This window comes from Pseudonaja textilis, chromosome 1 (genome assembly GCF_049901715.1).
Source record: "Pseudonaja textilis isolate UNSWEBS1 chromosome 1, rPseTex1.2, whole genome shotgun sequence".
In the NCBI taxonomy this organism is placed as follows: Eukaryota; Metazoa; Chordata; class Lepidosauria; order Squamata; family Elapidae; genus Pseudonaja; species Pseudonaja textilis.
Window position 1 is genome coordinate 282,700,876 of NC_141990.1, and position 72,089 is coordinate 282,772,964.

General features: G+C 37.5%; 1 protein-coding gene and 1 non-coding gene across 3 annotated transcripts; both read right to left on the reverse strand.

Annotated features, from left to right (window-relative positions):
- Positions 1-5,397: 5,397 nt before the first annotated feature.
- On the reverse strand, positions 5,398-27,635 carry MBIP (MAP3K12 binding inhibitory protein 1). Of its 2 annotated transcripts, XM_026711225.2 has the most exons (10): positions 27,470-27,635; positions 20,292-20,411; positions 18,298-18,519; positions 18,111-18,207; positions 14,572-14,637; positions 11,995-12,147; positions 10,723-10,820; positions 9,910-9,948; positions 8,410-8,496; positions 5,398-7,415 (listed from the first exon to the last, which is right to left on the reverse strand). In XM_026711225.2, exons 1-10 carry the CDS (start codon positions 27,599-27,601, stop codon positions 7,362-7,364), a joined length of 1,068 nt encoding a protein of 355 aa, XP_026567010.1. In that variant the 5' UTR covers positions 27,602-27,635; the 3' UTR covers positions 5,398-7,361. The 2 variants fall into 2 exon arrangements, with proteins under 2 accessions (XP_026567010.1, XP_087778040.1); XM_087921914.1 differs by lacking the exon at positions 20,292-20,411.
- Positions 27,636-44,941: 17,306 nt separating this feature from the next.
- Positions 44,942-45,052, reverse strand: LOC113444647 (U5 spliceosomal RNA). Its single transcript, XR_003375266.1, has one exon. It is a non-coding gene; the product is annotated as a U5 spliceosomal RNA (small nuclear RNA).
- Positions 45,053-72,089: the final 27,037 nt, after the last annotated feature.

Genomic DNA, 72,089 nt, shown 5'->3' on the forward strand with positions numbered 1-72,089 from the left:
TGTTAGGAATTGATAATCACTTAACAGTTGGGTTGGAAATATATAAACCAGGATAGGCATTTAATACTGTCTCTTTAAGGGAATGCAAAAATTGTAATTGGGTGTGGTTCCTCAAATGGCCATAAGATGGAGCCAGAAACCTGGGTTGTTAGTTCTGTTGTTGTTAGTTGCTAGTTGCTAGATGTTCAGTTGTTTGATGTTTTTGGTCCCTGCATTTTCCCTATTGACTTTTGCTGATTGTCGTTCTTCTTGGATTACTGTGAGTCTATTTACTGAACTGTTTATGATACTGGACTTTGTTATTTGGATTATCCCCGGACTGAAATACTGACTGCTTTAACTGTGCATGACTTGGATTGTTTGTTGGACTTTGCTTAACCGTTTACTGGAAGCAAAACCTACATTTTACTATTCAGTGTATCTGTGTGCTGGTTGTGTGTTATTCAACATCACTCTCACTACGTTTCCCTGTGTGCACTCATTTTCCTAATGGGAAATTACCTCAACAGGTGTCAAACTGGCGGCTCGTGAGCTGGATGCATCATGCATAGGCCATGCCCATCCCAGGTCAGCAAATGAGGAAAATATCACGAAACATCAGGTGGTGGCAATGTGATGCCGTGAGTTTGACACCCATGCTCTAATAGAACAATTGCTTGTATTTCTTCCCTGTGAAATCAAACCCCTGTATTTAGTACAACCACATTTAGACAATCAGATATATTTTGCCATAGAATGCAAACAATGATTAAATATATTTAAAACGTAGTCAATTTTTTTAGTCTTCTAAGGCTCAAGAGAAATCATATCTTTCAGTAGGGATGCAAATAAAATTAAAAACCACAACATAGAATAGAATAACAGAGTTGGAAGGAACCTTGGAAGTCTTCTAGTCCAACCCTCTGCCTAGGCAGAAAACCCTACACCACTTCAGACAAATGATTATTCAACATCTTCTTAAAAACTTCCAGTGTTGGAACATTCACAATTTCTGGAGGCAAGTTGTTTCACTGATTAATTGTTCTCACTGTCAGGAAATTTCTCCTTAATTCAAAATTGCTTATCTCCTTGATTAGTTTCCATCCACTGCTTCTTGTCCTGCCTTCAAGTGCTTTGGAGAATAGCTTGACTCCCTCTTCTTTGTGGCAGCCCCTGAGATATTGGAACACTGCTATGTCTCCCCTAGTCCTTCTTTTCATTAGACTAGACATAGCCAGTTCCTGTACTTGGGGTATAATACATTCTTGAAACTCTAAAAGATGATTTGGGATAAAGCAGCAATGTAAGTTGTAAGGGGCTCCTCTGATAGATGAATTATCGCAGGATAAAATAATGATGATGGGAGACAGTAGATGAGGGGCCCTTAAATAAACCCAAATCTAAAACAGGAATAAAAGGAGAGCTGCAAAAATCTGGATGACCACTTGATGCCAGGTAAGGGTTATTTTACTGTTATAAACTAATTTTATAGGAAAGATTAGTTTATAATAGCTGATTTAAACTTGTTGTAGTGTAAGATTCCATAATAATGAAATTTTATTTTGGAATGAAGCTATAAATGACAATTATCAGTCACCTATATTGATAAATTATTTACTTCCCTTTATTGTGGACTTTCTTCACAAATTTATTTTAATCGTGCATGCCATTATTATGTTCCTCTTTATTTGCCACTGAATAAACCTCAGTACAATAATAGTATAAGCAGCATGCAAACAGTTATCAATAGTAGACCATCTGTATTGGACAGAAAACTGTGCCTCAATTAGGTAGTCATAAAAAGAAAAAAACAGATGTGGATGAATCAGCAGGGGAAAAAAGTGATACAGCCTGAACACTGATGTTTGTGGTTCATGTACGGACCTTTTCAATAACTCAAGATGGGTAAATTACACTAATTAACCTTTAAAATTAGATATTTTTAAATAATAGGTTTCAAACAATGCCCATTCTTTTCATTTCTGCTCTAAGTGTTTTGTTCATGACAAAGCAGTTTTTCATTTCAAGATTCATAAAGGTGATTACCCAACTCTTGCTCTGTTCCTTTGCCAATTATTTTATACTATATTTACACTCACCTGTCTGGGAAGGACAAATCTAGAAATAATCATAAAGAGGTAGGTGTTGTGGCTCCGATTCCCGAGCCTGTGCTGTCAGAGGAAGAGGCCTTGGAAGATGAGGAGGAGGAACTGGGAATGCCTTCCTCCCCAGGAGCTTCCTCTCTGGCAATGCCTTTCTCCCTGATAATGCCTCAGGTTTCATCAGACAACCGAGAGGAACAGCCTGAGATTAATCAGGAGGAAGGCATATCGGAGCAGCCCCTGACAGGGAGTCAAGAGGAAGAATGTTGGCTTGATCCCAGGCAGCGTCGTAGGGAGAAACGTGAGCAGCAACGTAGGAGATGTGGGAGGGTCAGAGAGTGAGCTGAGTCATTGAGCCACACCCCACAGGGGATAAAAGTGGGTGTGTTGTCGGCTGGAACTTTGTATGGGACAAAGTTTAATCTTACTTCAGGTTTTCTTTGTGAATGATTTTTGTGGTCTGCCTTGTAACTTTCTATAAGTAGCTTTTTACTTGTTATCAGTTCGGACTTGGCAGGCAGAGCGTGTTGGAATGCCAAGGACGTTATCAGTTCCAAAGAATTAACTCTGTGAAGTCCGAGCCAGCTTGCCTGCCTGTGTTTGTGTGAGTTTGTACTCTTTCATCTTTTGGAAAGAAGAAAGGTGAGACAGAACAGTAGGGTTCAAATAAACTATTCTTATACTGGGAACAATAGAGTATTTTCTGTATGCAGGTAAGGCTATTTTCCCACTGTTGGGATATACCAATCTTACTGGCAGAGGGTAGTAGGTTGCTCTTAGGAAGCACAGAGATGAACTATTGCAACAATTCCAAACTGAAACCCTTATAAAATGAAAGCTTTGTTGTCAGAGCTTTTTGTGTGTAATGGCTGTGCATTGAACATATCTCAATTTGTAATGTGTTTAAGCAGATCATCCTTGTATAACATGGTATTTCTCTATTTCCACTTAGACTAAGGAGAGATTCAGCGCAAGGCAGCGGCTGAGCTTGTGAACCCACTGTATTCTGCCTCAATGCCTGCAGTCAAGTGTTAAGATGGGATTCTCTTTAGAGCAAGTTCATACCTATCATGCCTATGTCGTTTCTCTAAGTATCGGATGCCATTTTATGAAACAATTGCAAATGGCATTTCGATCAAAGCTTTGGTTGAAGCAAAGCCCGTCTTTGAGCCTTGTTCAGCCCTAAGTAATTAATTATAAGTACAATAGTGTTATATATTAGTATTATAAATCATATAATTTCCGCAAATCATATGACAATGCATAGCACTGTTTTTGTGGCTTTGAAGAATTCAAGAATCAACTTGTAAATATTAAAAATATTCTAAAAACTCAGAACTATGAAGTTTGCAATTTGTAGGTCTGTATAGTAATGGACACCCAGGTCTGGCTAAAGGTTTTGCTACTGAAGTGAAGAATAAGATCTCCAAGCCAAGGTTTGAAGGCTGCCAGAATTGTCTACACCAGGGTTATCAAACTGGTGGCGGGCTGGATGCATCACATGCAGGCCACGCCCACCCCGGCTCCACAAATGGTGAAAATATCACAAAACATCACATGATGGCAATGTGACGCGATAAGTTTGACACCCATGGTCTACGAGATATAACCAAAATGAAAAACAAATCTAGATGGCAACCAAAATAGTGCAATTAAAACCCACCTGCTTATGTGTGCTACAGACATGATATGCGTAAAGAACAGATGTTTCCATAGCACTGTTACAGATACTTTCTTGATCTTTTGACCATACCTTGTAGACATCCCTCAGAAGCTCAAAACCCACAGCTGAATGATCCTCCTAGATGTTTGTCATGTCACCATTCTCAGCACCTGCCCAGATACGTATGCAAATCAATAGTTTCTTTTTCACTTACTGTTCATCCTACCACCAAAGGAGATTTTCTAAGATCTTCACCTATTATGCACTTAATGTGATATACTATATGTGTGTAAACTCTGTATATGTATACATTTGGCTGAGAAATTATGAGAAACTCCCTCCCCCACCAACTTTTAAACTTCCCCCCTTTTTTTACAACCCTTTAATCCCCTAATTCGGGGTAAAGTTGGGATGATTGGATGGAGCTGAGCATTTACTAGCTGGATGCCCTTCCTGACACCATGCAGAATTCAGATGATTTATTTTTTCTTTCCACCCTAGGAGAAAAACATCTACTGCTACCTAGGATTGAACTCTCAAGCTTCTGAGTGAGAGGCGAGTATCTTTGCCACTAGGCCACCATATCCCTCCCAACTTTCTATACAGCACTAAAAATAACAAACCTCCCAACTTTCTATACAGCACTAAAAATAACAAACTCTTGTTTCTTTTGTTTTATATTATCATCTGCTATATGAACACATCATTTTTTAGAAATGTGTTGACTGCATCTTCCCTCAAAACTGACATGTTTATACCCATAGTGATGATGTATAACAATTTGAAATCTCCCTTATTCAGAAACGTCATTTTAATTAAAATCAACAAAAGAGAAAAATCAACTTGTCCCATACTTGAAGATGCATATACTTAGAATTGTTTAGGTCAGGCTCAGTCACACTCACCATTCTTTAGGCCTAACTACACCTGGACTCTAATATTCCACATGATCTCTAGATGGGAGCAGAAATGTTTGCTGCCATCTACTGGTTGTCTAGATTTTTGCAGCCCACATCTAGCAACCCTAATTCTACCCAATAAAAAGCTTTTTATTATATGACCCCTTCGTGCTGCATGTGCTACTTAAGAATTGGCTCCCTCTGACTAATGGTAGGGTTGGTTCAGTGGGAGCTTTGTGTCTGTGTGTTCTCTCTTTGACAAGCATAATTTTATTTATTCATTTAAAAATCTGCTTACCTCTTAGGTTTTTATTCTAAATTATTTGCTTAGCATTTAGGAGTGAAAACTACTCAGTGGTAGTACAGTTCCTTAATTAAAATCAAACAAAGAGATCACTTATGTTTATTGAGGAAAAAAAAATCTATTACTGTTCTTAACAATGTTAGACAGAATACTGAATGGTTCAAATTTCCCAAGCCACTCATATTTCCTGCTGATATGAGGGCTGTTCAAATAGGCACTTCACTTTTGGGTTTATTTATTAAAATCCTGCACTCAGCTATAGAAAATTAGTCTCCTAGAGATGAACCACTCCTTTCCCTGAAGGACTGACTGCAAAGCAGATATTCCAGAATTAGACAACAACACTAAGACCAATCAATATGTTAGATTACCCATTGGGAATACTTCAGTATTCAAATAGGATTTTAAAAAATACTATTTTTAAACAGCACAAATTGTTACAATTTCAAATGGCTTTTACAAAATGAGACAATGTGGTCATTTATTTATTTGCATATGAAATCCTGATCTACCATTATTGTGGGCAATTTACAAAATAAACAAAGAACAAGAATACAAACCAGACAGATTTATATAGGGTTATTGACAGTTATTCTATTCGGAATGAAAGACATTATAAAAATAGACATCATAATAACCAAACCAGTACTAGTGGCTCTTTGAAGCTGTACACACAGATAACTGAAATACATGGAAGAAAGCAGACTTTACTCCTTTGTAAAATGTTCTATCCTGTAGTTCAGGCTGTGAAATTCTAGTGTTCTTCCTATTCTGTTAATATAGATGAGAATCACCCCTTCCATTCTCAGGCATCAAAGCACACACACTTGAAGAGGGCAAGAATAATTATCCTCTTCCCTTGGATACTGATTTTACAAGCATTGAATCACTTGTATAGATTCAAATAAAGGGTGCTACTATTGTGTGTAAAATGAAGAACATTCTAATACACTCCAGTTATAATTCACAGGATCTAATTCACAGGCCCGTGAGATTATGACATAGACAAAACTGGTTTGAAATATGAAGTGCGGAGGAGGTGTATTTCTTAAATCATGCTAGGCAGAATCCCTTTGTGTTAAAAAATTATTGCTCAATATATGTTACAATTGCTTGAATTTACACTGAAGAATAAAAAGAGTAATGCTAAACCTTTTAGATGGCTCTTTGTAGGATCTCTTGCTACTAGACAAAAGCTTTAATGGCAATGTATATAGGTGGATCTACTACTGAGAATTCAATTACGTTTTGAGAAATGTAATTTTCATATATATCCATCATCTTCAGTAATAGAGCATGGATGATATGGGAGTTTTTGATCCAAATACAAAATTCGACATATTTTCTATATATTAAGGGAGCCACAGAATATGTTAGTCACTCATGACCACCTAGAAGATCAAGCAAAAGACATTAAAAAAAATCTGATGAGTTGAGACATCTTTCACTCCGATCCCCTCGCAGACTGCACATTTCACTTTCTTCTTTCTTCCAAATTTATTGTCCAAATTAGCACTTAAAATTTGAAATACATTAGCTGATTGGCTCAGAGTCAACTATGATTAATCACTATCACTGTGTGCTTTCTCTGAATTCTATTAAAACCTGTCACATCTGTGTAATATTTTGCTTTCTCTTTTTTTCTCTCTTCAGTTTTGTTCTTCAATATTTTTATTTAGTGCTTTATAATGTATTTCGGTTACACTGAACTGCATTAGACAATATCAAAACTTCCAAAGAAACAGTAGCATTATTTAATTGAGAGAGAATACAAGCCAATGGAAACTTTCATAGCTCCTTTGGGACAACATTCCATGACTGGGGTAGCCCTATGTGTAAATTAGCTCCTTTACAAAAATCGACTGTTCCTCCAAAGGTTATAGTACTCAAAGTAGCAGCTGTTTTACAGATTTTAGTTTACTGGCCAGATAAGCAGAATTCAGTATTCCTTTTGATAATTTGATCCTAACTGATAACATGCATCAGTATGCTTGATAAACAGAGATTTAACATTATCCTAAAACCCAGGCTTATTTAAACCATTTGCTTGTATTTCAAATTAATTGGAATTTTAAAATTCTCTTCAACTACAACCATATACAGCTAGTCCTCAACTTACAACAGTTCATTTAGTTACCATTCAAAGTTACAATGGCACTGAAAAGTGACTTACAACCATTTTTTACACTTACAAATTGTGACATACCTGAACGTATTAGTTACAGGCCACTGATATATGGCCTGCTTCATTTCACTGAAATCTGCAAGAATAAAAGGCACATTTTGGAGATGGCAAGATGTGTCGGTGCCCCTCACTGTAAATCAATTGTTGAAGAAAAGAACACATTTTACATGGCAGATCCTAATGAAAGTACGGTAGTTTTCATAGACGTTTGAAGGTGGTAACTGCAACATTAGTCCTTCAAAGATGTTTTGGGATCAAACTCATTTCCCTCAATCAGGTCCACCTTCAGAAAAGACAGGGAAAAAATATTTACTCCGGTGCTTTGGGATAAATGATTTTTTTTAATAAGAGCACTCAACGTTTTTTATTTACTTACTCTAAGTTTGGTATTATACCAATCAAAGCATTTTGGAGAGGAGGAAAGGAATATTGTTCCATTATCTATTGAGAAATGTGATATGAAAATAGGCCAGAGATTGAACACAAATTCTACTGGCAGGAAGGTAAGGGATGAAGTAGGTAATGTCAACATGTATACTCTGGCTCTTTATGAAGACCTCAGAATGTAACTGCCCTTTTTCTTTCTTTCAATGCTGCCTCTCTCCCCCCCTCCTCCCCCACTAGAAATATTACCTGTAGAAACCCTACTCAGAACAAACTAAGAACACTCGTCTTAAGATTTCAAAACACCAGTCAGTGTGAGCAATCATTGGCTGGGATGACTATTGCCATCGTTTGATTGGACAAGGATGAGTATGCCTTGGTGAGTACTGCTTCTCTTAACAAGATGAATGAATTTCATACAAAATAGGCTATTAGTGAATGAAGAAATGAAGAAATTTCTTACAGATGGTCTCTTCCTCTCCACCAGGAGAATCTTTACCTCTTTAAAGGTACCATGTGAACTACACAGTCATATTTTCAGTAACATTCCTTGCCAGAATTATATTTCAATAGAAATTTGTTTGTTCCATCAGCATAGCACATGAATCATAAAAACAATATATATTTTTTCTACTAAAAATTCCACAGATCCACCTTCCCATTAATGGAAAAGAGATATTTATAATTCTACTTCCAAAACATTCTTCATTTTTTTTTCAGTCTAGATGAATAATAGTTTACTTAATCCAAGTTTCCAATAAGAATTAGATAAATTCATGTGCATATTTAGTTTCCACCATAAAAGCTAGATAAAGAATACTCAGTTTAAAAAGGTTAAATATGCATGAAAGTATAATGGAGTCTCATTGCCAAAATCAAAGAAACTGATTTACCACTTTGGGCCTCCCTTCAGTTGTTTTTCTCAGCAATGTTTGTTTGAGTGCATTGATCTTCTCATCAAGTTCAGTCAGAGTATAGTTCTGCCGTTAAGAAAAAGATAGGAGCTCAGTATCATGAATTAGTAGCAAAAACATTTAAATTAAGAAATAATTTGAGAGCAAGCATAGAGTTAATATTCTGGAGAAAGGATGAACAACAACATATTTACAATCTTCCACACCAGTTTCAAAGCTTCCTTAATTTAAAGAATATCATGGTCTGGAATCCAAGATTACTTGGTGGCAACAGTAATTTAAACTTAGATTTCAAACCATGATATGAACCCTGATTTTATATAGTGATCTTCGGCTAACATTTAATCTAATTTTTAAAAAGTGAGCTGAAATTCAAAGTAACAATAGCACTAAAGCTAACATTAGATATATGTGTGAGAGTCACATGGATATCAAATCTGTCAAAACTTTGGATTCAATTACAAAAAGGTGCATCTGAATAGAAATGTAGCACCTACCTGCAACTTTTTAAAGCAGCCACGTTTTTGTCAGTATTACATGGCAGTTAAAGAAAGCAGCTACAAATCCTGAGGCAGGGAAGCCATTTTAAAAGATGCAGGTACTACATCCATGCTTCCTCGTGTTTCAACAATTTTCCAAATTGTTTTCGAAATATTGTGTAGCTCTTATGAACACAAAGTTAATTCCTGACTTAAACACTAACGTCTATAGCAGGAAAATCTCTATGACAATTTAAAATGTTTAGTATTAGAACACTCAGAAAAAAAGACTTTGTCCATTGATTTTTTTCAAATTATTTAAGAACAGTTAAACAAAATGCTGACCTTATACATAGAAAGCCAATCTTAGAAAAATATTGAAGATTATTATTTCAATAAAAACTGCTTCAGTCAGATTCAGATTTGTGTGGAATCCATGAAACTGCTAATTAATGCTTCAGAAATAACATGGGGAAAAAAATCTTCAGGATATATGGGCAGTTTCACCTTTCTTGTAATGCTGCATGATCTAAAGCACCTTTTCAGCTTCACTGAACCTGAAGCACCAAATCCTTCTGGTAAGTTTTTCACACAAACAGGCAATTGCTAACTGATGCTTTTTATGTGAGTTGGCTACGTAAGTGAGTTGGCATGAGAACTGTCCCTATCAGCACTATTCACACCTTGAAAATTGTGGTACAACTGCTGTTTAATTAAATCAGCAATCTAAGAACCAAATTTAAACATCCCTGACAAGAAAGTTTTTCACTCTGGCTACATTGCTGCGCAAAGCTTAGAATTGCTAAGCCTGTCAAGCAAATTTTACTCTGACATTAATATTGTAGGAAGATGAACTAGAATATGCATGTAACCCTTTGGGTGACAGACAGGAAGAAGATTCTAAGTAAATTAAACATACACCCCTCCCCATTTCATGAATTAGGAAAGCCTCTCTAAATTTGTAACTGTAAGCACATATTAATGTAATAAATAGACTCACTTGATTTTGTTGAATTTTTCTTTTTTTCATAGACAAATTCTGTTAAAAATTCAAATATGCAATATGTCATTAGCAATGGTACTATAGTTTTAATAAAAAGTAACTATTCTCTTCCTCTAGAAGACCTACATTTTTATGAATGGGAATTACTGAGCAGCTAATTTTTTTCTCATGTAACCTCTCTAAGTTTTTCTGGAGTGCATGTTCATCTCCCATCAGATAAGGAACAAAGTGCTCTATTATACAAATTATCTTTGCTATTTTAATCTTTCTGAAAGGATTCAATGCACGTTGCTCAGTCTTCTCTCTCTCTCTGTCTTTCTCTCCCCCCTTCCCTACTTCTCTGTAAAAAGAAAAGCAAATTAGAGAAAAAAGATTTTTATTTATAATGTCTTAATTTTTTAACTGTTATCTCCCTTTCACTGAACTGGAGTGTTGGTTTTTAACTAGAAAGAGGACCCAAATAGGAACTGTGTGGTACATGTGTGGTACGTGTAGCTGTTTAATAGATCAGCTCTTAGGACAAAATCTTCACAGTTATATAAGTGGAAAACACTCTGGACACTTTAAAAAAGCTAATCAATCTTATTGAAACAACACCCCATGAATTTCCCAGTGTGTACACAGAATTCCTGTGTCTGTTAATAGCTCAATTGACCTTGATGGAAATCACCATGCAGAGCTATCACTTCAGATGAACTGAACAAGGCTGTTTCGAAGACTCTGGGTCCAAATATACACATTCAAGACATTTAGACATTCCCATTCAAGACATTTAGAATATGGTACCAAAGACTTAATAACACTACTTACCACAGACTGAAAATATTCAGGAGACATCCCTTCCAATTCAAGAATTTTATCTTCAAGCTTTTTTATCCTCTGATAAATATCTTTGGGCACCGGTCCACCTACAGTGAAGTGTTAAAAAGGAAAAGCATCAAAAATATATCATGACTAGGACAATTTTAAAAATAAATAGGAAGGTTTCAGAGGCAGATTAACATTTCAGCCAAGATGTGAGGATAAAAGAGTAAATAAAGGAGAAAGACATGGCCCAAAACTATATTCTAATGCAATAAATTGCTGGGACATCATAAAGCTTGCTTGTCAATTCTTTATGTACATGGGTTAGAGGTTCCAAATATAGCTGTGAACCCAATCTGAAAAATTAAAAAGATCAAATTTCTTCATGTTATTTTCCACTTTCTGTTCAACAAAGCAGGAATATTAAAGTGGCTAGATCACTGGGGGTTCTTGCACAATGACTCTAAATGCAGGAGTTTTATTTTATTTTGATTATGATCTTTATGACAAATTTATTGCTATACTGTGTATTTGCATATCAATAGTACCTTAATATTTTATACAAATGCTGTATTGATAGTCATAATTTGCCAAAAGGCATCAATTAAATTTTATAGATTATCACCAAGATCCAATGTAGAGTTATGTAATAAGTTTATGAATTAAATATGTTCATATTTCATTAAAACAGCTTAATAACAATGTTATCCATTCAGCCAAAAAACAACAACATTTGCATGCATTATAACTAGACCAGGCTGTCCCTTGGCAAAGTAGTGAAAAATATAATGGGAGGTCAAACAAGGGGGGAAAAAACCCAAGGGTTCACAAATCTTTGTTTCCATACAGTGAATAATTATTCCAAATAACTAGCCGAAAATAGTCTAAAATAGGGGAGAAAAAACAAGACGATAGTTCTTATATTTAATAATTTAAAGGTCATTTAGTTCAATAGCCACTGACCTATTTACCACTATCAGGCCACTAGCAGAAAGCAATGTGAAGGATTGGATGATATGTTTACTATGAAAACTCTAAATAATTCCTGAAACTCGTGGTGGGAAAAAATGGTTCAAAATAGAGAAGAAATGTATCATACGATGCTGTACATCAATACATTTACTATCCAGATTTTACCACTCTAATCCATTTCAACCTTTGTCTCAGTAAAAATTCTATGGCACAAAAGTAAGAGACACAGGATGAAATTTCACTTTTGCTGGCTGTTGCTGAAAGACATTACAGTTTAGAATTCAGCTATAAACTCATTCTACTCACCTGTTTGTAACCTTAAATGTGCTTCGATGTTCTGTAGCCTCTCTTCTACTGCTTGATTTCCACAATCATGAGAATGAGTGTTGGCATTATGGTTGGAAACCTGGGCATCTTCATTTCTAGTCTGAGGTCCATAAGTATTTATAACTCGAGAAACTGGGATTTTTAAATGTACAAGGTTAATATTATTCCAAATAACAGGACTGAGTAAGTCCATCTGTTCACAGCCTTGTAGCTGAAAGACCCATTGGATTAAATGGAACTTATTTCCAATACTATATCCTGACAGAAGCTATCAACCTCAGACATAGCTATCTCCTGCTTAAAATATATGACTATTTTTTTACAATGGCCAGTGAGAGGTATTTTATCTAGATTGTCTACTTTCTTTTGTAAAAAACTAAACATTCCTATTTCTTGTATAATTCAGGCTCAAAAATATTGCTACATTTCAAAATCAAAATGAGTTTGTCAAAATATCGGTTATACTATACATTTTTCTATATGCCAATAATAGACAGTATGTAGAAATATATTTTCAATATGATAAAGTCACAACTATTTAGGACTAAAACTAATGAAAGCTTTGTTTTATCATAGTTTACAAAATAAGCCGTCATTTAGCAAGTTGAATAGCAATATTCAACATGCTAAATTATAAGCTATCATTTATACATGACAGGAGTTAGGTTCACCAAGATGCTAAACCAAAATAAAATAGATATACACCATGGCTTAGCACAATGTGAATCCAACCTAAGTGTTTTGAATTACATGTCAACTGTCAAATAAACTTCAGGATTCCATTTAATATTTGTTACTCAGCTGTTTCTCATATCTAAGAATACCATCTCTAACCTGAATAACAAATGTCTATGGAGATTCTTGGTTGTTCAGGTCATGGTTGTCCCAAAGGTCCTTTTTCAAAAGGCAACTGGACTTTGTTTTTCCTGGAAGACATTTCACTTCTCAACCAAGAAGCTTCAGAACTGAAGAAGCTTCTTGGATGAGAAGCAAAATGTCTTCAAGGAAAAACAAAGAAAGTCCAGTTGCCTTTTGAAAAAGCACCTTTGGGACATAAATAGCAAATGCTACAGCAGATAGCTCACAAAAATTAAAGGGCAATTTTACTTGACACTGTCTAGACAATTTCTTCATGATAAAATAATAATAAAAACATTACTGACTGAACTTTTCATGTCCTTTATTTAAAACAGCAAGCCACTAAATCTTTTACTTGAAAATTTCTGTCTCATTTTTCCTCTGTGAGCCTAAGATGGTTGATGTAATGTCATTGTTACTGTTCATTAATAGTAATTAAATGAGCTAGTCAAATATCATGACCACAATATACAATAAAACTCAAATACAATAGAACAGTTATAATACAGAGGGAGAAAAATATTTTTAAAAAAACAAATATATATATTTATATTTTCTGAGGTTCTCACGGGTATTAGTATGTAGATCTTTGGTTATTTGGGTTTTCACTCTGAGAAGCACAGAGCCGAAGACAGAAGCCTGAAGATGATGAATGAGACTTCATCGAAACGTTGCCTAGATACTTCTAATCTTACGTGGGAGAAAACCCGAATAACCAAAGATAGATAGATAGATAGATAGATAGATAGATAGATAGATAGACAGATAGATAGATATAATTTTCTTAAGTTTTCGCAGGTACTTACATGTATGGCATTCAGCTTTGTTCGGGTATTTTCCCACGTCATTGTAGTTGTGCTTTTAAAGTTGTAGCGACATTTCGGCAGAATCTCATCTGCCATCATCAGGCTTCTACAGAATATTGAATTCTACAGAAGCCTGATGGTGGCAGATGAGATTCTGTCGAAACGTCACTACAACTTTAAAAGCACAACTACAATGACGTGGGAAAATACCCGAACAAAGCTGAATGCCATATATATATATATATATATAAAACCAAAGATATATATATATAAATATATATATATATATATATATATATATATATATATATATATAAGAGAGAGAGAGAGAGAGAGAGAGAGAGAGAGAGAGAGAGAGAGAGAGAGAGAGAGAGAGAGAGAGAGAGAGAGAGAGAGAGCGCCTCAAAATGGAAAATTTGAACTAACCAATAGAGACGGAAGAGAGTTTTGACTCTTTCCCAAACAATGACCCATGATCATTAACTAAAATGCTCACAGCTTGATTTATTTGTAAAATTTGTTCCAAGCAAGAACTTAAATTCAGCAAAAGTTAATTGGTGTACTTAAATCTGCAGTTTTAGAATCTCTTCGATTATTCAACACTTCCCTCCATGAAGTTTTCCAGTATTTCTTTCTGCACACATTTAATATAAAGATATAAGTCTATTGAAGCTGAAAAATCGCTTGCTGTTGGCTTATCAAATTACCAGAATCTAAGATAAACACTTAGCAACAGTGATTTGTTTTGAAATATATAAAGAAAGGAACATGAACATTTACAGAATACAGTGAAATAGTTCAAAAATATATTTAATGAAACTGAAGAGGCTTCTCTTTCCTTTATTAATTAGCTCTTAGAGAAGTGGGCAGAGAAAGATATAATAGTACTTACCCTTCACATGACTTTTGAAACCTGGATAAGGTGTAAACACTGCGTCAGTTCTAGCACAGCTGTTTTCTAAAGATGTTTTGAACAAAAAAAAAAAATTCATCATTTCAACCACTTAGGGAGCTCAGAATTCATTCCAAATGTTCAACAAAGTAAAAAAATATTGAATTCAGAAATTATGCCTAAACTACAAGACATCATGGCTTAATTCAGTAAATTTGCTAAAATTATAAGGATATAAATGATTATGGCTTGATATGTCTGATTAAGCTTACCTTACTTTAACTACGTTCTTGGTTTGTCAGACACAGAGGATAACAAGAATAATTCTGGAATGTCTACAGATATGTTTTTACTAAGATTCTAATCTGAAAAGTATTTTTTACTACTTTTCATTTATACACAGGATTGAAATAATTTTGCAGAGCCTTGTAATATATATTTGCCCAAAGAAAATCATACTGAAGTCTGTAAGGTTTAGCCCAAATATATAGGCACAGGATTGTATACTGGTGAAAATGTAAACAATCTTAAAAATACACTAATTTCAGTTAAGTCAGAAGAACAGTCAAACCCTTTCCTCACCTTTTATAAAAAGTGAAAATATATATAAAAAACCTAAAAACTTTTTTATATTTATAAAAAGTGCATATTTCTAAGATGTAATATTACAAAATACACATTAGAATATACAATAAAATATGCATTATTTAATCAATTCAATTGAAACAAATATATTTTATATACAATACATGGAGATATTTTTTTTTGATAATTTTCATAACTGAAAATCACTATCAAAATAATTTGGATCAAATTTTTATTTTGAAGCAAGCCATTTTTCTCTAAGTAAAGAAATAAAGGTTTTAGCAAGAAACATAGTGCTCATTTCTGTTAAGTTATATCAAATATTACATAAAATACTTTGTATAATAAATAAATTATTTCATTTGGAAACAAATACACTGCTCAAAAAAAAATAAAGGGAACACTTAAACAACACAATGTAACTCCAAGTCAATCACACTTCTGTGAAATCAAACTGTCCACTTAGGTAGCAACACTGGTTGACAATCAATTTCACATGCTGTTGTGCAAATGGAACAGACAACAGGTGGAAAGCATAGGCAGTTAGCAAGACATCCCCAAGAAAGGAGTGGTTCTGCAGGTGGTGACCACAGACCACTTCTCAGTTCCTATGCTTTCTGGCTGATGGTTTGGTCACTTTTGAATGCTTTCACTCTAGTGGTAGCATGAGACGGAGTCAACAACCCACACAAGTGGCTCAGGTAGTGCAGCTCATCCAGGATGGCACATCAATGCAAGCTGTGGCAAGGTTTGCTGTGTCTGTCAGCGTAGTGTCCACAGCATGGAGGCACTACCAGGAGACAGGCCAGTACATCAGGAGACGTGGAGGAGGCCGTAGGAGGGCAACAACCCAGCATCAGGACCACTACCTCCGCCTTTGTGCAAGGAGGGACAGGAGGAGCACTGCCAGAGCCCTGCAAAATGACCTCCAGCAGGCCACAAATGTGCATGTGTCTGCTCAAACGGCCAGAAACAGACTCCATGAGGGTGGTATGAGGGCCTGACGTCCACAGGTGGGGGTTGTGCTTACAGCCCAACACCGTGCAGGACGCTTGGCATTTGCCAGAGAACACCAAGATTGGCAAATTCGTCACTGGCGCCCTGTGCTCTTCAGATGAAAGCAGGTTCACACTGAGCACATGTGATAGACGTGACAGGGTCTGGAGACACTGTAGAGAACGTTTTGCTGCCTGCAACATCCTCCAGCATGACCGGTTTGGCAGTGGGTCAGTAATGGTGTGGGGTGGCATTTCTTTAGGGGGCCGCACAACCCTCCATGTGCTCGCCAGAGGTAGCCTGGCTGCCATTAGGTACCGAGATAAGATCCTCAGACCCCTTGTGAGACCATATGCTGGTGCGGTTGGCCCTGGGTTCCTCCTAATGCAAGACAATGCTAGACCTCATGTGGCTGGAGTGTGTCAGCAGTTCCTGCAAGATGAAGACATTGATGCTATGGACTGGCCCGCCCGTTCCCCAGACCTGAATCCAATTGAGCACATCTGGGACATGTCTCGCTCCATCCACCACTACATTGCACCACAGACTGTCCAGGAATTGGGGATGCTTTAGTCCAGGTGTGGGAGGAGATCCCTCAGGAGATCATCCGCCACCTCATCAGGAGCATGCCCAGGCGTTGTAGGGAGGTCATACAGGCATGTGGAGGCCACACACACTACTGAGCCTCATTTTGACTTGTTTTAAGGACATTACATCTAAGTTGGATCAACCTGTAGTGTTTTTTTCCACTTTAATTTTGAGTGTAATTCCAAATCCAGACCTCCATGGGTTGCTAAATTTGATTTCCATTGATAATTGTTGTGTGATTTTGTTGTCAGCACATTCAACTAGGTAATGAACAAAGTATTTAATAAGAATATTTCATTCATTCAGATCTAGGATGTCTTATTTTTGTGTTCCCTTTATTTTTCTGAGCAGTGTATATTTACTGTCTGAAATGAAAATCACTTATGATAGGAACAGGTATATATGATCTCTTGAAAGCTAGAGTCTTTTTTGTTTCTAAGAAGAAAATGTCTTGTATCATACATGAGTCACGATTTGTTTTTGGTTTTACTTATAACTAGAAAATTGTGCTTGATAACTGGATTTTATTTAATCCATTTTAATAGTCATAATATGGATATCAAATTTCTATCTTTTATTTAACAAGCCAACTTTTAATATCGAGTAAATAAGACTCTTAACCTGGAAAGATGGCAGGTTAGTAACATGATTTGAGCTCACTGGTGTAGCATGAATGAAATGTAATTCTAAAAACAGACTTTTGTGTAATGACAACCCATCATATCAATGTTTTGTTAGAAAATTCACCAAGAGGACCACACCTACCACTCTTGCTAGAAATTTGGTCTAAATAAATGGTAGTCATTAAAAAAGGTCAAATTAGCAAACTCCACATTTAACCAAAAGTAATTTGGAATGCTATTAAGAAAAAGGCTAAATGGAATTCTCTTATTTTTAACAAGCTTTTCTATTTTAAACAAAATTTCAATTTGGAAATATTTTACTCCTATTCACTGCATTAATACATTTGTTGAAATGTGAATAGATCGTTATTTTCTGTTTTATTCCATGTTTTGGTTCTAAACTGAGTGGGGTTTATTCCCATATAAATTACAATCCAAGTCCTATATAAAAATACATATCAGCTGCATTGTATTCTAGGAAACTGGCTAAAAGACTATATATATTTGGAAAACCCAAAGGTGCTTTTTCCGTAGATATACTTGGAAAGAAATAATTTGGGGGTCAGTTGGAATGTTATTATAAATGGTATAGATCTATTACAAGAAATAAAAACATCTAATTTTTTGTTTAATCAATATTTTTCTCATTGTTAACAGGCAATCTAGTTCCCTTTTTAGGAGTCTTTATTGAGGAAGAGGGGAAGAAAAATGGTGATGTTGCAAGAAACCATTTGGCTGCATAGCTACCTTGATTACAATCCATAACATTGCAAAATTCTCTGACATTGTTTTCATTGATCTCAGCTTGTTTCCTTTCAATGAAGGCGGATATTCGTCTTTCAATCTGTAGGTAAGAAACAACTTATTTAGTATTCATTATTCAGACTGAAAGGATTTTGACTTGATAGGAAGAAATGGTCCGACATTCACTTACTTCAGCTTTCCCGGCTTTTATTTGAACTATTTCTGGGTCAAAACCAAAAGGACCTTCTTTCAGATATGCAGAGCCACTGGCTGTAGGTTTCATTTCCTTCTGTAGATCTTTATCTATTACATCTGAACTACTTTCAAAATGTCCATATTCTGTCTTACTAAAATTATACATGGGCGAAGTATTTTCTTCTTTAATCAAAGGCTGAAGTTTTTCCACAAAAAGCTAGGTAATAGGAGAGAAAAAGAATTGATTTAAAGCAACAGAACATTTTTTTTTTTAAAAAGCTGAGATTTCTAAAACTCCTTAAAATAATTTCAGAGACCATATGTTCTCATTATTGTGTACATAATCTAATCAAATAAGAATTGAAATATCGCATCTCAAAGTGTCACTGCCCTTTTGATCACTGCCTTTTACTAATCTGTGTATTATTAAAAAAAAAAAAAAACCTCTAGAGAGCTCAGACTATCAGAGCAAATCTGTCTGTTACTCATCTATTTTGTACCAAATCAAAGCAGCAGCTTTTGGCACCAATACCACTTAATTTACATGTCATTCAAATGCTTACTCAGAACATTAAGGCTTAAGCATTTTCCTCCTTAATATGAGAGCCAAGACTCTCATTCTGTTAAAGGTTTTACTTTAGCATTACATCACTGACAGCATCTCCACTTGAAAGGGCAGCCACCGAAAACACAGGAGAGAAAGTAAATATCCTGTTCCAGATTCATACCTATCCCAGTGCAGCCAATATTTGAAAAACAAATGCTCTTTATTTCTATATTTCTTCTTGCTTTAATTTAAAAACCGTAATTTTTTTTTAATTTTTTTTTACAACTATGTCATAAAATACAGGAAAAATGAAAGCTCCACAATTCTTTAATGCCTCTGTGTTTTAAAAATAATGACACAATCCTGAAGAGTACTTTCAAATAATACAAACAAGGAAGAGCTGTGCAACAATTATTATTTCTCCTGCTCCCATTGACAGGAAATTCTGAAAACAGGATTTTACGCTATGCCAATCTACATAAGTTTTAGTAAGCATTATTTATTTTGAAAATAATAAAATTGATGATTCTATAAAAGTAAACATATTTTTTTTAGTTCCTGTGAACTAAAAACTCACAAGAACTAGTTTTTGCTCAGTCTCCAATCAATCAATTTTATTTACTTTTAATGTGTACATTTAAAGTGATGAAATATTCAGCTGAAAATTTCCACTATTATGGTGCCACATGAACTGACTGAAATGGTGCCAATAATGTGGTAATTTTTTCCCAAAGGCGATGCTGCCGACAGATTACATTCTAATTTGACAGGAAAGTAAACCAATTAAGGATATATTCTCACTGAGTACTAGGCAGAGGCCGTAAGATTTGCACTAGTAATTGAGCCAAGATTCAAACAATGCAACTTAACTTTAATAAAGATTTAAAAGGCATCAGATGAAAATGATGTAACACTGAAACTATTTACTTGATAAATTGAAACATTAGGCAGAGGAAAAAAAAGTTCCTTTAAAAAGATCTGGGCTGGCACTAAGGTTAATTGCTGATACGCACATACACCAGGATGCATCATGCTGGGATAATGCCCCTTCTTGATCCACTGAAAGCACTCCACAAACTGCAGAACTCACCCAACGCATGGAATCATTATCCTAGCGTGACTTACACCTGCCGTGTTATTGCTTAATTATAACCACCCCAGATACAAATGTACTGCATTTACAGTGGAAGTGCAGAAATCAACAGGAATGCATTTTCCCAATCTACTTAACCAGAACAGCTTGCAATATTATTTCCACAATACTTCCAATAAACCTGTTATCTTAGAAACAGTGAGGACCTTTAGGAAGTGAAGAATTTCTGGTGTTCCACATAGTTAGCTACAACTATTGCAAATACATCAGTTTTAACAGTAGTGTACAGGATTTAAGGTTTGAATTGTGCAATTAGGTTTTGGAAAAGTGCTTAATAAGAAACATTTACCTGTAAAGAGGAAATATGCTGCTGAAGAGCAGTAAAGAGCAATTTAGGCTGGGGTGGTGACATGCCTTGAAATTTCTCCCAGTTTATGTTAATTTTCACCACATCTTCCTCAAGGTTAAACTTTAAAATTCAAACACATAACATCAAAAAGTTATGATGTAAAACATTAGCAATTATACTAGAAGGTAAGATCTGAATAAAATGTGAGCTAAGAACTGCCATGCAAGATTAGATCAATGGCCCACCTTGTCTGGCCGCTTGCTTTCCATACAGGCAATCAGAAGACCCAATAACAAACTTTAAAGACAATAATTATTGCTGCACAAATTCTTTGAAATTAAATATTCAGAATCCATCTGACTAAATACAAAGCCCTTCTTTTCCAACTATTAAAGCTATTTTATTTTTTAACAGGTAGGCTTGCAGTAGTGATTTGAAAAGTTCTCCTGGATGTTTCCACAAGTTTATTTCAAATGTAAAAATTTGCAAATATGTCTGTTTTTAAAAAGTGTGTTTGAAATGTATTGTCTTAGAGAAAGTAGCTTACAAAATAAATAAGAGAAGATGTAAAAACATGTTATTGGGAAAAAAACCTTTTGAAGTTTCCTTAAAAATTACAAACTGATAAAAGCTAAAATGAAATAAAGATAGAGAGAGAGAGAGAGAGATAAGAGATAGATATAGATAGATGATAGCTATCTGTACCTTGATCAAGCAAAATATTATTAAACTTGGAGATGTCTTGTTACATAATATACTTATTGTAAACATTGGATTTTTATTGCAATATGTTGCATGCAGTTGCAGATTAATATATTTTATATTGTTCAAGCTCAAATTTATTTATGGATAAAAATCTGTGCTTTATTATCTATCTTCTTAGTCCCTAAGGTGCTTTTTCAAGAAGTAACTGGACTTTCTCATTTTTCTTTGAAGACGTTTTGCTTCTTGGATGAGAAACAAAATATCTTCAAAGAAGATACCAGAAAGTTCAGTTGTCTCTTTAAAAAGCACCTTTGGGACAACCATGAGCTGTATCAGTGGTAGCCAACCGGTGGCCTGCGGCCCACTGATGGTCCATGAGAAAATTTTGGTGGGCCGCAGAGAAATATTCCCCCCAAAGCAATTAATCCAGGCTGTGCAGGAACACAAGGCTGGGCTGCCCACATGGCCTGCCCACCCGTTGGCCTCCACCCTTCGGCCAAGTGCAAACCTGCAAAAAGCAGCACAGCCCTCGACGGCCAGGATGAGGTAATAGTGCTGTTGCAGCAAGAGGGGACTGGCAGCACAGGCGGGCTGAAACGGCGATGGAGATGGGCGGAAGGTGCAGGAGCGCAACGCCACTTGCATTTGTGCGGCACTCCCTTCCCCTCCAGCTTGCCTCTTCTGGCCTGGATTCTTCCTCAATGGCTGCGGGCTGTAGGGATGGCCCAGGACAGGAAAAGTACCAGGTGGGGGGGGAGGGGGCAGAGTGGGCAAGTCTGCACTCACCATCCAGTTCAGAGGTCTGGAATGGGGTGGCAAGGATGGCGTCAGTTTTCTCGTCCCTCTGCTCAGCTGTCCCTCCCCACAGCCCCAGCCATAGCTTCCTGGGGAAAGCACAGCAAAAGTGAGCAGAAACATAGCTTTCTCTGGGGCAAAAGAGCTGAGGTCAAGGAAGGTACAGGCAAGAAAAGATGGAAGCCGCTGCCTTGGAAAAGTGCTGCTTTCTGTTGCTGGTGCCTTCCGATCTCTGCTCTTTTGCCCCACCAAGAGCTATGTTTCTGCTTGCTTTCTTTTCCGATGGGGGGCAGCAGAGACGTCAGGGCTGCTCTCCCCCCTCAGCAAGCCAGGCCTGGAGGAATGCGAAGAATTGCGGGCGAGCGTCAGAGAAATGTGTGTTGGCATTTCCATCGCACTCTCCTCTGTCCTGAAGTAGGATTGAGTGGGGGGAAGAGAGCAGGGGGAAGGGTAGGAGGGAAGGAGAAGCCCGGCTGGCTTTCCTTTAGCATGGGGTGGGGGGAGGAAGACCAAATGCCCAGACCAAAAGTGTGCCAAGGAACATAGGCTCCTAATAACCAGCCTTTTGTGCAGGCTCCAGCTTTTTGGGCTCAACTCCCCCCTCCTTCGGCCTCCAGACAGGGTGGGACCCTTCTCTGCTTGGAAGCGGCGGGAGAAACCTAGAGCTTAGCCTAGGGGTGTTCTCTTACGTGAAGACTGAAGGGGGGTGTTGCCTGGTTATTAGGAGCCTGTCTTCCTCAGCCCTTCCAGCCCAGCCCTCCTTCCCTCTCCCAACTCCAAGCAGCCACACCTGGCTGGGAGGAGATATGAGATAACAGGAGACTAGATTTGGGTGGGGGGCTCAGCTTTTCTTCCGTTTGAGGAAGAGCCGGTTCCTCCCCATTCAGGTCTTCCCAGTCTCCAAGCACCACGTGGCTTCTTTTGAATCCCAGCAGTATTAAATCCTCTTTCCCACCAAAGGATGAGAGAGGCCCCTCCTTTCCCTTCGCTCTGCCCCACAGTTATGATTAAGCATTTATGATTTTGTTATAATTAAATATGCATGTTTATATTTTTTTAAAAAAATATTGTATATATTTCTTACATTAACAATTTTTTAAATATTAAATTTATATTTAATATAAAAATTATATTAAATATATTATCTTTTTTAAAAATTCGTATTACTGGTCCTCGGGATTTAAAAGTATGAGCTTGGTGGTCCCTGAGGTCCAAAAGGTTGGCGACCCCTGACCTGGATGACTGAGAATTTCTATAAACTAGTATTTCTGAAAACTCTGTAGTTGTCACTCAAAACGTAATTCAGTAGAGTGAATCAGGGGGGAGGGGGGGAGACATCCTATTACAGTTCATTTCAGCTTTGCCAGGTTTGGTGTTAGCAACATCTTAATGGAGACCAATTAACTTTGTTTTGATTATTGAAAATAAATTACTCTTCTCATTTTCCAGAAATCATGGCTCACTGAATTCTGTGGCTGTCAAATTTCAGCTTGTTGGTAAATTGAGGTATTCATAATGATCACAAGCTTCAGGACACATAAAGATATGCCTTACTCTCAATGTTTTGGGCTTAAAACCTGTCTTCTCTAGATTATTTTCTAACAGTTTCCTGTTTTGGGACTCGGGTTTTTCTGGTTTATGCCTTACGCTTTTGGATTTTACTGGACTAAAAATGTTTTAATGTTTGCATTCTTGTAAAACTGCTGAAAATTTTATGGGAATGTGATGAGATACAAATGAAATAAATTAATATATCTAATCTACGATAAACAGATTTCTGTATGAGTAAAGAGCAGAGGATGTGAAAATATGTAATATGTTTTCCTCTCTTCTGTCTATATTCATCTAAAATTGCTTCAAATGATCCCCAACATATTTGGGGAAATTGTGTATAGTGATTGACTTCCACACAAATTGAAGTCCAGATTCAACCATGGAAACTGATAGGAAATTTAAGGCTACTTACAACCCTCAACCCAATCTACTTCACAGGTTTAGAACTGTTGAATTGAAGAAAGTGCTGTGTGTGTTATATTAAGTAAGCACAGGTGAATAAAAACTGATCTTTTTTTAAAAAAAAAAAACTGGATTTAAAAAAAAATTAAATTGGATTTAAAAAAAATTAAATTAGATGTTTTTATTTTTATCAAATTTATTTTAATAAAATGCTTTTGGAGTAAAAATCTATCTAAAGATAGTTTTCTATTTAAGATACATTAATAATTTAGTTTATTCAACATGAAATGGAGCTTAGTTATGTAGTATGAGGCTGTATATTCTGCAATATTTAAATTTTTGATAAATTCAAACTCTGCAAACTGAGATAACATGCATTCTAAATAGGAAACCTTCGTTTTGTTTACAAATAATAATATTAAAGATTCTAACTAGCAGCAAGAATGAGTCCTTACATTTAAAGAGCACTTGTCATTTCAGATCCATCATGGCAGCACCTGTTAGCGGGCATCTATTCACCTGCTGCCCGCCACATCCCTCACCTTGTTATGTCACTGCCGCATCACCAGCTGTCCCATTAAAGTGAATGGGACTGTTGGTGAGTCAACAGCGGGTCAGAGGAGGACCCACTGCGAGAGAGATGACAGTTGCTCTTTAAAATTATGATTTAAATCATAATTTGGGAGTTTGGCTCGAGACTCATGATTTAATTGGGGTAACTGCCAGAATCCTGACATCAAGTTGATTTAAATAAAGCCTTTTTACTAATATAATATATATGATGGTAACTATCAGAAAACATCACAAAATATTAAAAGTTTATCATCTTGTGCAGCTGCATTGCTAACTGTCCAGGGTTGTTTGTGGCTCATAGGATATGCCTGTTCTAAAAGAGCAACAGATTATAAATCTAACAAGCAATTTAAAACTATAATAAAAAACATTTTAATGTTTAATGTCTGCTGCTGGCAGACTGATAGTTGGACATAACAAAATGTCATCATTCTAAACATGACAGTTAAAATTTATTTATTTATTTTATTTTGTCAAGCAATTATTAGATAACAGGTATAAGTGGAAACATGGTTATAAATACATGAAATGGATACGAGTAAGAAAAAAAGAAACAATAGGACAGGGATGGTAGGCACAGACAAAATATATAGATTTGCAAATATGTCCATCTTTCTCAACAGGATTTGGGCAGTTCCTATTTTCTAATGTTTAAATAAATAGAGGACATATAGCTAGATGATAACATATTCTGGCTTAACTCAATCATCATCATACTATTTCTGGTTGCTACCAATGCCTTTCCCCTATTCATATCATCAGCAACTGCAACACAGAATGAGAAGTTCCTATGAAGCAAGAATATTTTAGGTATTCCTAAGTCCATAGGACTTTTTTTCTTGTGCAGTTTACAAAACATACATTTTAAGTCTTTTAGGATATATCTTCATTTAATCATAATTGTAGTAAAAGAAAAGTAAAGATATATGATGTTGTTGGATATTACAAATACATATGGTCTCAATCCTATATTTTGGTATAATTAATTCTGTATTTCATACTCCAATGATTTTGTCTTCCAGTTCACTTAGTTGTAAAATTAATATGTTATACAGAATGCAAGAGAGCAGTTTTTAATTAGAAAAAGAAATCTAAAGTATTTCTATTTGTTTCAAACTTCATGTAATTGTTTGGTTGCAATTCTGTATGAAGAAATTCAAATTTAGTTCAATGACTTACTTTTGAGTATTCAGAGCATTGTGGTATTCAGTTGTAAAAACTGTTTTCAACCATTACGAGTGAAGTACATTTGTAACAATGTTAACAGATCATGGAAGTATAATAGTGTCTGAAATATAGCCAAGGCCACAAAATAGATTTTTTGTTTTCCAGATTAAATTCCAGTTGTTTATCCAAAGGAGAAAATGTCACTTTAAGTAGGGAGTCAACTAATTCCCACCCTCCTCATTTCCATCCACTAAGAACAGGGCTGTCAAACTTTCAGGGCCGTGGGCTAGATGCATCATGTGCTGGCCATGCTCACACCCAGTTTAGCAAAGAGGGAAAAAGTCCCAATACATCATATGACGCCATTGTGACGTGAGTTTGACACCCCTGTACTAAATGGATTGTGGCAAAGACATATTACAAGTCTTGAAATTATAGCTGACAGTTCTCTTGCTTCTTCCTCATTATAACAAATGCTTCTAGCATTCTTATAGTATAGATTCTTATGGCTTCTCTCTTCATCGTCTAACTTTTCAGTATACTTTTTAAAGTTTATGATCAAAATAATATACTACATCATTTACTATGGTAGCAATATAACTAGAATTATGGTATCTAAATAAATAGGTGCTTATTTTTAACTGAAATAGGCAAAAAGCCTTCAAGGATGCAAAAGAAGATTTCGAGAATGGGACTGCATTTATTACACTTCACCTAACTCAAGAGTACATGTTCTTTGAGAACACAAATTAAAGTTTAAAACCAGACTTTTTTTCCCTAAGTCTTACGGCTGTAATATTTCAAACTTACAGATAGATGTGCATAGATACTCATTTAGTTAAAACCATATGTAAACATATTGAAAACTTTTTGAAATCCATGTGTTTTCCCACCCCTACCCTTCTTTAGATAAAGTAACAGCATCCATTTTAGATCAGAACTGTTGGTTATTCATGGCTGACAGACTATATCAGCTACACAATCAGCAAGCAAGGAAATGGTTTAAAAATAGAACAAACAAATGAAAAGATAAAACAGACAATCCACCCCCAAGGGTGTGTGTATATGTGTATGTATGTGAAAGTCATGTAACCCCTCATACATGGAGACACAACTGTTTTTCTCTGCTGTGGAAGGCAGACTATATTTAAATGTCTATGGAGATTCTCAGTCATCCAGGTTTCCAAAAATGCTTTTTTCAAGAGGCAACTGGACTTTCTATTTTTTTCTTTGAAGACCTTTCGCTTCTCACCCAAGAAGCTTCTTCAGCTCTGACTGGATGGTGGGGAATGGAAAGAAAGGAGTGGAAGAAGCTTCTTGGATGAGAAGCGAAAGGTCTTCAAAGAAAAACTAGAAAGTCCAGTTGCCTCTTGAAAAAAGCACCTTTGGGATAAGACTATATTTACCATTCCGAAAGCCTCCATTATCCATTGGTAATTCTGTCACAGTGAAAGCGAACAAAGCAACAGACACCACATCAAAGAAAGATATCATTTCAAAACTAAATCAAACACGAAAGAAACCTCTAGGAAATACTCCAAATCTTGAATGCTTGCCAATTGTATCTCAATCAATGATTCCCCCCCAAAGAAGACGACGCGAATTCCTTCCTTGTAGCCTATTCAGAGTAGTCGCAATAACCTGGCGATGCACAGAGAAGGCTCTTACAAGCATCTCAAGGCGTGTCGGAGAAAACGTGGGAAGAAGCGCGCTCGCTACGTTTAGCGCGGTTCCTCCTCGAAGCCAAGCCGAAATCAGAGGCTCTGCTAGGTCATCCTTTGCTCGCCTCGGATGATTCCTATAGCAACCCGGGGCAACCTTTCTTGCCTCGTCCCTTCAAGCAAGTCTCGTCTCAACCTCGCTATCCCGGAGTCTTCCACCCGCCCGGGCATTGGGAAGACCGCGATCTAGACACCCGCCATCTAGATACCCGTCCCTTTGCCGAGTTGGAGGTCTGGCTTCATTCCTCCCTCCTTACTAACCTGCCCAATCAACCGAAGCAGCGAACGCAGGGAACCTCTCAAGACCTCTCCGACCGGTTCTTCGAAGGAATCCCTCGGCGGAGCGGGATCCTGGGGCGGATTCAAGCGTACCTCTCCTTCCGCGGAGGCCATGACAGCCCATGAAAACAAACGCTATTGGTCGCGTAGGGGATTGCGTGTCTCCCACTCTTCGCCTGCCTCGTGTCGCACAGAGATGACGGCATAGGCTTCCTTTTCACCCACCCCACCCCCTCTCCCCACGCTCCCACTTTAGGAGTCGTAAATCAGCCTGAGAGTGGGACGCGGCCGATCTGCCATGGAGGGAAAAGGCCGGGCTGTGACGCTTCTGCGATGCTGCCTCTTTCTCCCCCGCCCAGGCGTTGCTCTATTCTCGTCCTCTCTTTTTGGAGAAGCGGGCGCTTAGCCTTTTGCGATGTTGCGAGCCGTGTGCGTAGGAAAACAGATTTGTTGGAACAGCGATCTGGAACCTGCATTCGAAGAATGCGAATAATGTCCTGTTGTTCTGGAAAATGGCATTTTGAACCGAATGATCAAATCCTGCAGCTGGGCTACAGTATTTGATGGTGGTTCAGCGTCACTCCTCTGCGCATGGCGCTTGGTAGTTTAGTCATCCTGCTTTGACCCTAGGAATTAAAATCTCAGTTCGCTGTAGAAAAGCCCACGGAGGAAGGCGATGGGAGGAAAATAGGGTTTCAACGCCGATGGAGGGCATGTGAGCCTTGAAAAGTGATGCGTGAGTTGAGACTATCATGTCCTAATGGGGCTAAGCAAGTGTGAAATCAAAAGCTATCTTAGGAAGCCCCCCCCCCCTCCTAGAAGAATGAAATACTTTGGGAAATATTAAAAAGGCTGGATAAAATATTTCTTCTAAAGGAGAAATAATAAGCTTAAGGGAGGCAGAAACCAGCCCCCCCCCCTTTCCTTGCCCCAAGGAGAAAACTGAGGAGGCCAGCTTTTAGAAATGCAGATTTGGTAATCCATTCAGAAAGACTGGCTCAGATAGAAACTTCAGATAAGCAACAAACAAAAGATTGACAAAATTAGCTCAGATAAACACATAGGATTTGCATTTCCCCTTTTTCCTTGTAGAGCCAGCCATGACCCCATAGGAATCTGACAACAGCCAACAGAATATCAAAGGACATGTTCTTGCACAGGAACAGGAAGTTCAAATACAAAGCCCAAAAAGGTATAAAACCCACCAATTCTTAATTCCATTTTGTTAGCTGCCCAGAATCACATGCGGTTGGTGGTTCTGCTTCATCAAAAAAGAGAACCTTTCTTTCCAATCAGCCTCCAGTCTCCATTTTGTTTCCAGTGCCTTTCTTCCAGCTTGGAACTGAACCAGATAGATTTTCCTTCCAACTCTATGCTGTGGTTATTGGGGCAGGGGCTCAAAAGCTTAACACTGGGAAACCCAGGGGAAATATATTTTAAAAAATATTCATGTTTAGTCTTCCTGTCCAGAAAGAACCTTATATACATTATTAGATCACTGGTGCATTGTATATTGCACACACAAGGATAAATTCTGCAGAAATAAGTCAAAAGCCAAATCTGAAACACCTTGATTTAATGTTAACTGCTGGTAATGGAAACAATCCACCAAAGTTGTTCAGCATGAGACTACTGTGGATTTATTTCAAGGTCCTCAGGTGGACGTACCCTTGCAAGTAAGTCCTCCTTATCAATAAAGAGTGGAACTTTTGTCCCTACATTACCTTTTTCTTAATACTCTGTATTGTAATATGTATTTTAAATAAATGACTAAAATTATTTTCAAAATCTGGGACTACAGCTTTTTTTGGCACATTTTCATTCTTAACAATTAACAAAAACTATCTTTAGTAATGTGGGAAGTACATCCCAAAAGGACAGTGCCAGAAACCTCACAGCACCAGAAACTTCAGAAAACAGTGCCAAGGAACTCAAGCCAGCCCTTCCCCTTTTAAGAAAACCAAGAATCGCCAGCTGAAAGAAAATACTCAGAGCAGCCTGCTAACGGCTATTACAAAAGTAACAAAAGCTGACCACAGAAATACTTAAGTAGGGCCATTAAGATAAGGGGAATTGACTAAAAATGAACTCTCTAAAGGTAAACTGAAACTCCCTTTTTCCTGCCCCCTGACAAGATTAACACCCCCAGGATAGGAAAGACAAAGGTCCTGAGACAGGATTAACCCATTAAGGCAGGAAGACAGGATCCAAGGCAATCACTTTAACTAGAGGCACACAAACTCATCAAGCCGCAGGAGCCTCAAAGGGGAATCAAGCATAAAAGACTCAGATTTACACTTCCAATCTGCTTGCAACCCAGGAATATTTGAGCTGTGTCATACCTGCTTTTTGCCTTCTTTCATTATTGAATCCCACTTTCTGCCAGCTGCTTTGGAATTCAGTTCTTTTCAGCGTCCATGATTTTTCCCAGCTGGGAACAAACTCAGGAAAATTTCTTCCAACAGTAATCTGGTATTCTAGTTTTAGTACACTGCATAACTACTTTCTATGGTACTTGGATAAAGTAATGTAAACCATATTTTAGGGATAGGGCTTAAAGAGAAGGGATGAAAGCAGCACAGATGGTGGCAATTTTCTGGGCAACCTGCTCTCTCACAGTGCCATGCCTGCAAAACTGATTGGTACTGCTTTTATCCTTTAAAAATGATACATATGACACAGGAACTACCAAGGTTGGAAATCTCATTCTTTCTCTCTTAAGTAGTGTTAATTAACCAAAATCATCATGAGTAGCATATTGAATAGAACATCTTTGGGTCTATCTAGGGACAGCTATAGCATATGACGGATGGTGCATTCAATGTAAAAAGAGTAAATGGTACAAAACATGAATTAAATAATGGTATGTTGTGTGTCTATGAAACCAAAAGAAAAGAAAAACACTAATTTGAGTGGAGCTAATGCATGCAGAGGAGTAACGATTTAATTGTAAATTATAAATGAAAGGGCCAAAAACATACATCAGAAAGTTATAAACTGTTATAATCTAAGCCATGGATACATATGAAAGGTTTGCAATAGCTGCATTTGCACTCTACTAGATGGTCTAGGGAAAGAACCAAAGATGAGTTTTGGAGAAAAGTTGTAATGTTTTGAATGATGTGATTCAGTGGGGAAAAATATTATGCTAGGTTAAAAATAGATGAATGCATAGAAACAAGATTTATTAAAAAAAGAATTTGGAGAATCAACAGTGAAGGAGAGTGGTGACTGGTAAGAGATTGCTTAGAAAAATGATTGTTTTGAATACATAGCTCTTTTTTATATACACATGGCAAAGGAATGAATAGAAATCTAAAAATAGTGTTTAATTTTTTTTTGTCTGATGATAGAAGATATTGTGAAGGCTACAAGACTGATGATTACTCTAAATATGATGAATACTCTAAATTTTACTTTTTGGTAGCTTGAAAGAATCTTGGGGGGAAAAACTATAGAAGAAAGGAAGGATTGAAAACAAATAAAAATAATTACATTAAGAGAAATAAATTTTACCTATATGAAAAATTAATTAGCAGATGTATTTCAAAATTGTGGGAGTGCAAAATGATATAAAGAAAGAGGATGTGGAAGTGGCTTGGACATGACTCTTTTTTACTTAATGACAGAAGTATGTGGAGTTGTGGTATGAAAAATAATAAATATGAAAAACAATATAGCACTTGGAATAACAATCTGAAAGAGGGAGGGGGAAATGCATAGAAGAAAATGATTGCAACAAGAAATGAAAATGACAAACATACAATATCCATCTAAAGAGAAAAAAGACAACTGCAAAAATTCAGGAAGAATTAAAATTAAACCTAGAAAACACAGGCAATTTTGATGGAAATTTTTTAAAAACTTATAGAAGGGGAGTGAAGCAGGCTGAATAAGAAGCTTCTATCAAAGTGAATGTAATAAATGATTAAATTATTGGGATAAAACTGAACCAAGGAGTACTTTAAAGATTTATAGTGCTGAAGAGTGGAACTTAAATCAATGCTATAAATGGGGAAATATTAAAAATCAGTAAGACTGCAGGTGTAGATGGTGTAAATTGTAGACATGTTAATGTACAGTTATAGTTTGTTCGTTAACTGCCTGACTTAGTAATATATATGTGAACGCTGTTATTTTTTTGACTTAACAAAGATGTAAGCTTGTGGGAAGATAATAGAAGAATGGAACGTAAGCAGTCAAGAGATAGAACAAGTCTATTGAAAGTTCTTGTACATATAGCAATTGTCAGCCTGGTGGTAAGGACACTGGGAAGAAACATTTTAAATAATTCATAGACTCTGTATCAATAATGGCTCTCTAAATAAGAGGTGGAAATCCTTATTATAATCTCACTATTTTGCATTTACCCCAAAACTGTCTTTAAAAATATCTTATAGAAGTCTGCATATTTCTTGCTTTCTTGATCTTGGCCAGCTCTGTGGGACTTGACAAAGATTAGAAAGAATAAACACAAAAGCTGTAGTTTGTATTTTGCACATTCTGATCAAAATAGTGCAAGAAGAGAGAGAAAAAAAGACTATTGGTGTTTTTGAACTTTGGTGTTGAAGAAGACTTTTGAGAATACTATGGAAAGCCAAGAAAACAAACAAAAATAAAACATCAATTCAAAGTTTTCACTTTAGGCATAAATGACCAACCACAAACTATCATATTCTGAATACAGTATGCAAAGACCCTGTTCTCTTGAGAAATTCATAACACTAGAAAAGGTGGAAGAATAGAGAAAAAGAGAGTGACCAGTAGCAAGGTAGATGGACTTGATTACAGTTGTAATGAGTCCCTATCGAAAGACATGAAAGGATTGGGGGAAATCATCCAAGAGAAGCTATACATAGTCACTAAAATTGATATTAACTAGATTGCACATACATGTAATCCTCAACTTATAATCATAGATCTAGTGAGTTTGAAATTACAATGGCACTGAAAAAAATGGTTTACAGTTAATCCTTGTACTTATGCCCGTCACAACGTCCCTGAAGTCACATGATTAAAATCTGAGTGCTTGGCAACTGGCATGTATTTACAACAGTTGTAGAATCTAAGGGATGTGTGATTGGCAATTACAACCTTCCCAGCTGGCTTTTGAAGAGCAAAGTCAATGGGGAGCCTGGATTTGCTTGACAATCATGTGATTCATTTAACAATTGTAGCAAAAAAAATGTTGTACAATTCACAATTCACCCAATTGTTTAGCAATTGAAATTCAGGACCCAGTTGTGGCCATAAGTTGAGGACCACCTGTAAACAATCAGTTGAAGGAAAAGTGAGCAGGACTGAAAAAGTTGTGACTGGGTGTAATTGACTAGCTGGTCAAAAACACTAATAATCCACTATGATGCTGAATCCACCTGGTATGATTTGTTCACAATCCAGTATGCCCTGCAAAACCAGGAAAATTGATTGAGTTAAAGTACTCATGAGTAAGCATGTCATGCAAATTCAGTCACTGAATTATCTTCAGATATCATATTATCACTTCACTTTTAAGAAGTGTGTGAATTAACCCCTCAATAAGAACTTAGTGTTGTAAGAAGAATAAGTTGAAGATATGGTGGAGTTGTGAATGCTACCCTCCTTTTATAGTTTCACTGTTCAATCTGAAGTTTCTTTTATGTCCTTTCAAGTTTTATGCATGCAGGCAAAAAGATGGACCTCTGACAGGCTATTATAGACTGCTCCTTTCCCAGGTATTGCCTGCTTGTTTCTTTTATCAGTGAATAGGAAATGGCTTAAAGGCACCTGTGTTATGAAGGTCTCAGGGGCAGCTGCCTGGCTACTGAATGCCTGATTATGTGTTAACATGCTTTGTCAGATATTGGCAGAATCTGTTCTCTTCTTTTGCCTTTTCAGCAAGGGTGCCATTGATGGACTGACGACCCATTTATAGAAATGTTGTCCATCAAACTGTGAGGAAGGACAATGGTGTTTTTCTGTGACCAGTGACTGTGGGAAACTTTTCTTTGGCTATTCAGGCAATTTTTGTAGCTTGTTCTGAAGAGGAGAGACTGATGAGTGCAAAAAGTACAATTAAGCCAAACCAGACTTCAATGGAAGGCTGTAGTGTAGTCTGCTGTTCTTATTTTTTTTATTTGTGTGTCTGTGTGTGTGTGTTGGGGGGGAGGAATCTATGGGTTTTCACTTTGCTGTGTGGCATTCAGCAGGGGGCTATTACAATGCTATTTTTTTTCCTGGACCACCTCATTCTAAGTAAAAATTAAATGTAATGAGAGCCACTTGGAGTTCTGAATATTTTAAAGCATAATTCCCACAGAAGGGATTCGACCTAAACTGCAGTGAGCATCAGTTGGCTAATTATAGCCGCATTTATATTACAGCAGGTGTCAGATGCAGTCATCTCAATAAAGTCTACATAATCCTCAGGGAAGAAAGAAAATGACAAAAGCTTTTCTTCAAATGTGGATACTAATTTCTGCTAGGTGTCATATGAGCAGTGATACTTCCCCTTAGCAATAACAAGGACTTTACAGCACTCAAAAATGCATTTTGCTGGAGGATGAATCAATGCTATAAAGCACTTGCTAGTCAGACTTGGCAGATGTCAGTAGTTAATGCCAGCATTGCAGAGGTTACAATAAAATGCAGAGAGTCTTATATAAATACTTTTAGATGATGGACAGGTTTAGAGAAATCCAAGTGCTGTTTCAGCTCATTAAAAAAAAATCTAAAGAGAAGATCTTCATTTGCTTCATATTTTTCTCTATTTACAGAAGACCTTCCACACTGCTGGGGCAAATGTTGAGGAGCACTGTGAGAGACTTGGCAAATACTTGTTATACAACTTAGGGCACATCTTCTGATTTTTATATTAGCTGTCACTTGGCAGAAGCAAGCACAGCAGCTGGCTATGCTTTGCAATTGCAGCTGTCTTGGGGCAGCCTCTCTAAAGAACATCTTGGCAAATATGTTTGGCTCAGATGCAAAGCTATGACTTATCATACTTTCACTTAATTTGTTTTACAGGGGTTTGGAGATAGAGGATTATGCAAAAAATAAAGGGTCTAAAAACAGTGTAAATTGGCGGATTGACTTTGAATCTTAACTTGGATGCTTAGCCATATCTAGGTAGCACAATTCTGTCTGTTATTCATCCCAACAGGTTTGTTGTTGTGAGGAAAATAAGCAGAGAAAGGAGTATTATGTACATTTACTACCTTGAGTTATTTATCAAATAATAAAGGCATGATAAAAAGTTGAATAAATAAAATAATTTCATTGTCTATGGAAAGAGCATTTTCTTTTCTATCTTCACATATTTGAACTTAAGAACTACTGTTTCCAAAGTGACTCCAGAAATTATATATTCATTCATTGACATGTTCTTCTCCCTCATCATCTTTTCCTCACATTGAGAGTTAACTCAGGGTAAGTAATTGCAACTACAACTTCATTGTCAGGACTCTGCTGATATATAAATTTAATTAATAAAATAAATTTAACTAAATATCACCCAGGGAATTTTAGCTCTCTGTCAAGCCTAACCCAATGCTGCCATATGCTATACAAGAAAGAACAATGAGCCAAACCCCTTTTTGGAACTTTGGCTTATAATTTGTAATCCTATTCCATCATTATTATATTTTGTACTGAAAGTTTCTATCCCATCATATTGTTTCAATCCATAATCAAGCATTTTTCTATCTCACTGCTCTTTGCCTTTCCACACAAAGATCAAGTGAACAAGATTCTCATGGACCAAATCTCCATGATGACATAAAATAGAGACATCTGACCTGATGCTACCTCTCTATTGCACCTAGTGCCTAGGTTTCAGCATCATATCTGGCTTGTGTCTCCTTGTTTTCTTTATTCATCCATTGGCATGACAAAAATTTTTGATGTGAAAATATTACTCTCTGCCCACATACCCCAAAATGCACTTACTCATATATTTTCCTAGAAGGTCAGTGAGGTGAAGGAAGCACTGGTCTCACTCAAAACTGGCTTGGTGAAGATGCTATGGTGTTAGTGGTAGTGGTCCATGTGGGAAATGTTGTCAGTTTTCTTAATTAACATGAGGTATTTTGGCAGAAAATATTATTAAAAAGCAAACCAAGCAGTGTTTTAAGAGACATGTTAAAGCTGATGTAGGAAAAATAAGTTTAATACATCCAATATCCTTTTATTTAAAACATTAGTAGGAAGCTAATATGTTGGTGAGAAAATAGTTTTAAAAACCTTTCTGCACCATTTCCCTGGTAGAAATGTGTCTTTGTTTGTGAAAGAAAGAAAAAGAATAATATCAATGTCTCAATACCCAGTGAGAGAGAACTGTAGCTTGAGTGCAAATTATATGCATTAAACAAGATTTCAAATTGTGAATGAGAACATTAAGATAACTGTCTGTGATGGTCACATACCATTGACTACCAAGATCTGTCAAGCAGCAGCACATCTTAGATGAACCAAAAACTTCAGCTTTAATCATCAACATCTAATTATTCTTGATTTTAGTCAGATACAAACCATGCATTAAAGTTTTAATGAGAAAGAGAGGAGATACTTGTAAATATCAGCAGCATAATCTTAACCTAATAGCTTTAAACGTGTTGAACAGGATACAAGTGAAGATCTTGAAGTGATCTAGGAATTTCCTATCAAAGTAAAGAAAATGAGAAAATGTATTTGCATTTTACAGAGTATTAAAAAATATGCCTTCTACTCTGTATTGCTATAGAGAAGCTCTATGAGTTCATGCACCCTTTCCTATCCCCCCAAAGTTGATACATAAATATTGAATAATGTTAATAAAATTCACATATATATTTATATATATGGTATTCAGCTTTGTCCCGGTATTTTTCCACGTCATTATAGTTGTGCTTTTAAAGTTGTAGCAACATTTCAGCAGAATCTCATCTGCCATCACCAGGCTTCTGTATTGTGTTCGTATATATATAAATTAAAGTGAAGTATATTTAAATCAAAAAGTAGCATTTTCAAGTCAAATTTATTAATTCTTGGTAATTTGATGCTATTCAGAATCCCTCTAATCTGCCACTACATTCTTTCTGGGTGGTTTTCAACTTACCAGTCTAGCCAATACCCTCCATATTTCCAGTTGTCTCCAATCTAGGGCAATACTAAATACATTTGCTCTGCTTACCCTCTGAGCCTGTTCTCAGACACCTGGGAAGAAGAGTTTAAATTAAATTAAATCAAATTTAACTTTTGTCTTGATCACATTTCCTTTTCCAAGTGCAACCTATTACATGCCCATTATATACCCCTTACAAGTTTTGATATATAGCAATTGCGCACATAATAATCATAGTTCCTTCTCCATTTGGTGCTTGTTAGATTAAAAGTGAATGTAATATTCTTTCTCTGAATATAGAGATAGATATAGATCTTGATATTGTGAGTGTATGTTTCTGTAAACAAAAAGAAAACTAACTATTCCTTAGGTTTGAGAAAATATTTTGAGCATTTGGACTAAATGCATCAGTATTTACTGTAAGAGATGGCAAAATTGACAGCTTTCATTAAAAGAACAGACATTTAATAATTTTACTTCTACTTGGAAACCACTTTTGGATTTTTTGAGAGAAATTGAAAGAAATGAAATATTGATTTTGGAATTTAATGATTAGAATTATTCAGGATTATAGAAATAATATAGACAAATGTTAGCCTTAGAATAACAGTTTGATGTATTTTTTTAAGTTGAATTTCTTTCGCCCTAAACAGATGACATTTTAAAAATGTGTGATTAAAATGTGGAACTGAATTGGAAGCACTTGGGCATACCCTATGATACACTTTTGTAATTGTTTTTTTTAATCTGGACTATCTAGAAGTATATGTAGTAAGACATAGAAGAAAGGGAGTCATACTGTATCCCACTCTGTTGTGCCATTTCTACCTACAGCCAAAATAAATTGAGCATACAGCCATTCCTAGACCAATTTTAGGTTCAATTCCAGGGCAAACTGTCTACAGGGCAGTGTTGTATTTTGTAAGCAGTCTATTAGGTTCTTCAATTACCTAGATTGTTGCTGTTTGAAGGTTTTGCACCCAATTCAATCCATCATCCCTCAAATGACAGAACTACTGAATGCTGCCTCTTTCTTTCTATTTGCTACTTTCCTGGTATTAAAGTCAGCAGCAATAGGCTTTCAGACCTGTAAGAAAATGTATTTGCTGGATATGTGACTTCCTGATGAAAGTGAGCAATTTCATGGCCTTTACAGTTCTCAGATTCTCTCTCTTCTATACCACCAATATGAATGAGCCAGTCATCCAGCTACCAGTCAGGCAGTTTGAATAAAATCTCTAAGCTGGAGGCAAAGAACTGTTCTCATTGCATAGAACAAGCCAGGATAGGCAACCAGGTGCATGAGAGCCCCATCCCTTAATGCCCAATAGGTTTCTTGTCTCACTGAACAATTTAAAAGATGGTAATGTTAAGTTTGGGAAAAGAGAGGCTGAACCAGAGCATGAGTGCAACAATACTTTATTATAACAATAAAGGGCTGACCGTGCTTGCCACGCCTGGAACTGGCTCGCAGCAATCAGCAACTGGTTGGACCCCGCAGCCTGCTTTTATAGCTGGCTGCTGGGGAGAACCAACCAATGAGGAAAGGGGGAGAACGCCCACACAAAGTGAATGGACCTGAGTGAGAACTCCTAGAGTTCTCAGGACATAACACCCCTTCCCCCCAGATGCGAACATGCATAGTCTTTGAGGTAGGCAGGAGGTTTATGTTGGCGCCCGGAAAGGCGTAGCTCTGGAACGTCGTCTGTCCGTCCGGGGTCTGCCTGGGAAGGCAGAGTCGGCAAAGTGTCACCAGTGCGCCCCTCGGTTCGGGCCTGCCCGGGGCTCGTAGGGTTGATCACTGGGGATGTGCTGGATCGGGCTGGTCAACTGTCTGGGCGCCGCTGTCTGTGTTCGGGCTTTCGGGACCGGCTGTAGGTGTGAACTGATCGCCGGGCGTGATGTGGTTGTGAGGCTGAGGATGAAGCCTCCCCTCGTCTTGTGCCTCTGGGTCCCTGCTGGCGATGGTGCTGAGGCGTCTACGCAGTTGGTCTATGTGCCTTCTCCAGACGCGGCCATCCTCCAGTCTGACCCGATACGACTGCGGCCCGGTGATAGCTACGATCTCGCCCGGGATCCACAGGGGGTCTCCAGTGAAGTTCCTCGCGAAAACTGGCTCCTGTAAGATAAAATGTCTAACCCCCGATGTGGAAGCGAGGGGAGAGTCAGGGCAGTATTGTGGGTGTAGTCTGTCCAATACAGTCCTCAGACGCCTGCCCAAGGAGTTGAGTGCTGGCTCATCAGGAACCGCGAGAGTTTGTGGTGCCAGTCATCCTTGCTGAACCTTGCCAGGGCTTCTTTAGTGGTCCTGACGGCCCTTTCAGCCAATCCGTTACTGGCAGGATGAAATGGGGCTGTGAAAATGTGGCGGATACCCAGGTTGGCAGCGAAACGGCTGAACTCAGTCGATGCGAACTGTGGGCCATTGTCGGAGACAATGGAGTCGGGTAGCCCGTGCGTTACGAACAGGCGTGTTAACACGTTGGTGATTGCTAGTGTGGTGGTCGTGGATAGCTGTGCTACGTCAATCCATTTGGAATAGGCGTCCACGACCACTAGGAACATCTTCCCATGCAGAGGGCCGGCCAGGTCGATGTGAATTCTGGACCAAGGAGCGCTGGCGCTTTCCCATCTAGTAGGGGTGGCAATGGGGGGAGCAGGACGGGATTCCTGGTAAATGCTGCAGGAACTTACCCAATTGACAATGTCCTCGCCGAGACCCGCCACCACACGTAGCTGCGTGCTAATGCCTTCATTCTCACAATGCCAGGATGTCCCTCGTGCAACGCTTCCAGAACTCGGTACGCAGTGAGGCCGGGATGACCACTCGAGTGCCCCATAGTAGACAGCCCTGCAAACTGGACAACTCCTGCATGCGAGTCTTAAAAGGTGTGAATTTGTTATCAACATTGCCACCCGGCCACCCCCTCCTCACCCAGTCGAGCACCTGGGCGAGCGCTTGGTCTGCCTTGGTTTTAGCAGCAATGTCCAGGGCAGTGATGGGTAGGTCCAACTGGGTGATCTCGAAAATAGCGTGGACAGGAGCAGGGTCTTCAGCCGGGCCGGCAAGGGGCAGCGACTGAGTGCGTCAGCGTGGGACAGTGTTTTACCCGGGCGGTGTATAAGTCTGTAGGAGTAGGCTGCCAGGAAGAGAGTCCACCTTGTCATCCTAGGGGAGAGGACTTGAGGGGTCTGCTTGTCCCCGGCTAGTAGGCCCAGGAGGGGTTTGTGGTCCGTGACCAGCTCGAAAAAATGGCCAAAGAGGAATTCGTGAAATTTTTCACGGCTGCAACAGCTGCTAGGGCTTCCTTATCAATCTGGCTGTAATTGCGCTCCGTTGCAGAGAGCGTCCTTGAGAAAAAGGCGATGGGAGCCTCGGCGCCATTGGGAAGCCTGTGACTTAGTACCGCCCCAATTCCAAAAGGGGAGGCGTCTGCTGCCAGCACTAAAGGGAGGTTAGGGTCGAATTGAATAAGTACCGCCTGACGTGAGTAGTGATTTGACGGCGTGAAAAGCATGGTCTTCTTTGTGCCCCCAGTGCCACGGTGACTTTTATCCAGTAATCTGTGTAGGGGTTCAGCTACTGATGCTTTATGGGGTAAAAAGGATGCGTTCAATAGCCCCAAGAACGCCTGTAGTTCAGTTTTGGAGGTTGGAGTGGGTGCCTCGTGGATTGCCTTAACCTTGGACTCCAGGGGGTGAATGCCAGAGGCGTCAATTTTATAACCCAGAAAGTCCACCTGTCTAGTGGCAATGGCACATTTTTCTTTTTTCAACTTGAGGCCATGCTGTCTGAACCTCTCTAACACAGCTCGAACTCTCTGGAAGAGTTGGGGTCTGTCCCTGGCCGAGACTAAGATGTCGTCGAAGTAGGGTACTACACCAGGGAGGCCCTGCAAAATCCGCTCCATGAGGGATTGAAAAATACCAGGGGCAACACTTACGCCAAATTGGAGACGCTTGCATCGGAAGGCACCCCTGTGAGTGACAATTGTCTGGAGTTCCGCTGTTTGGTTATCTACAGGGAACTGCTGATATGCTTGAGACATGTCCAATTTAGCAAAAATGCTGCCTGGTTCGAATGTGTGTAATAAGTGCTGAATGACGGGCACAGGATAAGCGCTAACTTGTAGAAATTTATTGATTGTCGTCTTGTAGTCCGAGCAAATTCTCAGGCTACCGTCTTTTTTGAGGGGTGTGACAATGGGCGTCTCCCATTTGGCGAAATCTGTTGGTTCAATGACCCCTTGTTTTAACAGTTTATCCAATTCCGCATCTAGTTTTGGCCGAATAGCAAATGGGACCCTACGCGGTTTTAGCCTGATTGGGACTGCTTGGGGGTCAACTGAGAATGAGATGGGGGTACCGTTATAACACCCCAGCTCTTCGCTGAATACATCTGAGTAATCAGCGAATAAGGAGTCAGTGTCTGAGGTTGAGACAGCATGGACTCCTGTTAGCCCTAGGCCGAGATGGGGAAACCAATCGAGCCCCAATAAGGTGGGTAGATTGCCGTTAACTACCACTAGAGGTAGGTGACCTTTAAAAGCTTTAAAACTGACAAGAAACTTGCCTCTGCCGATTACAGGAATGGTCTTCCCCTGGTAGTCCTTCAGGCCAAACTGGCATCTCTGGAGCCGGCTAGTGGATAGGCTTGGTTGGAGCCTCTTGAGGGTGTTCCACGAGATAATTGAGAGCGCTGACCCTGTGTCAACCTCCATGCGGCACGGTTTACCTTCTAGGGAAACGGAGAGAGAAATTTTACTAACAGTGTGGCAAGTGTGCTTGGCAAGGTGGTGCGTGCGACAGTTCAATACTTGCCTCTGTGGTCCCGAGTACGAGGGGGGGTGTCTTTGTGCTGCGCTTTGGGGGGCTTGGCAGACTCTCGCGATGTGTCCCCTTTTATGGCAGTTATTGCAGGTGGCTCCTTTAAACTTGCAGGTGGGCCTCTGATGAGATCCCCCACAGGCTAGGCACAGGGTGATGTGCCTGGGTGGACCGATGTTTTCTTGTTTGGCTCCTACCTGCGGCCGTCTGTCGTTGGAGAGGCGGTGGACTTCGCTTTCATCACTGATGGTTTCTCTGCTACCACCTCCTCGGAGTGGACTGGAAGTGATGTCAGCTTGGCACTTGGGCCCTGGATTTCGGTGGCTGAGTTTGTTGCCAGCTCAGCTGCCAAGGCCTCTCGACTGCTTGTGCGAGGTTGAGGTCTTTTTGGCGAGAAGGCGCCTTTGCAGGTGGAGGTCCTTGACCCCGCAGACTAATTGATCGAGGAGCATGTCCTCCAGGTAGGTTCCAAACCCACAATGCAGTGCTGCTGTTCTGAGAGCGGCCATATATTGATTGATGGTCTCCTTGCTCGATTGCTTCCTCATACGGAAGGTGAATCTCTTGGCAATCTGTGAGGGCCTGGGGGAATAGTGGTTAGTGAGAATTTCAAGTAACTCAGACCACGGAACGTTTTTCAACTCACGAGGAGCCACGAGTGCCGTGGCAGTATCGTAGACGGTGGCTCCACAGTAGATTAGGAAATACGATTTTTTCCGATGCTCTCCCGCATCCGCCAGGCCAACTGCATCGATATAATGATTAAAGCGGTTCTTATACGATTCCCACTTCTCCTCGTCTGGCTTGAACGCCGGGAAGACTGGTTTGGAACTCATGGTGCTGGGACCGGTTGAACAACCTGTGGAAAAAATCTCTCTGGGGCAGCAGACAATGTTTTAGTGCCCGTGGTGGGCAAGTGATTTCAGCTCAGGAGAGGCTGTTTGCAATCCTCTCTTTCTCTCTGGGTTAACCACGTTTGGCTGTTAGCCGTTGATGGCGTTTGGATTCGCGCCTGTGTGGGCGTCAGTGACTGGCTACAGCGCTGTGCTGTACCTTTTAGATTTGAAATTCAAATGACAACCGTTTGAATTTCGCGCCTGATACTGAGCAGCTGCGGCTCGCAGCGCTTCACCTTCCCTGTAGCTGGGCTAACAAGCGGCTACAGACGCTTCTAACTTTCGATTCTGACCGCTCTCTCTGGCTGCGGATCAGCGTTTGCTCTTTTTGTTTGCTCTTTTTGTTTGCTGACCGCTCTCTCTGGCTGCGGATCAGTGTTTCTCTTATCGCCGGCCGATCGCTCTCTCTGGGCTGCGGATCGGCGGCTAGTGACTCAGCGGTTGCATGGTGCTTCTGGTAGCCATCCCACCTTCGTCGCCAGTGTTAAGTTTGGGAAAAGAGAGGCTGAACCAGAGCATGAGTGCAACAATACTTTATTATAACAATAAAGGGCTGACCGTGCTTGCCACGCCTGGAACTGGCTCGCAGCAATCAGCAACTGGTTGGACCCCGCAGCCTGCTTTTATAGCTGGCTGCTGGGGAGAACCAACCAATGAGGAAAGGGGGGAGAACGCCCACACAAAGTGAATGGACCTGAGTGAGAACTCCTAGAGTTCTCAGGACATAACAGGTAAGTTATTTAATTTTTACTGTAATTGAAACCCAGTTTGGTGTAATGGTTAAGTTGCTGGCCTAGAAACCAGGAAACCGTTGAATTCTAGCCCTACCATAGACATAAAAGTCAGCTGGATAACACCGGGCCAGTCACTCTTTCTCAGTACAACTCACCACACAGGATTGTTGTTGTTGTAGAGCGGTGGAAGGAAGAGGCAAGAGCCAGAGTGAACAACGAACAGGCTTTATTACAGGGAATAAAGGGTTGCCGCGTCTGCTTTCTAACTAGCAGGTTAGCTGGCGGCAACAGGCTGGGAGCGGCTGGTGCTCCCGCTCAAACAGCGGACCTGGTTGGGAACTCCAACCAGTTCCAAAGACATAACAGTTGTTGTGGGGAAAATGGGAGGAGGATGACATATTAGGTATGTTTGCCAGTTTGAATTACTTATAAACTGAAAACTCTAATAAACAAAATACCTTTTTTAAATGGGAAGGTGGCATGCTGCTAAATAGTAAGCATACCCTACATAATCTTTTATTTTCAAAATTAAAAAAAATACTCTATGGGGCACTATAAAGGTTTAATTGGCATTCTTTAGAAATATAGTAGATGGCTTAGCCCCAAATATTGTCTAGAAATATGATTATTTGTCAAAAAAAAAAAGTTAAGTCAATGGCGTGCTGAAGTGATATGGCAAATCCTGGAATTGTGGGGTGGGGAGGAATTGAAAGACACCAGCGATTTATCTTTAGTAAATAAATGTTATGTGCATGCATACCACCATGACAGCCATTTTTAAACATACCTATGGGAAGCCTGCAAAATTTCTATCTCTAATATTATCAGATGCCTTGAAATACCAGCCTAAAATATATTTCCCTCTCCTCCGTTATCATTAAAATCTTCATATTTAATCCCAAGATGTAGTTACTGTGTAGTTACCTATGCATAATATGCATAATTATACTGATATGTACGTCTCTAGGTATGTTGTATGCTTAATATAGAACACAATAGTTTCTCCATGTATTTGCTGTGGTACTTTAAGTCCTTGGAATGAACTTAAAGTCTTAGAAATGTAGACTTTGCTGGCAATGCTACATGAGCACCAGTTAAGGACAGGGAATAACTTTTAAACTGAAATAATGTTACATATTAAGGTCTTAAAAATCAATAACTGTAATATTTTATAATAATATATGTATATCAAAATGATTCTGGACTGAACCATAATTTTAAGGCTGTTTCTATGATAACATGGAAGTATTTGTATTTTCTCCTTCATTCGACTCCTATTGAAACTGCCTCCATGTGTTAGGTGAAGGGATGTTTAAGAATCAGTCAGAACATATTGCTGAACAAATTATATCTGCCTGCCTAATACATAATAATTTTCATTAAGTGAGCAGTGTAAAAGTGCAAACTCAGACTTGCTTTGATCAAGAGCACAATCATGTACAGACTTATGATCATTTTAAAAGCTCATATATACAATAAGCTCAGTTATAGTATATTTTCAGACATTAGTTTCTTTTCTTTTTTGATTTCCATTTAGTTTTACTTTCAGCAGGTGAAAATCTGTGGTCTACTCGGAGCTCCTTGATGTAGTTGGTTAATATATTGCTTTTGAATGAATATTTTGGTTTTCACCACATCGAGGGATATATTTTTCAAAGACTAGTAAATCTGATTCAGAGGGAATCCCAACAATTTCTTAGTAATGAGCAAAAGGTAAAAATATTTATTTATTCATTTATTCATTTGTTTATTTATTTTTCAACAAATTAATATAGTATCCAACTCACACATGGGTGACTTTGGGTGGCTTACCACATTAAAAATCCATAATATAAAATATCTATCCTACCTTAGCCCATCTCATGGCCAACAGCAACCTAATCAAACCAACCACTTGATCACCTCCATCTCCATTTGTAGTCCCCAGGCCCACTGACAAAACCACTTCTTCATAAATGTTCTTCTCCATGGAAATCTTTAGTAAAAAGCAAAAGATTTGTAAATCTTTAAAGAGCAACCAGATGAAAACAGAACGTGAAACCAGAAACCAGAGAGAAACCAAAATGAAGCATTTGTTTTTAGAGGAGTAAATATTGCTGAAATTTACATGTGAAATAAGGAAAAATATAACCCAGAAATATTTTTAATCCATGCAACTTATGTTTAAAAGTCAAACATTAAAACAACATGTGTCCATGTGTGTTTCTAGAATTGTCAGTTGCCAACATTTCAGAAAAGAAATAGGGCCATGACAGTGACCCTCTGAAACACAATCTATACCATTATTTTGCCCTTCCTTCCTTCCTTCCTTCCTTCCTTCCTCCTCCCTCCCTCCCTCCCTCCCTCCCTTCCTTCCTCTACTACCATTATGTTATCTCAACTCCTAAAGGTATAATTTTCATAATATGTACCTCATGCAGCTTCTAGATGTGGGACTTTTGAGGAACCCAGCATGGGGAGGCCATCTCAGCAGTAGATGCCAGTGACCTTAAACAGGACCAAACTATTATTTCTTGGTGTATTATTGCCCTGAAGCCAAGAGATATTGATGAGGAGTGCAGAAACACAGGGAAATGTTTTAGGAAGCCAATACAGTTTTAGAAAAGTGATTCTGAAATGTATATAAAATGCTGTAAAATTTATTTAGTTGGCTCATATGTGGCCTAATTCTTTCAGAAGGGGTTATCTGTTATATTGAATGAAACTATACATCAGTTCAGATCCTAGCTAGGACTGTTTGGTGGCCTTGGATAAATAATATAGCAGTGATATACTTAGAAAACCATTACAAGATTGACCAAGATATGGACTTAATATAAAATGCTTTACATCTTTAATCTCAACATTAATATAAAGGGCAATTATTACTGCTCAAAATCACTTCACCTTTTTATTATCCTGCCACTTTAAAATATATTAATGTGGTTTTAGGGGCCTGGGTGAAAATATCTACATAATTCTTTAAAAAAAAAATTCTCTTCACATGTCTCTATTCAATATACATAACTTTCACATGTACAAATTTCTGGGTTGTTGGGTTTTTTTTATGTTCCCCTAAACTTGTGTTTTAAATGTCTGTGGCATCTACTTCATTTTCCTTGTTATTCTTACCCTTAAAGAATCCAGAAGTTAGTGAAGCATGACCCTTCATTCCTGAGGCTGCACTGGCTATCCTTAATCAAGCTGTGCTTTTCTAAACATCTCCATTTAATCTCATAAAATGCTTTTTAAGACCTCTCCCCCCTGCCACAAAGGAATCAAAACTAAATGGTCTGTAATTTCCTGAAGTGTTCCCAGATCCTATCTTAAATAATGACATTAGGTTGGCCACTTTCCAGCCGTCAGGTTGTTCCTGAATGCAGTGACTTTGTAAAAACCTCTGCTGAATCTTGGATAAACTCTACCCCACTGTCTCTTACTTTCTAGATGAAGATTGATTGACAACATGTATTCCATGGAATGCCCCCTTTTAACTCTGCTGTGTTCTTTAATGCAATATTCTTATATTTTTTAATTCCAATTTTATTTTTCTACCAATAGCTTCAACAATTTTGCAGCATATGAATGAAGTTCATGAAATTAAGTTTTTTTTTTTAAAAAAGCACCTTTATAGTCACTCTAGCAATTCCTTTCAGTGTTCCTCCAAAAGTTTCAAAATTCCATCTGGATATTGTTTTTAAAAATCTAAACATGATTTTAAAGCATTTTTCCTATTATATTGTAGATAAATATAAAATTCCTATTATTTTAACTTTCACATGATATCATCTAAAATGTAATTGTGATTTATGGACTTACGGTAGTTATGCGTGGAGGGTTGGAATAAGAATTCAGTTGAATTAATTTTGTGAACCAATAAAGAAATCATATTCCTGCTTATACTACCATAAAATATTGGGTGAAAAGTAATTCTACCAATGTTATCGCTACCAACAGATGGTAGTACCAATCTGCTTGAAACTCTGACATGTATTTGTTCTTTCATTTTAACTGATGGATAGTTGATGTGATAAAATGTTATATTAATAGTGTTTGTGAAATGGAAGGCTGTACAGGTAGTCCTTGACTTATGACCACAATTCAGCCCAAAATTTATGTTGTTAAGTGAGATATTTGTTAAGTGAGGTTGGGCCCATTTTATCACCTTTCTTGCCATAGTTGTTAAGTGAATCACTGCAATTGATAAGTTAGTAAAACAGTTGTTAAGTGAATCTGGCTTTCCCATTGACTTTTCCTCTCAAAAGGTGATCACATGACCTTGGGACAGAGCAATGGTTATAAGTATGAGTCACTTGCCAAGCTTCTGAATTTTGATCACACAAAGGTCATGAGCTGTGTAAAATGGTCACTTTTTTTCAGTGGCATTGTAACTTTGAATGGTTACTAGAGGAATTGTTGTAAGTTGAGGACTATTTGCACTGAATACTTATCAGTCTGCTCTAGCCAACAATTTATGACTGAAATTTTGACTTTCTGAAGAAGTCCCTCCAATTGGAATCCACTATCAGTTACAGATTGTCTGGTGATGACTGTACTGACATGAGAAATATGTGTTTATGGGCCCTAAAATTTACAGATATGAACTGGGAAGAGCTTTTTTTTGTGGCCAATAAATAGACATTCTGTAACAGCAACAATTTTTTTGTTTCATTTATTAAAATATCCCTGTTTAAAACAAAGTTACCGAGGTAGAGGTGCTACTTTTCTTTCAACCTCCATATAATTCAATTCCTGCATCCATGATACGTAACATCCATTACAAAACTTTGAAAACAGGATTTTTATTATTGTGCCAATCTGTGCCTGTTAGCATAACAATTAGATCCTTGTCATAACTTCTATAATTAAAGCAACTGTGCTTCTTTGAAGGAAAGTGTTGGAAATGTTCTCCCATATGAAATATACCTGTATCTCCTTTTCTGCTACCTTGTACCTTTATCAGTTTTTTTAAAATAAAAATTTTATTTGGGTTTTCACAAAAAATATAATACAAATAAGACATCATTTTTTGAAAATAGCATGATCCTGGGTTATCACTTCTTCATACAGACACAAACTCAATTTCATATTCATCTTTGTGTTCTATTCCATATCTTATTACTGTTTAATATTTTCTACATAGTTTTCCCCTCCTTTGATTTTCTCAAATCATTGTATTTGTACTTTTGTCTGTCCTGTTTCAATTTCGTATTATCTTTTCTCATTAAAAGATTTTCCCCTGTAGTTACCAATTGGAGTATGACACCTTTATATCTTTTAATTTTATCCATTCAACTCTTATTTAAGCTTCAATTTATACTTTTAAGATTATAACATTCAATATAATACATAACTTCCAATCGAATTCTGCTTGGTACATTCTTAAAATACACACTATATTCTTTTTAAAAAAATTATAGATAGATAGATAGATAGAGCACTCATTCCATTCCAATTCAATTCTATCATTAATATTCATTGAAATCTTAACATGTTTAACATTTCTTTTCAGCTGAATATCATACTTCCTTATGAACACTTATAAACTTTCCATAATTAATTCTTTTCCCCCCCTTATTTCTCTTCACTTATATTTTCATAAATCATTAATAATAATCAAAATGTTCCCATTCTTTCCTAATTTAATTCTCTCATTCACTTTATTTCATTTATTTATTAACAAACGTTCCACTACATTGCAATAAATATTTTATCCATCATTTTAGTCATATTTTCTGAAGTTATTTCTATTTGTAATATAACAATACTCTTATGTACCTTTGCAGAATCCCTTTTTCAATTAAATTTTCACCCATTATCTCTAAACAGGCTTATACTTTCACTCCTTATACCTTTTCCCTGTTTCTCTATATCTTGTTTCTGTCTTTTATAACTTCTTTTCCTTTCCTTCTTCCCCCTCTTCTTCTCCCTCCCCTTTTAACCCCCTTGACTCTATACTTCTGATTCTGTCTTCTGTAATCCTCTCTTCTGTTGCTTTCTAGTATTATACTTATTTTTCAAACTATTCTTTTTGGGGGTTGTTTTTTCAAATCTTATACTTTTCACTCTCTTTCCCCCCTTTTCTTTTTCCCCCCACATAAAATTACTTGATCATTAAAGATGACTTCTTCTTTGTCCCGATCTTCTTGTTCTGCAAGCGTTTCTTGTTGTTTCTCATATTTCCTGATCTCCATTTCTAAAAGTTGAAATACGAAGCCAAAAGAACCTCTCCCTTCTTGTGCATCTTCTTTCTGTTTTTTAAGTTCCATTTTCAGTTCTTCTAAGAGTGATAACATTTTAAACACCTTTAAACAACCACCCAATTGATTTTAGTCATTTAAATGCAATAGCCAAAAATCCAAAAATCACCAAGTAATCCAAATAATCCAAAGCTGTTTCTTCTTGCTTCTTTTTTCCACTTTCTCTTCCTGGGGTTCTATTATTTTGTTGCTAAGTTTCAGTTAAAATGTATCTTTTAGGAATCTTGTTAAGGTTCACTGTAAATTCCTTTTAGTTCCAGGCAGTCTCCTCATTTTTCCAGATCCTGCCCTTTTATTCTTTTTCTCTCCTTTCCTGCTTTTAAAAGCTTTTAAGTATCCAGAAATCTTTATTATCCTTTTGACATTTTATTTTCAGCTTAAATGACTATTACTGTCAAAGTGGATTTTTTTTTCAATTTCTTGCTTAAGTCTCTTAGCTGTCAGTATAACTGACAGCTTTTTCAGTTTAACCCGGTTGACCAAAACTTTCTCTTCTTATCTTCCTCCTGCACATTCTTTTCTGGTCGAGTTCTTCTTTGAGGTGGCCATTTCTGACCACCGCTACAACCACCTTCGGGAAAGGGAGTAATGGCCAGCTGGGGAGGAGAGATGCGGCTCTCCTCGACCCTGCTGGTAGTCTACCCCCTCTTCACCACCTCTACAGGGTGGCTTAGCCCTGAAACCAGCCGGCTCGGGGTGCTCCAGTGGCGAGCATGGATCAAAACTGTGCACAATCACGGATTTCGGTCCATCGCCAAAGGAGCTCAAACCGGAAGTCTGCATACCTTTATCAGTTTTTGAGGACTGCTGATGTATATGCATGTCAAACTGTTTTAGATCAACATTATACATAAGGTTGATATAAGACTGTCACCTTTTCTTACCAGCAATCCTGGCTGCAATAAATGAGTGACTCACAGTAATTCATTTGTATTTATTTTTAAATGATGATGATGATGATTTTATCCATTTAGTCATGTCTGACTCTTGTCAATTTTATGGGCCAGGTGGTCTACATCTTGCAATCTTGCACTACTTTTCTGCAAAAGTTGATTGAGTTAGCCGAAATGGCTACATTGACCACTTTGATTAAAGAAAAGAACACCGTTAATTTTGATTCTTGGAAACTGCTTTCAGACTTTGTGGTTGAGCTGGGGAAAAAAAATGAAACTTTGATTTGAAGTTTTGCTGTTTAGATATGTTGGTTGTTATAGAAATGGCTAGTATATGTTACTATGCAAAAGTAAAAAAATGAGGTTGTATGTTATTTACCTTCTTCCACTGGGCCAAAAGGAGTCGTAAACCACAGCTTTTCTTTTTCTTCTTCTCTTTACCCTACATTTTTTCCTCTTTCCCTTTTCCTTCCTATTTTCCCATTATTTTCATTTTTCTTTATATTTCTGTATTATATTTTGATAAACTAATACAAATATGAACGAGCTGATCTTGCACTACTTCTTTGAGTTCTTCCATGCTCTGACTGGTGTCAGTTTTTATGAGTCCAACCATCATGTTCTTTGGTGACCTCGTTTCCTTTTTCTGTTAACTCTTCCAAACATAATAGCTTTCTCCAGTGAATTCTCCTGCATGACATGGCCAAAATAAGTGAGTTGCAGTTTAGTGATTTTTTTTCCCCCTTCCAGTGACATGTCTGGTGCTATTTATTTCTATCCCACCTTTATTATCTTTACAAATAATTTAAAGTGGCGAACATATCCCACATAGCTTCCTCTTCCTATTTTCCCACAAAAACAACCCTATGAGATGGGTTGGGCTGAAAGAGGACAACTGGTCACCAAGATGGCTTTCATGGCTAAAACTGGACTTGAATTCAAGTTTTCTTGATTTATAGCCTGGTGCCTTAATGAGTAGACTAAACTGGTTCTCAATATCTCAATATGTTAGCTTGGAAAGAAAGGATTATTTGGGATCCTCTCCAATTATTCACCTTATTTAATTTTTTTCCACCACAGCATATAGATGTTTATGCATCTATATGCAAGTTAGCTAAGGCAAGTGTATTGTGGCAGCAAAAATCTTATTTTCATGCCTACATTATACATTGATTAGGCATCAAATGAAAGTGTCTATATTACAGATGGAAATTATATGCAGTGAATAGAATGTTAACTTTTGTTCATGATACTGCTGTTCCTTTCCATTTAGGGTTCACCTAAAATATCTATCTTAGAAGAATAAAGTCGATCATATAAGTAATGATCAAAAATTAATGAAACAAATAACAAAAGGGAAAAAAAGAGTTATTGCAAGGTGTGCACCATTGGGTTTATGATAAATTTATTATGCATATATAATTGAAGAAAAAAGTTCAAATGAATTAGAATTAGAATCTGCTATGTAAGTTTCATTGGATGCCACTTTGTTTCTGGGTCCAATATAAGGTGTTGGATATTACCTTTAAAGCCCTTAATGTTATGGAACCAGATTATCTCATCTTGATTTTATCAACCCCTCTCACCTGGGCAGGCAGACCCCATCAGCTGAACAATTTTAGGAAGAGAGGCTGTTCTACTGTCACTCCTGCCCAATGGAACATCTTGCCCCTAGAGGCAAGGCAGGCCAACATGCGCCTGACCTTCTGGAAAAGCATTAAGATTTGGTTACATCAACTTGCTTTAGGGTCCAAAGGCAAACCCTGAGATGATTGGTGGTTGAAGCACTTCCTCTGCCTTTTAATTTTGCAATTGTCCCCTTTAATTTTGTTTTAATCTGGTTTTTAAACTTATTTCAACTTATATATCATTTTATTGTTTTATCAGTAAACCACCCAAAGGCATACAAGTGTGATGGGCAGTATAGAAATAAAAATAAAAACATCGTTTCTTTTTGAAAATGTATAATACTCCAGATTGTATACAAGAAGTTAGGTTTCCTTTGTCATAAAAATGCTCTTCTTAGAATTATATTACATAGAACGTCCTATGTAATAGGTTTATCTTATTCTCAAGTTTCAAAAATCCATAGGTGAAGATAGAATGTCGTAATGTAATCCTTTGAGACACAGTATTACAAGTAATAGATTCTGATGGACTGGAAGATAAAATTCTATCACTGAAGTTATAGTTTGGGAACAGTGGTGAAAGTTAGAATAAAGCACCACATTGCTTCCTTGATTCTATGCCAGCTTTCTCCAAGTATAAAACATTGCCTGCCTGGACATTTTAAGGCTGTTTGGCAAACCCACCGAACATACAGAATAGCAGATAGCAGATAACAGATAATCAGAGTTGGAAGGGACCTTGTAGGTCATTTAGTCCAAACCCCCACCCAAGCAGGAAACCCTACACCATTTCTGACAAATGGCAGTCCAATCTCTTCTTGAAAGTCTCAACTGATGGCGCTCCCACAACTTCCGAAGGCAAGCTGTTCCATTGGTTAATTGTTCTCACTGTCCGAAAGTTTCTCCTTATTTCCAGGTTAAATCTCTCCTTGTTCAGTTTCCATCCATTATTCCTTGTCTGGCCTACAGGCGCTTTAGAAAATAGCTTGACCCCTTCCTCCCTGTGGCAGCCCCTCAAATATTGGAAGACCGCTATCATGTCTCCCCTGGTCCTTCTCATTACTAGACTAGCCAAGCCCAGTTCCTGCAACTGTTCATTGAATGTTTTAGCCTCCAGTCCCCTAATCATCTTGGTTGCTCTTCTCCATACTTTTTCTAGAGTCTCAACATCTTTTTTATAATGTGGTGAACAAAACTGGATGCAGTACTCTAGGTGTGGTTTTACTAAGGCTTTATAGAGTGGTATTAGTACTTCCCTTGATCTTGATTGTATCCCTCTGTTAATACAATTTAGGATTGCATTAGCTTTTTTGGCTGCTGCTGCACACTGCTGGCTCATATTTAGCTGGTTGTCCACTAAGACTCCAAGATTCCTCTCACTGTTACTGCTATTAAGCCTGGTTTCACCCAGTCTATATGTGTACCTCTGGTTTTTCTTGCCTAAGTGTAGGACTTTACTTTTCTCTACATTGAATTTCATTTTGTTAGATATGGCCCAGTGTTCTAGTCTGTCAAGATCCATCTGGATCTTGAGCCTATCTTCTTGAGTGTTAGCTATTCCTGCCATCTTAGTATCATCTGCAAATTTGGTAAGTTCCCCTTCTATTCCCTCATCTAAGTCATTAATAAAGATGTTGAAGAGTACTGGGCCTAAGACGGAACCTTGTGGCACCCCACTGCTTGCTTCCCTCCATGTAAACCTAGACCCATTAAGGACTATTTGTTGAGTACAGTTTGCCAGCCAGTTGCGAGTCCATCTTGTGGTGGTGCTATCTATTCCACTTTTTTCTAGCTTACTAAGAAGTAGGTTGTGGTCTACTTTGTCAAATGCCTTGCTGAAATCTAAATATATTATGTCCATAGTATTTTGCTGGTCTACTAATTTAGTCACTATGTTGAAGAATGAAATAAGATTCGTTTGGCATGATCTGTTTTTAACAAACCCATGCTGACTGCTAGTTATTACTTTACTCGTTTCTAGATGTTGGCAAATCTGTTTTTTAATTATCTATTCCAGTATCTTCCCAGGTATTGATGTTAGGCTGATTGGTCTATAGTTTCCTGGGTCTGTTTCTTTTTTCCTTTTTTGAAGATGGGAACTACATCAGCTCTTTTCCAGTCCTCTGGTGGTTCCCCAGTGCTCCAGGATTTTTGAAAGATATGGTGCAGTGGTTCTGATATGACCTCTGCCAGCTCCTTTAAAACTCTGGACTGTCCTCTTTCCATAATTGTATTCATCTGTATTTATTCATTAATCAGCCCTGGTCACAAACCTTGAGCAAAAGGCAAGCAGAAAGGTCCTTTTCCAATTAACTAATTAGGTGACTCATTCTGATAATAAATGAACATTATTGACTCCCTTGTACTGATTGTTGAACTCTGTACATTAATTACCTTGTTGGGATTTCTTTTAGTCACAATCTGCTCCTATCAGACATTATTAAGATAGAATGGGGCAGCACAGTAGGAAATCTTTTCACCCGGAAGATGAGCATGGTCATCTTAGGGATCACCAATTAGGAAGGTTATTGTATGATAAATAAAGTTTGCCTCTGCTTTAATGGGATAAGATAATAACTAATTGTTATACTAGTGGGAATTGCATGTTTTCCTACTTCAAGATCATTGCATGACCATGAACTATTAGTAGGAAAACAGTAACTGTTCTTTATTCCATACAGGTTTTCCAATCATTTCAGTTCATGCATCTATTTTTATAATGAAGTTTAATATAAAGCATATACAACTTTGTATGCAATTGTGTTTACAGCACAATTATTCCAAATGGAAATATGAGTGAATAATCATCAGCAAGATCATCATCAAAGCATAGGCCTCTCAAAGAGAGAGAGACAGGGAGACCTGCAGAGAGGGAGGGAGGGAGGGAGGGAGGGGGGGGGAGAAGGAAGGAGGGAAAAAGAGAGAGAGGAAGGGAGGGAGGGAGAAATTAAATTGTTATGGCCTTTTTATGTAGTCTTCTGTTTCTGTTCAGCCAGCATTCCCATATGTTAAGTTTTTTGCTTTGAGTTTTCTAAAAGTAGATTTTATTTTAAAGTGTCCTGCTTTGTTCAACCATCCATTTCAGTCTCCTGTCCCAGTTATGCAACACAAATGAACGGATGAATAAATGAGTTAATATATAATATTATATAATTTATAATACATGTAATTCATTTCTTGTCTTCGTTATTTTATTTATTAATTCAAGGCGGTTAATACACCTCCTACTCCTTTTTTCCCCTATTTTCCCCATAACAACAACCCTGTGAGGAGAGTTGGGCTGAGAGAGAAGATGCTTATAATACAAGTTGCAGGGGAAAATAATTGTGGAGATGCTGGTTGTTGGTTGTTGAAATCAGCATTCCTTGACCTTGGCTGTGGGAATCAAACATAAATGAGGATCACCAGCTTTGGAAAGCCATCTCTACATAAAAACACAATGACAAACCTATAGAAGTCTACAGAAATCACAGTCAGTTACTCTGAGATTGTTGAAAGCAAGCTACATATGCAAGTCTTATTGCCTTTAACAGAATTTTATTAAACATTGAGTTCATCTTAGAAAGCTCACTTGCTTCAGTCTACAAATGCAAAGTTCGAACAATGTAAAATCTTTAATAATGATTCATCTTTCATTTCTATGCACACTGTGCACATACCTTATTGTAGCATTATGAATATATTATACAGCACTATTCTATTATTGCTGAATTGTTCCATAGAGCAATAATATACCGTTGTTCTCTCCTTATCCTGACTGAGAATCATGGTTAATTGAAGGGCTTTTTAGACAGCCAATTCATAGAGCAATTTAAAAAAATCAAATTTATAGAGTTCTTTCCCCCCTGAAAAGTAGCAGAGAGATTGTTAGTCATCATTCAAACAATTAGGTGCTGAAAAAATTAAATCCTTGCTCTCAAAACTGAGCATTTGTCTGAATTTTGGAGCAATTAAAATTGCTGTTGAATTGCTTTTTATTTTGCTTTTGATATTGCGCTTTGTTGTTTTTGTATGTAGAGCTCCTGGAATTAGGTGATCCACTATATCTCATACAATACATACATATAAATATACTTTTCAACAATATAGACAGGGTAATTTCAATGGAGGGTGGGAACTCAGAACATACCTCATAAATGTTTCCTCCTAATTGTATTTATAACAGGCATTGTATTTGCTTATGAGTGCTACCAGTTCCTACAACTCACAGATTAAGTACTGCTTATTATTGTAATAATTTGTCTTGCTTCCTGCCAGAGGTCAAGGAATCCATTTACTTCTGGTGGTGGAAGCAACATGTCAAGCAAGCCTTGTATAGCCATCCAAGAAGTGGAAATATTAACCTCGCTCAGCACTAAGAAGATCCTTCCAGCTGATGTTACTCAAGCAATCGTGACATTCACAGAACATCCATGCATATGATGTTGGCATCTATTACAACCCTCTTGGGAGATGGAGAATTTATGAAGCTTTCTCATGTGGGGAATATTTCTGTTTCCTAAGCACACATATATAGCAGGAGGACCAATACATCATTTTCTCTCAGTCTGCATAACCCATTTTTAATACACCAATTGTTCTAGAGAAGATCCAGAGGCAAAAATTTACAGCACTGGTTCTCCTATCCTAAGGGGGCACCTGATGGAACCTGATGGAATCATATATAGGTTGGACAATAAATATACAGCGAAACAAATCTCCATAACTCTTCTCAAATGTGATAATTTGGCATCCTTTTTTTCCCTTTGGACATGATGATGGGGCTCTGATCTAAGTCAAGGATCTCCTGGTCCTCTTTGTTCCCCTCTATGCATTGTCCTTGTGTATATTATGTCAGGAAAGATAAGCAAACACATTTGCCCTTTATCAGTTTATTTTTATTTGTTTATTTATTTATTTATGTATTTATTTATTAAATTTATATGCCTGCCATGGACAGGTTAATTAACTTTGCCAACTACATCAAAAAGTAATTCTTTTCATTGTAGTTCCTCTCAAAGAGGACACCATGCCATTTTTCCAATGGCTTGTACAAATTTGGTAAATATAAGGAAACCTATTCTCTTCAAACTCTTCTTTCTGCAGCAATATTTTATCATTCTTGGCATTATTTGTTTCTTAATTTAGTTTATTTTCTTAATTTGGTTTATAGCAGTTCATATTATCATCTCAAATCTATCCTATAATCATTTTGTAGATATAATAAAAATAATACATCTTTACATATTCATTATATTTTAAAAATCTACATATTTCATTACCATGTTTTATTGTCTAGCCATTGATAGAATAGATCCCAAATCTTATAAAATTGTTTATCTCCTTGTTCTCTGATTTCAAATGTCAATCTACTCATTTCAGCACATTCCAGTATTTTCTTAATAACTTCCTCTTGTGTTGGTATTTTCTCATTATACCAGTTTTTAGCAAATATGATCCTAGCCACTGTTAATACATTTACAATCAAATATTTCAATTCCTCGCTGTATATTTCAGGTAAAATTCCCAATAAAAATATTTCTGGTTTCAAGTTTATATGCTTTTTTGTCATTTTTTCCAACCATGTGTGGATTTTGGTTTAATATTTTTTAGCATCCACACAAGTCCACCACATATGGTAATATGAGCCAAGTATCTGATGACATTTCCAGCATTTTTCAGACTTGTTGAACGTTCTTGCTATTCTTGTTGGGGGAAAATGCCACCTGTAAAACATCTTATTCAAATTTTCTTTATATGCTGTTGACATTGTCATTTTATAATTTTGAGACCACAATTTTTGCCATTTTTCTAGATCAATCCCATATCCAAAATTCTTCCCCCAAGCAATCATTGTTTCTTTAACTTCTTCTAGTTTAATTTCTAATAAGTATCCATACAGTTTTTTAATCACCTTTTCATCAGTACCTCTCAAAATCTTATCTAAATCAGTCAATTTATCGTAGAAACCTTCTGTTTTAGAATCTTTATCATACCTAGAATGTATTTGCGCATATGAAAACCAATTCATCTTTATATCTTGTTCCTCTAGTTTTTGCATAGATTTAAGTTCACCCTTTTCATTCAATATTTCACTATATCTAACTGTTTGTTCTTTTTTGTATATTATAGGATAAGAGAATGCTTCAATAGTCGATAGCCAGACTGGAATTTTCAAATAACATTGCCTTTTGATCTTCTCCCAGTTTAACCACAGAGACTCCCGTATATAGTGTCTTCTAAAGTACCCCTGTGTTTTAGTTCCTTTATACCATAAAAAAGCATGCCACCCCAGCAACAGATCACGTCCTTCTATTGTCAACAATCTAGCATTTCTTAACATTATCCATTCCTTAACCCACATCAAATTTATAGCTTGATAATACAACTCCCAATTAGGCAAACCAAATCCTCCTCTTATTCTAACATCTTGCAAAAGTTTTAGTTTTATTCTCACTTTCTTACCTTGCCATATATATTTCAACACAGTTTTATTTAAATCTTCAAAATAATCTTTTCCAAGCCTAATTGGAATTGTTTGGAACAAATATAAAATTCTGGGTATTATATTAATCTTGATTGTTGATATTCTCCCTATTAATGACAGTTGTAAGTTTTCCCATTTCGCCAAATCTAACGCTATCTGCTGTTTGAGTTTAATATAATTGTTCTCTTTAAGTGAACTATATCTTGCTGTCAAATGTATCCCCAAGTACTTAATCTTATTTGTGACCTGGCTTTTCAAAACATCCACCAATTCTTCCTTTTGTCTTGATGACATATTCTTTGTCAAAATCTTTGTTTTGTCTTTATTTATTTTCAAACTGGCCACCTTCCCATATACCTCTATCTTTTCTATCAGTTTTAGTGCTGTTTCTAGTGGATCTTCTAAGATGAAAACCAGATCATGTGCAAATGCTTGCAATTTAAATTTTTCCTTTTTAATTTTCATCCCTTTTTTATCCTTTTCTTCTCTAATATTTCTGTTCAGCACTTCCAAGGTTAACACAAACAACAATGGTGACAGTGGGCACCCTTGTCTTGTTCCTTTTCTTATATCAATAGAGTCCATCAGATCTCCCTCTATCATTACCTTTGCTGTTTGCTTATGATATAAAGCTTCTATTGCTTGGATAATTTTTTTGCCAAAGCCCATCTGTTCCAGCTGTAATAACATAAATCGCCAATTCACATTGTCAAATGCCTTCTCTGCATCTAAAATTATCAAAGTCATTTGTTTTTCAGGGTGTGCCTTGTAGTATTCCAAAGTGTCCAAGATTACTCTCATATTGTCTTTGATTTGTCTCTTAGGCAGAAATCCAATTTGATCAGGATGGATAAAGTTATTTAGGTATTTTTTGAGTCTTTCTGCCAGTATTGAAGCAAACATTTTATAATCTGCATTTAGTAAGGAAATAGGTCTATAATTCTTGATTTGTAATGGGTTGGCATCCTCTTTTGGGACAAGTGTAATATAGGCTTCTGACCATGATTTAGGTATCCTCTTCTTTAACAAAATTTCATTCATAACTTCTAACAATGGCAGATTCAGCGGTTCTTGTAGTGTTTTGTAAAATTCCACCAGAAGTCCATCTGGGCTTGGTGCCGTTCCATTATTTTGCTTCTTAAGTGCTTCAGTTAACTCCATCATTGTTATATTGCTTTCTAACATTATTTCAGTCTCTTTAGGTATCTGGGGTAGATTAGCATTCTGTAAATACTGTTTGACTTTTTCATCATCGATATTCTCTTGTGTGTATAGTTTCCCATAATAATCTCGTATGATTTTCTTCTTCTCTTTACTTCCATAACAAGCTTGGCCTTGGTCATCCATTAATTGCATTATTTTCCTTGATTCTCTCTCCTTTCTCAGTTTATATGCTAACCATCTACTTGGTTTATTTGCATCTTCAAAGTAGTTCTGTTTCGCACCTCTGATTTTCTGTGCTAATTCTTCTTTTTCCATTAATCCCATTTTATGTTTAATTATATCAACTTTTAACTTAATGTCCTTTTTCTGTGGAATTTTCTGTAACTCTTTTTCAAGTCCTTTATACTCGTCCTCTAATGTCTAAGAGGCTAGTCTTTTCATGATGTTTCTTTTCCTCTCCAGTGAGAGAGATGAGAAGATAATACCATTTTCTGACTAAAATTCTACTTTAAAAAGTGGTAAATTATAGAGGGTTGATTCCAGAAGGTTTAATGCTCACATGGCAGGAACAGAGACATAGAATTGATTCAATTGAGAAAGCTGAATTATTTTACACAGAATACTTTGGAGGGAAAGAGGAGGAGACAGAAAAAGAAATGTCACTAATTGAATTCCAAGAGGACTGCCATATAGTAACTGAAAAAGAAGGTGCAGTAGGCGGAAAGGTGGAAGTTAAAGAACAACGCAAACCAAGATCTACAAGAGCTGCCAAACCTACCTATAAAGTATAATAATGGAAGAGAAAAAACTGATTACAATTAACATAAATGGACTTAACTCAGCTGTTAAAAGAAGGAAAACTTTCCATAAATTAGAAAAATTAAAATTTGATATAATCTGCCTACAAGAAGTACATATTAAAAAGCAACATGAACAACTGTTGATACAGCCAAAGCTAGGGAAAATATTTACTTCTTTGACACAATGCAAGAAAAGAGGAGTGGTTTTATATATTAAAGATATCATCCCAGCGAAATTAATCCATACAGATGATGATGGAAGACTACTAATGGTGGAAATAATGGACAATAATATGAAAACACTCCTGATTTCAATCTATGCCCCAATGACAATCAAGAAGAATTTTATAGAAAATTACATATGAAAATAATTGAACTAGATTATGCTAATATCGTTATAATGGGAGACTTTAATGGAATTGTAGACAATAAATTGGATTATACAACACAGAAAACAACAAAGCAAAACAGAAAGACTCTCCCTAAATCCTTTTTTAAAATGACAGATGAAATAAATTTAAAAGATGCATGGAGAGAAAGAAATGCTAAGACTAACAATATATCTTCTATTCAAACAGACATTTATCATGGTCCAGAATAGATATGATATGGATGTCAACAGAATTGTTTGCTAATATCCAAGAAATAAATATTGAAACAAGTACTTGGGCGGATCATAATCCAATGGCAATTAAATGAAAAGGACAAAGAAGAAGATCTAGATGAACGTTAAATAACACTATACTAAAAGAAAAAGACTTTATACAGAGAATGGAGAAAGAACTGGCTTACTTCTTTAAAGAAAATAAAAAAGAAGACACATCAATGCAGAATGTTTGGGATACAATGAAGGCATATGCTAGAGGCTTGGTTGTTTCTTTTTTTTAATGTGATAGATCAGGGGTGTCAAACTCTATTTCATTGAGGGCCACATCAGGGTTGTGCTCAGGGGTGGGATTCAGCCAGTTTGCACCATTTCGGGAGAACCAGTTGTTAACTTTCTGAGCAGTTTGGTGAACTGGTTGTTGGAAGAAATCATTAGAGCAGAGAACCAGTTGTTAAATTATTTGAATCCCTAGTTGTGCTTGACTTTGAGGGGCTGGGGGCATGGCCAGAGCTCCATTTTTGGCCACGATGGCCTCCTGCAGCCATCTGTCAGCAAAAATTGAGCTCAGATGGGCTGGGCTCCATTTTTGCTGGCAGAGGCATTGTGGGCTAGTCCTTTGCTGTTTCCAGGGTGGCCCCGTGGGCCAGATCTAAGCACCCCATGGGCTGGATCTGGCTTACAGGCCTTGAATTTGACATCCCATGATAGATGTATCTGCCCTATTTTTTGGTGAGCTATTGTACCCGTCTTCTAATTCTTTTTCTTTCTGGGTTTTTTTTTTAAATCATCAAATACAATTTCTCCATGGGAAACGTTTTACCTCCTGGTTGTGAATGGGACTTTACAAGAACTATCTAGTAAGCCTAATATGTGACTTCAAGGCCTTTTTTTTAACTGATCATCTGGATAAACCCCTTTTATGCTGTTCTTTTTTCCACCTCTTTGAAGCTGTTTACATTTTTGCTACAATCCTAGTTTGCCTTATCACTGTCTCTGCAGGTGGGCAATCATCAGTGAGATCTACTGTGAATACATTGCAGCTGATGTATCTAAATGGAACCTGCACTTATAGCTAGACCTGTCAATAACCTTAGAACCATTACATTACACTTCAGCTCCTTTCTGAAGATCAGTTTCTTTTTGCAATGATTATTCAGTACTCTAGGAACAAACAACAGCAGACATCATTGCCCTTTATTTATCCCCTCTTCTTTCTATAGAGAAATGTGTGGCATTTAGCACATTATTATTATTATTAGTTATTTGAAGGGAGAATAGAAAATAGCTCACTCTTTCTCATCAGTTGATCATAACAATGTTAGCACTTTTTGAGTTTGAAGCACTCGATATTCATTATCTAATTAATTTTCAGAGCAGTTTAGAGAGGCAAACAAAGAAATGTCACCTCATTTTATAGGTGTGGGGTAAAATATGAAAATGTGGGGGCTTGGTGAGTGGAATCTGCAGTAGGCTGCAGATATTGGGGTGTCAACCACAATGCCAACACAATGATTTGGGATCTCAGCAAACACCTGACAAAATGCTTAGAGAAAATATAAACTACCCTGAGCTCCTTAAGGAAGGGTAGGATATTAATTCAATGAATAACTAATGCATATCTATTTGTTAGCTGAAGATAAAAATATTGAAGGAGACTTTAGGAAGAAAGAAGCGGGGATTCTTAATACCTGCTTAAGGTAAAGGTAAAGGTTCCCCTCACACATACATGCTAGTCATTTCCTGCTCTAGGGGGCAGTGCTCATGTCTGTTACAAAGCCAAAGAGCCAGCGCTGTCAGAAGATGTCTCCATGTGACCGGCATGACTAAACCAGTGGTGGGATTCAATTCTTTTTTACTACCAGTTCTGTGAGCGTGGCTTGGTGGGCATGGTTTGGGGCTGGTGGGTGTGGCTTGATGGGCGTGGCAGGGAAAGGATACTCCCCACTCCTGGGGGAAGGTTACTGCAAAATGCCCATTCTCTCCCCACCCACTAACCTGCTTTCCAGCTCCGTTCTCCTGTGCAGGGCAACAAAAGAAGATCCAGCCGATCAGCTGGGACTCGAGGGACAGAGAATAGATGGGGGAGGGGCCAGTCAGAGTTCTCCAAACTACTCACCAGTTTGCCAGTTCTCCAAACTACTCAAAATTTCTGCTACCAGTTCTCCAGAACTGGTCAGAACCTGCTGAATACCACCTCTGGACTAAACGCTGAAGGCACACAGAATGCTGTTACCTTCCCACCAAAGTGGTCCCTATTTTTCTACTTGCATTTTTACATGCTTTTGAACTTCTAGGTTGGCAGAAGCTGGGATAAGTAACAAGAGTTCACTCCGTTATGCAACATTTACGAGTAAACCTGCTTACTTGCACCCAATTACAGCAGCAGGAAAAGAGCTCCATGCTATCTCTTGTTCCGGTGTGGTTTCTTTGTTTAGGGAATATCACAGAAACAAAAAGGCCTAGACTCTGTGGAACCTCATCTAATACAGTATCAACCTCCTCCCATTGTCCTACATTTGAGCCCACTATTTAAGAAGCATGACTGAAAGAGCATTCAGTCACAGAAGTGGAAAAATAAATTGCTATCAAGGAAGCTTCAGTGGGTGGGCTGCCCTCTCGAGCAACTCTCCCAGGAAGTGTAAATCTCTTTATAGATCTCTTTATTTCAGAGAAGTTGTCAAGAATTCTCGGTTCCCTCTGAAGTAATCTACGTAGTACATTCTTAGCATTTTAATTGATAACATTATTTAGTCCTGGAAACTGGACTTCCCTTGTGTGGTAATTTGTTCAAGACTCATTTGTATTTCTGATTGACATATTAGATTTGTGCAAATAGTGATATTAAGACCTGTACAAATATAACCTAAACTCCCCTTTTAAAATGTAATAGTTTGTGGCAACCCTAAACATAAATGTACTTTCTCTCTATTTCCAATTTCTTCCTTCCCAAGTTCTTCTTATATCAACTTCCAAACAGAATTTGAGATTAAAATTTTCTAAATTTAATACAGACCAGACATTTAAGTTGATTGAATCATTTGAATAATGATTTATTTTGCATTTACAATTTGTTTTTAGCCTGAAACCTTCCATTCAAAATGACAAGAAAAAGAAATGAAAGAAAGTTTTCACTAGATTTGGAGAGGAAAAAATGGAAGGACCGCATTGCCTATAACTGATAGGAATGAGTTTTTTTTCAGTCCTAGCGTAGAAGAGAAGGTGGAAAACAAAGGAATTAACATAAGGTTGCTTTAAAGTGTGGATACTTTTGAACATTAATTGGTGCTTGGGAGAAGCAGTTTGCTAGGTGAATTTAATAAATGTTGCTATGCCTAAATATAGCCCTCTACCTGCTTCCCTTCCCATCCAGATACTCTCTTCTCTCATCTCCATTTCTTTTTGTTTTGCTCTTTCTCTTTTCCTTCCTTCCTAATGCAGGAGTCCATTCTTTTTACATCTTAAACCTGTTTCTTCCATCTCCGTCTTCCTCTAGCAGAAAATGGATAGGAAACTATGTGTCTGGTAAGCATGTGTACTTGATATTATTATTTCTGTGGATCAGGATAGTTTGTATAAAGGGACTTATGGGTAGCTAATTAGAAAAGACTCTTGAAAGGTTGATTTTATATTTGATAACTGCAGTAAGATTGAAAGAGTAACACTGAACCACCTCAAATGGTAGAATGGATTGTGAAGCTAGTGAAAATGGCAAAACTGACCTACTTGGTGAGAAACAAAACAATAAATCCTTTTAAGAAATACTTTTATGGCGATCTTATATGTGCTAAATTTTTGGAATTTTTGAAGAAAATGAAAAAAAAGTGGAATAATGATTTCTGGATTTGATGACTAAGAAAGAATTGAATAAGGGGCTGAAGGGATTTTTCTAATACTAGAGAGGGAGGCAGGACAATGAATTTGTTTATTACTGTTGAAAAGAAGGTGAGAAGTCACTTATATTTTCTAGTTCTTATTTTTTTAATTTTGTCCCTCCCTCCCTCATTTTATACTTTTTTGGTTTTCTTTCTTTTATTAAGATATTATTACTTTATATTAATCTTTTATCTATATAAAAAGTCTTAATAAAAATTATAGCAGCTAAGAAGCATAATGGTTGGAGTGCCATCTTTGATGCTGGAAACTGGAATTCAAATCCTGGTTGGTACCTGTATCCTTCCAGTAGGATCCCTGGACAAAACCCTTCTAACACTTCATCTGCCTACTTCAAAACACAAAAGTGACACAAACTGGGAGAGTCACGTTGGCTCAAACATTATTCAGATCAACTAGGTATAAATCAGATGTTGGATAATCAGATGTTGAAGAATCAGGACAATCTATTGATAACTAGCCAAGATACTAGTCAATCAGCCAGACACTGTGGAAGTAGGACTAGAAGATGGCAGTGGTGATAGATGTGATGGTGTCAAGTAACAGCAAAATCAGGTACAAGGACCATGAGAAGCTGAAGAAGTACCAGGGCCTGAATGAGGAAGTCAAGAGGGTGTGGAAAGTAAAGGCCAAAGTACTCCTTAGTGGTGGTAGGAGCCCTTAGGACTGTGACTCCTAAGCTGGGAGAGTGGTTGCAACAGATCCCAGGAACAACATCCTATTATACCATATCATATCTTTCTGTCCAGAAGAAAGTGTTAGGAACATTTTGCTCATAATGCCCTAATACCCTTATTTGGTGGTCCTATTTTACAAGGGGTTGCATTCCTTAATCAGGAGAATTGTGGAACATGTGGACATTCAGAAAAAAAGCTTAATAAAAATCATTTCATTTTAAATTACAGGAGTGCACTCAGCTCTAAAGATAAAGATACATTGCAGCTGGGAAATGTTTGATTTAATACTGTGCAGAGTTTTAAACATAAATGTGTACTTCATTTACTTCCAAAAGCTTATACCATTTAGTTCAAACCTGGTACTAATCCTTGGATTTATGCTATGACAATCTAATCCATTATGGGTTTTTCAGCTGCAAATATGAAGTACATGTAAATACAAGATAATGGGGGAGGGGGGGAAACCTGGATTTTTTTTAAAGTAAGGATCTAGTAGAAAGAAAAGCCAGGTCTGGATAAGCCTAAACTGAAGATGTCAATATATTAATATTCATTTCCATTTTGTTATTTTGGTTTTGGTTTTTTAGGTTTTTTATTCACCTAATCCCTGAAACATTTGAAACTGATCCAGTATGTGTTAGTAATATCATTTAGGATATTTAGGATATAATCTTCTGGTCTGCACATTTGAGTATCAGCAAGACCTGACCAGCATTTTCCAGTCACTCAAGTATGATGAGCTTCTAATTGCATGATTTTTCAGCCATAAAAACTATTTTTCATGCTGACTTTAGATTTGTTGGAGCTGGTTTCCAATACGTATTAAGACATCCAAGTTGAACAAGGCTGTTCTTATACAGGTGAAACTCAAAAAATTAGAATATCATGCAAAAGTTCATTTATTCCAGTAATGCAACTTAGAAGGTGAAACTAATATATCAGATAGACTTATTACATGCAAAGCAAGTTAGTTCCAAGCCTTGATTTGTCATAATTGTGATGATTATGGCTTACAGCTCATGAAAACCCCAAATCCACAATCTCAGAAAATTAGAAAATTACATGCAATCAATAAAACAAGGATTGTACAGAGAACAATATTGGACCTCTGAAACATATAAGCATGCATATGTACTCAATACTTGGTTTGGGCCCCTTTTGCAGCAATTACTGCCTCAATGTGGCGTGGCATGGAAGCTATCAGCCTGTGGCACTGCTAAGGTGTTATGGATGAAAGGATGCTTCAATAGCGGCCTTCAGCTCTTCTGCATTGTTCGATCTCATGTCTCTCATCTTTCTCTTGGCAATGCCCCATAGATTCTCTATGGGGTTCAGGTCAGGTGAGTTTGCTGGCCAATCAAGCACAATAATCCCACGGTCATTGAACCAGGTTTTGGTGCTTTTGGCAGTGTGGGCAGGTGCCAAGTCCTGCTGGAAAATGTAGTCAGCATCCCATAAAGCTCGTCTGCGGAAGGAAGCATGAAGTGCTCCAAAATCTCCTGGTAGATGGCTGCATTGACCCTGGACTTAATGAAGCACAGTGGACCAACACCAGCAGATGACATAGCTCCCCAAATCAACACAGACTCTGGAAACTCCACACTGGACTTCAAGCATCTTGCAGTATGTGCCTCTCCATTCTTCCTCCAAACTCTGGGTCCTTGGTTTCCAAATGAGATGCAAAAGTTGCTCTCATCAGAAAAGAGGACTTTGGATCACTATGCAACAGACCACTTCTGTTTTTCTTTAGCCCAGGTAAGATGCTTCTGACGTTGTTTGTTGTTCAGGAGCGGCTTGACAAGAGAAATATGACATTTGAAGCCCATGTCCAGGATCCATCTGTGTGTGGTGGCTCTTGATGCACTGACTCCAGTCTCAGTCCACTCCTTGTGAAAGTCTCCAACATTTTTGAATGGCCCTTTCCTGACAATCCTCTCCAGGCTGCAGCCATCCCTGTTGCTTGTGCACCTTTTTCTTCCACACTTTTCCCTTCCACATAACTTTCTATTAATGTGCTTTGATACAGCACTTTGGAAACATCCAACTTCTTTTGCAATTACCTTTTGAGGCTTTCCCACCTTATGGAAGGTGTCAATGATGGTTTTCTGCACAACTGTCAGGTCAGCAGTCTTTCCCATGATTGTGATTTCTACTGAATCAGACTGAGAGACCATTTAAAGGCTCAGGAACCCTTTGCAGGTGTTATGGCTTAATTAGCTGATTAGAGTGGGACACTTTGAGCCTAGAATATTGAACCTTTTCACAATATTCTAATTTTCTGAGATTGTGCATTTGGGGTTTTCATGAGCTGTAAGCCATAATCATCACAATTATGACACATCACGGCTTGAACTATCTTGCTTTGCATGTAATGAGTCTATCTCATATATTAGGTTCACCTTTTAAATTGCATTACTGAAATAAATGAACTTTTGCACGATATTCTAATTTTTTGAGTTTCACCTGTACGTATTATGTCAAGTTATCCTTGAACTATATTCAAACACTACAGCTAATGCAAATATTTTTTGACAACCTCGAACCCCAAATTGTTTCTAGGCACAATTTAAGATGCTGGTTTAACTCTAGAAATTATTCTACTGTTTGAGGTGATAAAGGACTACCCCTTTCCATGCCTAAAGCAGTCTTAAACTATGATGGTGATTATACCAACACTTTCCTAGAATGTTATGAAGACAGAAGGCAGCATTACATGTTTTGTCATTGCAATGTAACTCAACATGCAGTGGCATGGATATTATAAATTCAAATTATGAACCTCTCCTAGGGTTGACTTTTTCTGGAAGAGGGATAACAAGAAAGAGAAATTACACTGAAATGGAATGTGTACTTTGCAGAGGCAGATCTGACAGTTAGATCAACAGTGGAGTTCATGGGTTTGGGAGGCAATCAAATCAGGCATGATAAATGGGAAACGTTTCAGGTTAGAGAAATTCTCTTGGTTGTCAAAATCCAGTTCAATGGATGATTTGAAAATCTGTGTTAAAATCTTTTCTCTCATAATCCATGTTAAAAACTCCTATTATTAAAGTTGATCTGAAGCTAAAATAATAAACAATCATTTTGGTACATTCAAAGGAATTTTACTCCCATGTAAATGACAAGGGATTCCAATTGAAATCTACTGAGAATTATGGATGTTGTAGCCCCTCAAGCCTTGAGAGTACCAAGTTAAAAGGTTGCCCTATACACCTATTCTTCTGCTTCTGTCGTGACTAATTTGACCTTGATCTTCTTATTTAAATTTATTCTTGCTCCTCTTAACCTTTCATCCTTCAGAAGTTTTCATTTTCTCTCAATAGACAAGAATAATTTATTTCTTCAACAGCGCACATGCAGTAAATTGCAAGTAGCTATTTTTCTCCCACTAGTAAATTCATATCACACTGTTCATTTTGTTGAATAATAGGCCATGCAACTTCTTCCTTCCCTTCCCTTCCCTGCCCAAAACAGAAATCCTTCATAAGCAACCACCCATCTTCAGGCCTACTGACTCTTATTTGCGTTCCTACCCCTGCTATTCCACAGCAGGGGCACTTCAGGGCCCTCTGTTGTTGATCCTCTCCCTAAAAATAAAAATGACAGCTCCAGAAAAGGAGGCAGAATTGCAGTGAGCTACATGGGAGAACAATGCCATGAATAAGGAGCTGAACCTTGAAGGGAATCTCTATTGAGTAGAAATACAATAGGGGTGGCTAATTCAATTAGCAATTGATGCATGTCCCTTGAACAAGTTTAAGCAGCATTTTTGCAAGAGTAAGACATAAAAAAGCCACTGAATAGATTGACAATAGACAAAGTTTTAACCAGTACATTAGAACACCCCTTTCCCAAAAAAGTTACAAAAATCAAGCAGTAACTAAAGGTGATTTAACTTAACTTATCTAAGTTCTGATTAGGCTGTTATTGTGTCAAGTTATTTCAAGGCTCTTTAGACATAGGCTGTAATTTTATACCTGCCTTGTATGGGAGCACACCCCACTGAACTCTTATGGGCCTTATATTTAAGGCTGTCCTGCTAGGTTAGATACAGATACAGATAATCAGAGTTGGAAGGGACCTTGTAGGTCATTTAGTCCAACCCCCATCCAAGCGGGAGACCCTACACCATTTATGACAAATGGCAGTCCAATCTCTTCTTGAAAGTCTCAACTGATGGCGCTCCCACAACTTCTGAGAGCAAGCTGTTCTATTGGTTGATTGTTCTCACTGTCAGAAAGTTTCTCCTTATTTCCAGGTTAAATCTCTCCTTGTTCAGTTTCCATCCCTTATTCCTTGTCTGGCCTACAGGCGCTTTAGGAAATAGCTTGACACCTTCCTCCCTGTGGCAGCCTCAAATATTGGAAGACCGCTATCATGTCTCCCTGGTGCTTCTCTTTACTAGACTAGCCAAGCCCAGTTCCTGCAATCATTCATTGAATGTTTTAGCCTCCAGTCCCCTAATCATCCTGGTTGCTCTTCTCTGTACTTTTTCTAGAGTCTCAACATCTTTTTTATAATGTGGTGAACAAAACTGGATGCAGTACTCTAGGTTGCTCCTCCATTTCTACCAAAGGAAGCAAACTTTTATGTGAACAGCATTGTCTTTGAGCATAACTCAAAGGCTTGTAAAATAAATTTGTTTTATGTAATACAAAGCAAAATACCTTGAAATATCTGAATATATATTATGCATAAAAATCCAGTGTGGTTATCCACCATCAGGAAGTGATCCAGACTGATTAATTCCATTTTCAGTCTTCAAAATAAATGATGTAGCAGAAAGAGGGCTTAGTGTATGTGTGGCTGTGAGGTATGCTTGCAGGTTGCTGCATTATATCGCTCTCTTGGAGATATAAAATATGAGTTTCTTGTTTCTGGCACTACCTCCATCGTTTCATCCATATAATGGATTGTTAATCCTAATCAATCAGCCACCATCCCAACTTGATGCCTTCCCGAGGTAGCCCATAGAAGTCCCACTTGTACACTATGATGTGTGTGAATTATAAAGATTTGGAGAATGCCAACTGGGAAAGACTGCCATAAGGTCCCAAAAGAACTTCCTTTAAGCTGTAAATGAAATGCCCACGATTCTCATTCAAAGCCCGGTCTTGCACTATTAAGGATACAGTGATATTCTTCAGTTAAGGGTAGTGCCCCTTGTATCTAACAAGGTATCATGAACTGAAGAGGTATCTGTCTTGAGTGCTGGGACAGAAAAGACGTTACACCACAGAGGAAGCAAATGCTGAAAAGAAGGCAGGCAAGGGAACCTTTCTGCTTCTTAAATTCTGTACATATCAAATGCTGGTAGTCTAGAAAAGAAACAAAGCACCTACTGTATCTCCAAGCTAATATAATCCTTAAAACAACATACTCAATATTAAAAATATATGGTCAGATTGGTACTTTTATTATTATTTTTAGTCTTAAAGTCAAGCATGTATTAATTAATGTCTAAACATGTATTTAGTTTACTATTCTGGGGGGTATATATTTCATTTTTATTTTTATTTTCAGTGACCTCCACACAGCTGATTTACAATTCAATACAAGCATACACTATTTCCCAATACCTTTGTCCCTACTCTAGCTTCTAAGTTTCTTATAGTCATTCCTAACAGAAATTTTGTAACTATCTTCCCATTTTATGATTAGTAAGCAAAACACAGCTATTTCTTTACCTCCACGCATTGTTCCCAGGTAGCACTACATGGTCTCCCAAACCAGTTCCCTTTGGCATCATTTTTCACACTCTTCTAAAGCAAGGACAGGCAGCTGAGCTGCTAAAGGTAGAATAGTGCCTTGATGCCCTCTTTTTAAATATTGATCACATTTATATGGCCACTCATTTAATTAATGGAACTCGGGTGGCAAAACAGGAAAAAAAGAAATGCATTAAAATGAAAAGAAAAACCCTCTGAGATTAAAAAAAATAATCCACCAAGTTGTAAAGCCATTTAAAACTGTTTTAATCCCCCAGAGCTCTCCAAAAGCAGCCCAACATCATCCCAACTTTCTCCTGATTTTCTACCTTAAAAGAACTACTAAAGAAGAAAAGACTTGCACAGCATTTTCCATGTGTCAAATGTTTGACCTCCAAATCAGAAAAGGGCTTAGCATTTTAGCCCTCCATCCTAAATTTCTTTATCATGTGCCTGTTCTTGAGTTAACGATTGATGCATCTGATAAATGCAGAGATGGTTTATTGTTTTTTTAATACCTCAAGTGAGATTGATCCTTTTCTTTCTGAGTCTGATTGCAAAATTTGGAAGAGCAATTTTCTTTATTTCTTCCTGGATTTAATGATTTTTAAAGATCTCAGCAGCCAAACCAGAGAGGATAGCAAGTACAGTAGCTTTGAACATTCAGTAAGGTTCTGGAGAGAAAACAGAATTAAGTATTTTTCAATTATAGATAATATTTATTCCCAATATTTATCATCATCAACAACTTCCTAGCATTATTCCCGCAGGCACAGGGTTCGCTTTTCGGATCAATGAACGCCATCTTACACAATCAAAGACAGCATCCAGGTCCAACAGGGTTCATGTCTGCATTTATTGTGTATAAATATTCCCAATATTTATATGTGATGAAAAAGTCCTAGGGATATTTAGAACTTCCCCTTTAGAAATTTAAATCAGGTTATTTTCAAAGAAAAGAAACTGACTATGTCTCTGGGTCTATCTACT

What these genes read in the sequence shown, in the direction of transcription:
- MBIP (XM_026711225.2), bottom strand. Translation starts at nt 27,601, where the DNA reads ATGGCCTCCGCGGAAGGAGAGGTACGCTTGAATCCGCCCCAGGATCCC. An exon ending in TGCTTCGGTTGATTGGGCAG is followed by an intron (nt 20,412 to 27,469) that starts GTTAGTAAGGAG and finishes TGAATTTTAAAG; the next exon opens with TTTAACCTTGAGGAAGATGT. An exon ending in TAAAAGCCGGGAAAGCTGAA is followed by an intron (nt 18,208 to 18,297) that starts GTAAGTGAATGT and finishes TCTTACCTACAG; the next exon opens with ATTGAAAGACGAATATCCGC.